Source organism: Amblyomma maculatum, chromosome 7, assembly GCF_055883805.1.
Source record: "Amblyomma maculatum isolate TAMU_Amacu chromosome 7, ASM5588380v1, whole genome shotgun sequence".
Classification (NCBI taxonomy): domain Eukaryota; kingdom Metazoa; phylum Arthropoda; class Arachnida; order Ixodida; family Ixodidae; genus Amblyomma; species Amblyomma maculatum.
The window spans coordinates 94,824,130-94,896,218 of record NC_139350.1 but is presented as its reverse complement, the minus strand read 5'-3'; the positions used below and the strand labels follow the sequence as shown (position 1 = coordinate 94,896,218).

General features: G+C 45.6%; 1 protein-coding gene across 1 annotated transcript; it reads left to right on the top strand.

Moving 5' to 3' along the window:
* Window positions 1-22,463: 22,463 nt before the first annotated feature.
* On the top strand, window positions 22,464-51,182 carry LOC146183985 (chromosome-associated kinesin KIF4-like). Its single transcript, XM_084608458.1, has 9 exons — window positions 22,464-22,689; window positions 26,041-26,231; window positions 29,862-30,029; window positions 31,079-31,340; window positions 31,930-32,040; window positions 34,940-35,115; window positions 47,551-47,569; window positions 49,552-49,657; window positions 51,041-51,182. The coding sequence occupies exons 1-9, from the start codon at window positions 22,464-22,466 to the stop codon at window positions 51,180-51,182; spliced, it is 1,401 nt and encodes a 466-aa protein (XP_084464584.1).
* The last annotated feature ends 20,907 nt before the right edge of the window (window positions 51,183-72,089 follow it).

The window sequence follows — 72,089 nt, the reverse complement described above, 5'->3', positions numbered from 1 at the left end:
TTCCCTTCCCCAGTGAGGGTAGCCAACCGGAATTTAATCTTTCTGTTTAACATCCCTGCCTTCCGCCCTCCTTTTCTCCTCCTCCTCCTCCTCCTACACTATTGCTGTATTCAAGTTTAAAAGGTTGCTATAGCAATAACTTCAAGCAGTTTGCAGACGGCTTCTTTGATTTTGCCGCCTTGGTGGGACCGCAGATCCCGGAGATTACGTTGAGCGCGTGAAGCTTGTTCCAATCGCCAGGTGACCCCACATAATCTTCAGCTACACAGGTCTTTTTTTTCAAATGTATGCCGACACAACTCGACTCATCTGCAGTACTGCGCTACACGGCTTTGCACGAAAGTCAATAAACTTTTACCGATGTTACGAACTGAGAGTCGGAGTGTTCTGACCGCTGTAACATATTTTTTTTAACATGATACTGATTACATTGAAACAATGTCCTATATACATGGACTATGTACAAATGGTTTAGAAAAGAGCATGAAATCAACACGATACGCAATATATGCACCAATTCAACAGAACTCTAAACAAGAGTCAATGTAAAGCCCATTCACAAATAGTGAGTGCCACTTTTAGTTCAAAGTCACCCTGTGGATACAATTCCGTTAAATGGACAATCATCCTACAGAAATGGTGTTTTGTCGAAACAACAGGCTGACACTTTCTGTCTATCATGCGCTTTTTTCAGAGGCTGTGTAACCCAGTAAGAAATAACGTATCTAGAGGCTAGGCAACAATTGGCAATACAGTGAGATATCGTAGAGAATGCGGTGTCAAATCAAGTCTTTTTTTTTAATGTCCAATGCAAAAATCCCAGAACAATATTGCAGCTTTACAATTGATAAAACAGTGCTCAGTGGTTTCCGGACAATCACAAAGGCGCCAATTTACTCCCTCCATATCTACAGCGCGATAAACGGGACAAGAGAACACAATAACGACAAACACAGCGCTGTGTTTGTCGTTATTGTGTTCTCTTGTCCTGTTTATCGCGCTGTAGATATGGAACATCGTCACCAACTCGCCCAACAACTGACCTTGCCAATTTACTGTAACGAAAATGCCCTTTTCCTTAACCACGTTTAACAGGCAGGGTCTCAGCGTGTAACTTATAAAAACAAAGCATTCGTATATGGCGAAAGCGGCATTTTCCATACTCTTTTGAGTACATCATGTCCCAGTGAAACAAAATACATATAACGTGTATGGGAGGAAGAAAGAGCATAGAAATTAAATCTTTCTACATACGCTTCCACGATACAGAAAACAGGAACTCAGGGGAGAAACGAACAAGTTGAAATCAAGGAGATAAATACGCCTTATGCATTACACCACATACGCACGGGCGTTCAGAAACGTTATAAGACACACAAACATTTGGTGAACACGACCGAGATTACCTTGCAAAAATGCACGTACTATCGGATGGGAAATGTCACGAAAAAAAAAAAAGTTTTATGTGGCTCAGCTTGGTTAAGCCCGGGGAATTGCGAAAGCAATTGGTCCTGCTTATACATAGACCAAACAGTTCAGCTAAACATTCAAGCTATGCCTAGTTGTGCCAAGCGTAGCCAGGCGGTATTGCTTTCGCAATTCCTCGGGCTTACTCAAGTTGAGCCACAGCAAACTTGGTCCAATGTACGCGCTCCTTTTCGAGACGTTTCTCTCGTTCTTGTGAAGTGTCTTGAGCGCGTCGCAACCGCTTAGTTTCATTCCAACGTTCAGCACTGGAAAGACTTGGGTCTTCACGAGCGTTAAGTGCACTCATTAAACTCGTTTCAGACTCCCTAGAGCTAGAACGCGTTCGACGAGCTGCATCTTGCGCCCGGCGTTCAAAAAGCCGTTGTTCCCGTTCTTCAGCAGTTTCCGCAGTCCTTCATCTCTTCCTGGCCTTGCATTGGCGAGCAGTCTTCTCCTTCTGCTTACTAGTCGATGGCATGACCAAGCGCGGCCTTGTCCCCTGCCGTGTTCTCCGACGAGCCGAGCTGAGGCTCTATGCCTTTTCTCTGTAACTGGTATGACGTCACGCCAACAGTAGCCCCACTGGCAAGCGGCGTTTTTCGACGAGCCGAGCTGGGGCAACACCCCCTAGACTAAGATAAGGCCGACGCAAGTCCCCCTTTCCACTAGTTCTACGTCATGACAGCGAGATCTGGGGATAGATCGGCGGCACCGAGCCCAAGCGTACGAAAGCAAGGCGATCTGGAACGACTCGGCCTGAGTGTGCGTGTTTTGACCCTATGTTTGCTGCGTTCCTAATCCGCGCTGCATAGCGCTTGCAAGCAAGGTATCTACAATGTCTGGGGGTTGTGCGCTAAACCGTCGCTCTAACTGTGCCAAAGGATCCAAAGCGCAAGTGTACAAGTTTCCGTCGGACTCGGCTCAAAATGCAGCGAGGACAAATGCTGTGTCGTGGAAAAACTTATTACCGATGAAGTGCACTGTGGTAAGAAAGCGTTCTTGTTTGCTTCCTATACTCGTGCTGCTATTCACCACAATTTGATTGAGCACAGTGTATTAAAGCGTAGGCGCGCCCGTATCGAGCACACAATTTGAACAGCACAGCTACTAATAATCGAGTAGCATTCGCCCTGTTTTGAGTGCGGAACAAAATAGTTTTGCAGTCGAAATTATTTTTTATGGAAACAATTTTATTTGGCTAGTGGCCACGTGATCATAGTTGCCGTAGTAAATGACTGGTTTAAAGCCAAGTTAGCTGCTCGCTTGGTTAATATATTCATGGCAATCGCTGCTCCCAGATTAAGCAGCTTTTTTATATTTAGGTTACAGCTTTGTGACAAGCACGTCCGTGAAATTGATCTCGTATTCACGACAAGCTGCATGGAGTGTCGTCAAGGTCACCGTTCTGAGTAATATATCTGCCTACCATTCTTAGCTTTATCTATCCATCTAACAATAAATGTGCTCTCAGATTAATTTCGTGCCTGTTTTAAATGTGAAAATTTTCTCGCAACTTCATTTCTGACATTGAAATAAATGCCAGGTGTATTGTGTAAAACTTCTCATATACTTCAAAAGGTAGGCAATACTAGATAACACAGATAGCACAAGTATAACGCTCTTCATAGCTAGCACTAAATATTTCAATAGGTAGCTCCAGAGCAACGTTGAATAAAAAAAAAACGAAACCGCGTAGGGTGAAGCCGACTTTCAGTATGATCTCTCTACGATGACGTTACATAAGCTTGCACAGCCTTGTAGTAGTCTAGGTGTTGTTGGCTGGGGCCCATTTTCTATGCACCTGGTATGACGTCACACCGACAGTAGCGCCACTGGTGTGCGGCGGGCTAAGCGCGGCGCGTGTCAACTGCCGTGTCACGGGAAGGGCTTGAAAATGCGCGTAGTATTGCTTTCGCAATAAAAACACGAAACGCGAAACTATTTGCCGGACATACAGGTGGACAAGGCCGCCGGCCCTTACAGGCCGGAAAAGGTTATCACGCCTCATTGGTTCAACAGATGAATCCCCCCAAAAAGTAGCGAACACTTTGCGGAAACGCTGGATATAAACTTGCAAAGAGAATTACTTTGCTGTACATAATAAATTTTATTGCCCAGAACCAGAGAAAGAGGCGGTAGCTCTGCCAAAATTACAGTCCACGAGGGATAAAAGTTAGAGCGTAGAGCTGAAGAGTCAGCACGCAGTCTTTCCAGTAAGGTGCACTATTCTTATAGGCACTCAAAGAAACTTCAAGGTACTTGAGTTGCCTAGATGTCCTTGCCACACCAGCATATTCAGCGGGCATCGATCCCCAGATTCCTAACCAGAGACCGCGACTCTTTGATTGGTTGATTCGAACACCTGACACTGAACCGAAGTCTCCCGTTAAGCAAATAACGTCATCAATACTTGATTTGTCAACGCAGAAAAATACGAGGTCATCTGCATAGGGTAAAAAATTTAGTTCGTGACCCATAATATCAAAACCACTAACTTTTCTACTGTTTATGACACTTATTCAAAGAAGCTGCAAGTATAGAGCGAACAAGGGCGATGACAATGGGCATCTTTGTTTAACAGAGGACTCGATGGACCAGGTTGTGATCGACAATAATTTGCAATCAATCGTGCGGAAGATTCTTTTTGTAACAGAGGCGTACCCTAGTAGAAGAAATTGAACCGAGGATGGCGCGATCTAAGAGAGAAAAGAAGGATGGGGGTGGGGGGGGGGGGGGGAGAGAATGAGCCACACGATCAAACGCCTTTGCCAGATCAATTTTCAGCAGTGCCAGCTGCTCGTGAGCGCCACTGCAATACTGCACCACCGTACGCGCCACATGTCGATTAGACTGTATTGACCGGCCTCTCAAGCCGCATGTTTGATGATGTCCAGTAAAAATATACATTAAAATCTGTAGCCGATTGGAGATTTCTTTAGCGAAATACTTATAATCAACATTTGAAAGCGTCATAGGTCTGTCGATAAACCGGAGTTCTTTATCATCAATTTTTGGTATTTGCACAATATAACTTTTGGTAAAAGACTGTGGCACTAACCCGACGTCAATACTACCCTGCTGAAAAAATTGTATGAGGCAATAAACTCACATTTTCCCACAGAATCTCACTCAAATCACATACGAAATCACATACATGTCGCATATAATTGCATAAAGTCTCATAATTTCTTGAACATTATCATACAATATGTACGATATGTTATATTGTTTGCTAATTTCAAAAAGAAAAACAACGCGAAACTAGCTGGTTACGAATACGTGAACGAGACCAAAACCGCCAAACTTTTTTGGAAGTAACAGGTTGTTACGACGCATGGGTTCTCGCTGAGAACACCATACGAAGGTTGTGAATATTCTGTGTATTGCCCGTACCTTCTGTCTCGCGAAGTGCAGAACTTGTAGGACGCAGGCGAGCTTTGCAAACAAGAATGTTGTACAAATTTGCCTGCGAGCAAACATCGAAAGTTCCCGATGTATTCACGCTATAGTTAGTCACATAATAGCTACGATTTCTGAATCTCAATATGCCCCACGCCCCTCCGGGGTGGCGCAGTGGTTACGGCGTTCGACTACTGTGCCGAAGGACGCGGGATCGAATCCCGGCCTCGGCGGCCGCTTTTCGATGGGGGCGAAAAGCAAGACGCCCGTGTACTGTGCTATGTCAGTGCACGTTAAAGAACCCGAGGAGGTCGAAATTTTCGGAGTCCTCCACTACGGCGTCTCTCAAAGCCTGAGTCGCTTTGGAACGTTAAACTCCCCAAACCAAACCAAATCAATATGCCCCACTGTTACGGACCTGATGCAGAGGAACCACTAGGTAGTGTAGGTGGCCAAAATTATGCCCCTAAAGACTCGATCTCGTGCCCCATTGATCAAACCAGAATCTTTTAGATTTGTCCAAAGTGCCACACCGATACCGCGCAAGAACTGTTCAGTTAAAAGCCGAGCCTCAAGCACACTCTTGTCGTCACAACAAAAAAACGACGTCACTAGCATAGGGAAAATCTTAATTTCACATTGAGCCAGGGACGAACCTCGAATAGCAGCCCTGCATTGAGCATTATTAGTCATAATGCTGAGACAAAGGGGTTCAAGATATAGGACGAACAGCAAAGGTGACAATGGACACCTTTGGCGAACACATGATTTCAGTGGAATTTGTTTGGTTAGCTTTCGGTTTACGATTAGCCTTGTGTTGGGCTTCTTATAGCAAAGTCTTATGCTCTGGAGTAAAAGATGACACACATTTGCATGCTGCAAGATCGCCAACAAGAAATCGTTACGGCCTTTATCAAACGCAGTAGCAAAGCCAATATGAATTACAGGTACCTGGCCAGTTTCATCTGATACTCTAATACCAAACGAGAAGTATGGATATGGGTTTGTATACAGCGGCCTCTACTGCAACAGACCTGGTGCATTCATATTGAGGCCACAAAGAGTCTTAACGGAAACATTGTAGTCTATATTACAGATGAAAATTGGACGATACCGTTCAACAGTTTTCAAGCTATTACTGTCTTCCTTTAGGCACAAATATAGTATATTCAGAATAGAAAGGGGGAGGCAGAAAACTACTATCATAAGATGCTTGGAAAACGTGCAGGAATACAGGTGCAAAGCAAGACGAAAATGTTTCATAAAACTCGCCAGTAATATCATCCTCTCCAAGGCATTTCTGACCCTTAAATAAAGAAATAGAAGATATAACCTCTTCTAAAGTGAGAGGTCCTTCTACTACAGCATGCTGCTCATCATAAGTTTAGGAAAAGCTTCGAACAGGCGATTGAAATATGATCTCTTCTTTTGGCCCTCACAGCTCCCAAAGAGCTTGCGATAATAGCCGAAAAAAGAAACCAGAATTACAGGTGAAACACTGTAGGTGAAACCGTCATAACGAATTTCCGATATCTTCTTGGAAAGAGCAGTCTATCTGTCATCACCTAGGGCCCGTCAAGAGGACTGTTCTTCTAGAAACCTATTGGAAATTTATTTAAGGCCCCCTTATATTTGTCAGTTTTTAATTGTTGAAGGTCTGCTTTATTATAATTGATTTCATCTGTAAAGGCCTGAAGGCGTACTCACTCAAGCTCATGTAACTCAATGTACGCCTTACCTGACAAGTGATACCTCTTCAGGAAAGCGATCCTTACTGAAGCTTCAATGGCCAAATGCTTTCTCTCTTATTTAAGTAAGTCTCATTTTTGAAAAACGAAGAGGCCAATGCGCTATTTCAAACAAGCAGACACAGCAGGCTGAAAGATATCATCTGACAGGAGACAGCTATTGGTATGAACCTCAGTTCTATAAGTCCTATTGGTTACACAATGTTCATTGTGGATATCAATATTGATTCTACATTTCCATCTAATATGAAGCACTTACTTTCAAATCTAATATCTCTTCTACCCGGTCACCTTGAAAAGGTCCCTGATCACACGGTAATCACCCCTGATGTGTTGATGACTGCGCAGAAAGCAGCGATTGGAATTTTTTCAGTTTCGTTCATGGAGTTTTTCGGTGCGCATACCCGATTACACACCGATGTTTTTAGCAGAGTTTATGGCAATTGGGATTGCACTTTTAGAAAGCCCCTGCGATCAGCCAAAAATAATGTTTCTATCCGACTCTCTTTCTGTTTTATTGTTACCGGAGTCAGCACAGGATGCTTTTTGGAGCCGCTGTGCTCAAAAGAGCACAGCGGCTGAAGCCGTACTACCAACGATAATGTATGGCCACCCCCTGTGACCGTACCTGTAACCTTCACCCATCCCGGTATGAAATACTGTAGTATTTCATACCGGGATGGGTGAAAGAAATACGCTTTATCTGGGTCCCCGGTCAGTGCGGTATTTTCCAGAATGAAGCGGCAGACTTTCTTTCTTTCATCTTTATTTGAGACAATTCAGTAAAAATTGGCTCAGGAGGCAATAGCAAAAGGCTCGGAAAGAGCTAAATCAGCTCTTGATGCATCTGCTCCATGTACCATCCCTAATATCATCATTCTTTGAATGTCCCGTTTTCAGCGTTATCAATACATAGTAGCCTCATGAAATGATCCCTTGCTATCTACAGCAGGATACCAACATCTAATGTACTGATGGAAAGTTCGTTGATATCAATCACGGCAGTGTGAGGTAACGCTGACTCTCATGCGATGCAGGATTCCCCGCCTAAATCTCTACTTTTGTAGATGCGGTTTCAGCCCTACAACCCTTTGAGAGACTTGCGGTGAGATTGAAAATATTGAACATTTCCATCTCGCTTGACGAAGGTGTCCACCTCACAGAAGGGTACTTTTATAAATTCCAATAGCACAATTAGGATTTATGTTGTCGGTCCCGTTTCTACTTTTATTCGGTGCGAGTGCAAAAAAGATTTGCGTTGCCTCAAATTTGTCACTATTTACATACCCATCACAGCTACGGACAAATTCCCTTGCTAATTGTATTCCAAATTTACAAACTTCCAAATTTTTGCTCCATATTTTTTTCCTTTCATTAAATTCTGTGATCTTAAATCTTAAGTTTTTGTTTAGTTGGTAATTATTTAATGAACTAATTCAGTATCTGTGGACATTTGGCAGTCCATACTGAACCCTGGTCAATCCCCCTTCGTGGGTATGCGCCATTTATCAAGGTAGAAGAAGAAACAGAATCGCGAGGGTGCGTGCTGCGTTCGTTCGCCCGTGGCTGCGCTAGGCCACATAGGTTGCTTCGAGTGCTCCCTTGTACTGATAACTGGACGGCCCCAAACAGGTAAGCCCGAATTTGACTTCGGTTGCAGTGGCGCCGAAGGTATTCTACTTAGGGCTCCCCTATAAGCTATGGATGCGCCTGGGCAACATTTTACCATTACCGGCCTGTATTGACTTTGTAGCAACGTCTTATGCCACGAACCTCTTCTCCGTCAGTGTCACTGCTTTACGCAGGCTTGAAACTGTCGCCGCGTTCAGCGAAAGAGAGGTTCACAGTCAAAATCACAATGGAGCCCGCTGCCTTCTTTCAACCCTGGCAGCGCTAGGCCACGTCGGTTGCGGCGGGGTTCCCCTCCACTGATCACTGGACAGAACCAAACGGGTAAGTCCGAATTTGACTACGGTTGCAGTAGCGCCGGATATATTCTGTTTACGGCCTTGCTAGCGTATCAAGCCTACCGGGCGACATTTTACGATTACAAACCTTTTTTGATTCTGCAGCAACGTCATCTGCCACGAACCACTTCTCTATCTGCGTCACTGTTGTTCCCCGGCTATAAACTGTTCCCGCGTTCAGCGAGCAAGTTTACATCCAACATCCCGATGAAGCCCGTGTCGTTCGTTCGGTCCTGGTGGCACTGGGCCACGTCGGCTGCGGCGGTTGATCCTCTCCACTGCTCACTGAAAGGTGCCAGACAGGTCAGTCTGAATTTGGTTTCCGTGGCAGGGGCGCTGAAGATATTCTGCTTGCGACTGCTCTAGCGTATGAAGCCGCCCGGTACACACTTATCATTACCGTAATTTGTTGATTTTGTAGCGACGTAATGTGCCACCAACCACTTCTTCGTCAGTGTCACTGATGTATCCGGCCTATAAAATGGTCGCCACGTTCAGCGAAGAAAAAGCTCGCGTTCAAAATCACAATATAGCTTTGCGGCGCTAGGCTACGTCGCCTGCGGCGGGTGTTCCCTGCACAATAAATGAAGCAAAACAGGTCAGTCCGATTTTAACTTTGTGGGTAATGGCGTCAAAAGTACCCTGCCTATAATGCTGTTAGCGTATGAAGGCGCCTCGGCAAGAGCTTTTGCTATTAGGCATGGAATACTTTTACCTCCCATGTCAGCGACGTTTAGGCGACGTAAAAGCGGAAAGCGAAGTAAAAGCGGAAGCTAAGATTTCGGAGACTACAGCGCAGTAGCGACACGAATAGAACAAGAACAAACATGGGCGCTAACAAAAATGTCTTCAACTGGCTTATATTGACGTCAGTTTTATGACAACACACTGTAGTGCTTAAAATGATTGACCAAGAAGTCAGCCACTTCGTAGTAAGATTTTGGCAAACATTTCCATTATTCCAAGCATGAAAACGAGATCCTCTCAGTTCCGAACGAGAGGTAAAGAGAAGAGTTAGCTCTCATCCCTCGTATGGCTCCGGCATACATGGAGGAAGGAAACAACTTAGGAGAGGCCCTTGCCATTCCATTGGAGAAAGTGTGGCGGAAGTGACGTCAAAATTTAGGGTTAGCCGAGTCGGGCCATTAGCAACGGCGACGCTGTTGCTATGAAAACTCGGGCCACTAGCAACAGCGTTGCTATGGGCCCTAGGTACGTGAGCGTCGCGGAGAAAAAAATGCGGAGGGTAATGGAGGAGGAGAGACGTTGCAGCGTCCGGCCGCGCCGGCTTCAAAAAAGTGACGTCAGGGCCTCTCCTAAGTTCTTTCCTTCGTCCATGCCGGCATACTAACGCTCAGTGCTGTCCATCAAGTGATTACCGATTGCGTACTGTTCGAGCCGCAATAATGAAATCCGCATAACTATCTATTTCTGGAAGGACACCTCAAATGCGTCTTGAAAGGAGGCTCATGAATTGTAATATATGTTCTGTGATAGTCAGCACTTCAGCCATCGACATGCACCAGTGCGTTGCGCCACGAAGACAAAGAAGAAGTACGCTGGGCTCGCCGTTGCAAGGTCCTCTCCTCACAGCTCTCCATCTGAGCGTCAATAAACGCCCTATTACAATTGGCGGAGGTGCCGGAAACGATCTCATCCAAACTGGAACTCCGAAGCCGTACACTGCCCTCAACGACCGCCATGCAAGACGAGTCCACTTCGACGCTGCCGGCCGTTCCACCCACGATCATATGTTCTGGCGTCGTGCGCCAGCGTGACCCTTGCCTCTTCAGTGGCACGGCCGATCAAGATGTCGACGACTGGCTGTCATCGTATGAAAGAGTAAGCAGCTACAACAAGTGGGATGACTCATACAAGCTCAGTAACGTCATATTCTATCTGACGGACGTGGCGAACCTCTGGTTTCGCAACCATGAGGCTGACCTGTCTTCTTTGTCGGAATTTAAAAAGAATTTCGCGGAAGTGTTTGGCCGCCCGGCAGTGCGTAAGCTTCGTGCCGAACAACGTTTACACTATCGTGTTCAGCGCGCTGATGAGACCTTTACCAGCTACATAGAAGACATCGTTTATCTCTGCAAACGAGTCGACCCGGCCATTCCGGAAGCGAACAAAATCCGCTACATCCTCGAGGGCATTACTGAGGGCGCCTTTCAGATGCTGGTAGCGAAAGTGAAAGTGAAACCAGCGTTAGTGAAATCGTGAAGCTTTGCCAGAGCTACGACGAGCTCCGCAAGCGGCGCGCTTCTAGGCGCCGCTCCAGTGTGTGCGACGAAGGCGTATCCGCATTAGCCCTGGGTGGTTCGCCAACTTCTGAAGGGAGCCCGCTGAATCAACAGATCAAAGATTTTATTCGTGAAGAAGTCGCACGTCAACTCTCACTCCTTCCCCATTTTCAAGACTCGGGCCGCGTAGTTCCTGAACTGGCTCCATCTTTGGCCCCTACTATACGCCGTGTCGTGCAAGAACACGTCGCTGATGTCTTGCCGTCCAACCCCGTGCTGCCGCCTGTGACGGCACCTCTCACGTATGCCCAAGTCCGAGTATGCCACCAACTTCGCCCACGTCTAGCTCCTATGTGCAGGTCCCTGCCTACCGTTCTCCGCCGCATGCTGAGCCTTCTTTCCAAGCCCCACTCTCAAGGTTCCGCCCATATCCTATGAAACCTTGGCGTACTACGGACAATCTTCCGATTTGCTATGCCTGCGGTCGGCCGGGCCATGTTGCACGCCTTTGTCGCCAGCGCCTCCAACCTTCACAGCCTGACATTCGACTTTACCCGTACAATAGCGACTCACGCTCGCAAATGATTCCGCCCGGTTCTCAATTTGTCTCACAAGATCGCCAAACCTATGCCACTCGTCGATCACATTCTCCTCGGCGCCGATCGCTTTCTCCAATGCTACGACGTCCTACCAGCACCGTTGAGGGAAACTAACAGTCGAAGTTCCGGGGCAAAAACTGCGCTTGTTTCGAATTCCTCAAGTCCTCCGTGTCGTCCCGCTAATGTTATCAAAGTTTCTGTAGAAGGCGCCACAGTTCTCGCTCTCGTCGATACCGGTGCAGCCGTCTCCGTCATCAGTGAAGCGCTCTGCCGTCGAATTCGCAAAGTGACCACTCCGATTTCCGACTTTTCGCTTCGCACCGCCTCATCACAGCACATTCACCCCTCCGCATCTTGCACAGCTCGTGTGCTCATTCAAGCCGTCTTGTACCCCATCGAGTTTATTATTCTGCCGAACTGCTCGCATATCATCCTCTGATACGATTTTCTATCGACTCATCAGGCCGTTATTGACTGTGCTCGTGCGCAAATTGCCTTCGCCCCCCTCTGTGATGCCCCCTTCTGTGATACCCCTCCCCGCACTTCAAAACTTCTCGTCGCCCATGACACCGACATTCCTCCGTTTTCTGCTGCCCTCGTACCACTGTCTTGTGAGTGCGTAACTCCTTTGACTGCGATTTTTACACCTTCCGAAGCCACCTCCCGTCATCCCTGCCTCCTTTTTCCGTTTGCAGTTCTCGAAATTCAAGACGGCGAGAGTGCACTTTACGTCTCGAACCCAGTTTCTTGCCCAGCAGTCCTGCTCCGTGGCGAATGCATTGGACGTCTTGAAGAGCTTGATCCCGGTCATATCACCACTCTTGCTGACTCAACCCCCTCCTTCGACGTTAGTCTGTGCTCTTGCGATGTTGCGACCGCTTCGACGCCCTCCGACGTTTTCCAACATGCTATTGATGCTGATCTTCCACTTGCGCAACGTGATCAACTTGTCGCCCTCTTGCAGAACTTCGCTTCTTCATTCGAGCTTCCTCAAACGGACTTCAGCCGCACGTCTGTCGTAGAGCACACCATCGACACCGGTAAAACCGCACCTTTGCGCCAGCGCCCCTATCGCGTGTCGGCTTCGGAGCGCCAAGCAATTGCTGATCATGTGGACGACATGCTCCGTCGTGGTGTCATTCGGCCATCCCACAGTCCCTGGGCGTCTCCAGTTGTGTTGGTACCTAAGAAAGATGGCTCCTTCCGGTTTTGTGTCGACTACCGCCGGCTCAACAAGATCACGTGCAAGGACGTCTATCCTCTGCCACGCATCGATGACGCACTGGACTGCTTGCAGGGCGCCGAGTTTTTCTCCTCGTTGGATTTACGATCTGGCTACTGGCAGGTGCCAATGGATGACGCTGACCGCTCTAAAACTGCCTTCATCACACCAGATGGATTATAAGAATTCAACGTCATGCCCTTTGGGCTTTGCAACGCCCCGGCCACATTTGAACGCCTCATGGACACTGTGCTTCATGGATTCAAGTGGCGAACCTGTTTTTGCTATCTCGATGATATCGTAGTCTTTTCTACCGATTTTAAATCCCACCTGCTCCGACTGAAGGACGTTCTCACTTGTCTCGCTACCGCCGGCCTCCAACTGAATCTGTAGAAGTGCCGCTTTGCTGCTCGCCGACTAACTATTCTCGGTCATGTCGTTTCTAAGGATGGCATTCTTCCCGATCCCACCAAACATCGTGCAGTTGCCGAATTCGCACGCCCTAAATCACTGAAGCAGCTACGAAGTTTCATCGGCCTGTGCTCCTACTTTCGCCGCTTCATCTTAAATTTCGCCTCTATCATTGCTCCTCTCATCCAGCTCCTCTCCGGCAGCTCCGACCTATCCGCATGGACACCTGCTTGTGATGACGAATTCAACACTTTACGCCGTCTTTTGGTTTCGCCTCCCATCCTCCGCCACTTCGACCCGAATGCGCCAACTGAGATTCACACTGACGCTAGCGGTATTGGTATAGGCGCCGTTCTCACCCAACGCAAACCTGATATCCGAGACTATGTGGTTGTGTACGCAAGCCGCACCTTGACCAAGGCAGAGTCCAATTATTCTGTTACGGAAAGAGAATGCTTGGCCATTATTTGGGCCATCGGCAAATTCGGTCCGTATGTCTATGGCCGACCATTTTATGTGGTCACTGATCATCACGTTCTGTGCTGGCTGGCGTCCCTCAAGGACCCGTCCGGCCGCCTTGCTCGCTGGGCGCTTCGCCTCCAAGAGTATGACATTCGTGTCATATATCGCTCAGGCCTCAAGCATACTGACGCGGACGCTCTTTCGCGCTCACCGCTGCCTCCCTCTTCGTTGTCTGATGAGATCTTCGCCTACGATTTGTCTTCGCTTGCCAATACGACATGGCCACGGAACAGCGGCGCGACCCGTGGATATCTACACTTCTGGACTTTCTTTCAAGTCACTCTCCAGGTAGTTTGTCTAGGGCGCTTGCCCGCCAAGCTCACCGTTTTTCAATTCGTGACGGGCTGCTCTATCGCCGCAATTATCTTCACGACGGAAGGAAGTGCCTTTAGTCATCCCCCGTCATCTCCGCGCCGAAATTTGTGCTGCTTTCCATACTGATCCCCAGTGCGCCCACGGCGGAGTGTTGAAAACCTACACGCGCTTGCGTCTACGCTTCTTCTAGCGTGGAATGTACCGCTTTGTCCGCCATTTTGTCCGCTCTTGCCAGTCTTGCCAACTTCGAAAAACTCCTCTCAAGTCTCCTGCTTCGTTGCAGCCGTTGCCCTGTCCTGCCCGTCCGTTTGATCGTGTCGGCATAGATCTATACGGTCCCCTTCCTACAACTTCAGCTGGCAACCGCTGCATTATCGTGGCAGTGGATCATCTGACCCGCTACACTGAGACATCATCATTGCCCTCTGCTTCCGCACGCGACGTGGCTGCCTTTATTCTGAAAAACCTGGTTCTTCGCCATGGTGCCCCTCGCGAACTGCTCAGTGACCGCGGACGCGTTTTCTTATCAGACGCTCTTGAGGCTCTCCTGAAAGAATGCCGCATCATACACCGAACCGCTACCTCGTACCACCCTCAGACGAAGGGACTGACAGAACGTTTCAACCGCACTCTCGGTGACATGCTGGCTATGTGCGTGAACACCGACCATTCCAATTGGGACCAAGTTCTACGGTTTGTTACTTACGCATATAACACCGCGACACAGACCACTACTAGATTCTCTTTATTCTTTCTCCTTTACGGGCGCGAGCCACCCTGTACTATGGACACACTTTTTCCCTACTGCCCTGACGTTTCCGAATCTTCCCCGCTATCCGATGCCGTCACGTACACAGAAGAATGCGGTCAGCTCGCCCGCTCTCTCACAACAGAAAATCAGTGGCAAAAAAATACCTCCGTGATACCGGCGAAGCTTCATCATATCTCCCGAACTCTCTGGTGTGGCTCAGGGTGCCCTCCACAACCCCTGGCCTTTCAAAGAATTTTCTTGCTCGCTACCACGGGCCATATAGGGTCCTCCAGCAAACATCTGCAGTCAACTACGTAGTTGAGCCCGTCACGCCCTCTGCGGACTTGCGTCGACGTGGTCGTGAAACAGTTCACGTGAACCGATTGAAGCCATTCTATGACCCCGCTGTGCTTTCCGCGCCATAAGTCGCCAGGATGGCTCCTTGTTTTTTTTTTACCCGGGGGGAAAATGTACTGTGATAGTCAGCACTTCAGCCACCGACATGCACCAGTGCGTTGTGCGACGAATCAAAGAAGTACGCTGGGCTCGCCGTTGCAAGGTCCTCTCCTCACAGCTCTCCATCTGAGCGTCAATAAACGCCCTATTACATAAACAATAATTAGTTTACTGGAATGAAAATCGGTAGGACGCTTCAGCTCCACCTTTAAGAGTGGCATGCGATAGCGTTAGCGAACACCACTCGCATTGCGTTTCATGCGTTTTGTTGCGAGCGTCTTAACCCCGCTTTTGGCACATGGCGTCCATGGTAGTGGTGAGAACGTATATTGATTCTTGAGCCTTATTATTGTCTTCACTGATAGGTCTGCTCAACATCGCGTAGGGTTGCCGGGAGCTTGTGGCTTTCAGCTACTCTTAGAGCACAGCCCACCAGCTTCTTTTGTGCAGCTGGGTCCGAGCTGGACACCGCGATCTCCCATCGCTCTATGTCTGTTAGTTGCCAATTGCTTTGTGGCTGGAGCTTAGAACAAATGTAGAGGATATGTGGTGGATGTCTGTTTTGGGTGATCCGCAGAGGGTGCATACAGGGGAGAAAAGGCCGGTGTGGATATGGGCAAGATGTGCTGGAGATAGAAACGTACACGACTGCAGCTGGCTCAAGGTCGCCTGCTCGAGTTTAGAAGGATTGAGTCGTCGCTCCCTGTAGTGGGGAATAATTTGTTATAGGTAACGAGGCATTCGCGTACACTGTCTGAGTCTGTAGATGGTCCTGGTCGGTTGACGTGCGCTGGAGCTGTGTTGTGGGGAGCTTCAATCCCAGGGTTGCCCGCATGAGCAGGTACCCATAGGAGTTCAACTGATCTGGTCAAAGGTTGAACAGAATTGAAAATGTTGAAAGCAGGCATGTGAATCCTGGCTTGTGCAAAATATTTGAGTCAACATTGATATCCAACAAGTTCCCGAGGGTTCAGAACAGAATAATTCAGAACAACGGCAAGAATACTGCCATTATTACTAGGCTCACAAACGCAGTCCACCAGACCATGAGACTGATTAGACGAATTGCGAACCATCATCAGGGAATGTGGGAGCATGACCTCCGCCACCTTATACAAGCGTTCGTGATGAGTCGAGTGGTGTACTTCCTTCTATACTTGTTTCTTTCCAAGGTGGAGGAAGAAAAAGTAAATTCACTACTCACGCAAGCCTATAAAACTGCCCTCAATCTCCCCAGACACACGTCAAATGCCCGTCTGCTCATTATAGTGACTCACAATACCCTAGATGAGCCCATCGAAGCTACTCGCACAGCACAAGTTGAACGCCTATCATGCACCGCAATACGGAGGCACATTCTCTCTTCCCTAGTCGTCAACCCTATTAGCTCCCTCAGACCCATGTACTCCAACGTTTAACAATTCATCCACTCCCAAGAAACGTCCACCTGGTCCATCACCTAGCTCGCCGAGGAGCCACCGCCGCGGCGCTGAGCAAACACTATCACGCAGATACCAGTGCAGTTCATGTGGACGCCGCAGAATATGCTACTCATTCAGGCTATGCCTTGAGCGTAGTTTCCAACACACTTCACTTTCTGGTTAGATTAAAGCTACATTCTCGTTAAAAGCAGATGAAGCCGCAATTTACTTAACAGTCTCCTCACCCACTCCGAGACTAATCTTTAGTGATTCAAAAACAGCATGACGTCCGCCTCCCTCGCTCGGTAGTCAACATCTTCGGCCTGATTGCGCCGCTTTGCTTCCGCCTCTCGGACACGCTTCTGTCTCTCTGCCTCCGCGTCTCGTGCGTGCATCTCGGCATTTTCGCGCCGCCTAACCCTCATCGCCTCTGCTCGCGTAGCGTTCGTCTCCACCTCCTCGGCTTCAGACTTTGCCGACTACGCCGCCGATGACCACACGTACCGGTGCGGACAAAAGTAAATGGAGCACGCTATTTGTAAAACTTCGCGTGGTGCATAATTGAAATTCAGTCATAGTATGTACATACTTGTAGTAGACACCAGTGCGCATTTACTTGGACAAATAATGTTTTATTATCTCAAGTACAGAAAGCGTGATTGCAACTTGGACGGCAAAGCGTGCTTCGTTTATTTATGTCCGCACCAGTACATGCACCGTCCGCACTCGTAGAAGGCTCCGAGCAGGAGCAGGCATATATACCCAGTCGGCACTTGTAGATGGGGACGACGAATCATACGAACGTCCCGCCCTGTTAGTCGGCAGCGTATATCCATCACACACGTAGTCACAGGGAAGGGATGCTCCGCGTCCACTAAAATTTGCACAGCCAGCATACAGCGCCTGCGCTTGGCCGGCCGGCTGGTGATAGTTGTGATAGTGAGCTGGTGGCACCACAGTACGGAAAGAGTGCGAAGCGCATCTCGGATTGAATATAGAAGCGTTCCCTTTGAAACAGGGTGGTAGCAGTAGCTATCATGCTCACTTTTCTCCCTAAATATTAATTATTGATTTTGAATGGTTAACTAAACCATCATTCTATTTATTAAATTTTTGTTCCTACATTACTAACATTATGTCACTTGTCTGCTTTTAAGCCACCATTCTTCCAGTCGTTTTTTGCTAGTTTCCACCGCCGGTTTATCCACCCGGCCACTGTTCTCTCTAAACCCCAGAGCTTCAGGAACAGTGATTGCGCCTGCATCAACTTCCGGATGGATACCATTACATTCGAGTATAATATAGTGAATTGTTTCACTGGAGTTTCCACATACAGCACATGCGTCATCTCCATTGTTAAATTTCTGTTTGTAGCTGCGTGTTCTAAGGCACCCTGATCTGGCTTCAAAAAGTAGGGAACCGCCTCTTGAGTTATCAAAGAAATCTTCCTTCCTGATCTGCATTTTCCACTTTTGGTATAATTCCATACTCTGTTTCTTTTCCATAGAATTTATCCAATTTTTACCTTCTGTGTTTTTCACCTGTTGCTTAATGCTCTCTATTTCTCCGTCCTTGTGTCTAGCATACTTACTAGTTAGTTTCTCAGTTCTGTTCCTCCATTGTGAGTCAATGCTTTTTTAAGTACAGGTATTTAAATACTTTAGCTGTCCATCTGTTACTGTTCAATTTCCTCAGGCGTTAATCATATAATATTTTACTCTGAAATTCCCGTACTTCGAAAGATGCCCAGCCCATATCTCCCTGTACCGCCTCATTTGTAGTTTTGCCATGGGCACCTAGTGCTAATCGTCCAACGGATCTCTGATTTATTTCTAATGTCGACTGTACCTCTGATTTTAGGCACAAAACCGCATTTCCGAAAGTAAGTCCGGGCACCATAATTCCTTTCCAAATACCCCTCAAAACCTCATACCTATTGTATCCTCACAATGCCTTATGCTTCATTATCCCGGCATTCCTTCGCCCTTTGGCCTTAAGTGATTGCTCATGCTTTTCAATGTATGCCAATCCTTCGTTTACCCATACCCCCAGATATTTATATTCTGCTGCTCTAGGTATTTCATGGCCTTGTATTTTAAGACCCTGATGAGTGGAGCCGTTGAAAATCATCAGACCCGACTAAACTGCGCTGAAACTGAAGCCTAGAGCGTCCCCTTCGTCTCCGCAATACTTAACTAGAGTTTGCAATTCTTCCAGACTATCAGCTTGCAGCACAATATCGTCTGCCGGGGAGGCGCTGCTCTACCGCCTTTCCACCTAATCAATATGACAGGTTAAAACCTAGGTTACTGTCTTGTATCCTCCGTTCCAGGTTTATCATATAAAGCATGAACAGCACCGGTGATAGAGTGCAGCCTTGTCTTAATGCTTTGCATACATTGACATCGTCCGTACTTCTTATCCCTTCCCACGTAATTTCTACTTTATTATCCCGGTATATTTTCTGTAGGAACTCTATTATCTCATAACCGATACCTTGTTCTTTTAATATGTTCCACAGGAGTTCCCGGCTTACGTTGTCGCACGCCCCGTTTATGTCCAGGTAGGCCAAATACAAAGGTCTCTTTTAAACTCTAGATATTTCGATGCATTGGGTAAGGACGAACAGGCTATTATTTAAGCGCCTACCATTTCTAAAGCCGTTCTGAAGTTATCCGAGTATCTTGTTACTTTCTACCCATGCTTGCACCTTTAATTTCACCGCCTGCATGGCTAACCTGTACATAACAGATGTTATGATAATCGGCCTGTAGGATTTTATGTGCATCCTGTCTTCTTTCCCTTTATACATCAAATTCATTTTACTCTGCCGCCAGCTGTCTGGAATTTGCGTATTCGTTATGACTGTTTCCAGAGCTTTTAACAACGTTTCCTTACTTTTTGGACCGAGTTCATTAATCAGCTTGATCGGAATTCAATCTATTCCTGTAGATGTGTTTTTAGGAATATTTTTTTCTGCCTTTTTTCAGTTTAGATTGGTCAGTTCTAAGCTGCTTTGTATTCTGCTACCTTGTGTTGCTTCCTGATTTGCGGAGATTACCCTATCGTCGCTCTTAAATGACTCGGCTATAACTGATGTAATGTAGTTCACTGCGATGTCTCCCTTTAAACAATTTCCCTCGTTATCTTGAATCCGATCCTGCTTTCTTTGATTCTTCTTCCCAAGCCAGCTTATATGGTTCCAGAATTTTCTTGCTTCGCCTCTAGAGGCATCGTGTATGTCAGCCATCCAGCGATCGGTGCCCTGCCTTATTTTACTTTGGACGAGGGGCTGCACCTGAAGTTTCTTTCGTCGATATGATTCCCATTTTTGGTCGATTTCCTCATGAGATACCTGAGCTTTCTTTGCCATTCGATGTTCTCTTGAAGCAGCCCGTCGTTGTTCAATAGCTTCCCTGATTTCCTTATTCCACCAGCTCCGTGGCTTCCTCTTTCCATTCCAGCGGTTTGCTACTTTAACCTCCTGAATTTTCCTCCTTATGAGTAGTTCTACCGGTTCATAATCCCAGTCTTCCATGGGGCTTTTCTCTATTGCTTCCTCTATGTCTGCTGCTATCTGCGCTATTTGATCGTCGTTTAATTTTGCGTTTACGTTTTGTCTAAGTTCCATTTCTCTTTTCATCAAGGGTCCCATCTGCGGACTAATACGTTTATGATCGCTTCCCAGACTATACTCCCCTTCTTCGTCTATTTCCAATTTTGTGACCTTGCTAGAAATTTCCTGCGACATTATACAATAGTCAATGGTCGTTTGCCTGTTGCAGAATTCCCACGTGATTTGGCCTTCACATTTTGTTTCTCTATTTACTATAACTAGATCGTGTCGCTCAAAGAAATCTAGCATTAGCTACGTGGTGGCGCCATCTGCACTAAAGAAGTCGTACTAGATAGAGTTCTGGTTTTCGCCGGCATGATATCGCCATCAAATTGTATGTTAGCAATGCGCAAAATTTTCGAAAATGTACTGTTACTTGTTTAGTTTCCTTTTAGTTCCGTTACAGATGATTTCTAATGACATAGTGTGTGACAAAGCTTACGCAAAACACCCCTTTACTCAAACGAAATAGTGACGATCTTTGATGTATCGGTTGCATGCTCGTCTCACAGTAAGAAGCACAGGAGAAAGAATCCCGGTATGTTCGGAGTACTTTCATTTACTTTTATTTCTTTCATTCATTTTGGATTTTTGCGTTACAACATAGAAGAAAAACAACGCCGGTACCGGATTTTCTGCGACACGGGGCCCTTACGCTTTAGCATAAAAGGCACTGTATCGGTGACTTTTCTCCTTGGACAGCTGACCGCATCGTAAGAGAAAGTAGAAATGGGAGAACGAAAACACCAATGGGAGCAGTACTAGAGGGCTACAGAGTAATTTTGACCACCTGCGGATCTTTGACGTGCACTGAGATCGCACAGAATACAGATTATAAGACGTAAAGGCGGGGTATTTGTCACACTTCTCGGTGCACTCCGGAACCTCGCCTTAAGGGAAGAGAGGTAGGAAGTACTGAAAGTTGTGCCATAGTGGAATACTACCGAATCATTTCGAACACCTGGGGATCTAGCGGTCACTGACGTCTTGACAGCATGCGAATATCTTTTTTTAAGGCGAAAACCTTTCTAGGCTCATGAAGTGAAAAGCTGCGCAAAAACAGCTCTTGTGTGTGTTTCTGTGTTCTCGCTCGGTCCTTGTTTTATTCCAGCAGTTTTAAAAATGAATAAGCTATGCGCGTAGCCTGTGTATCTCAACTGTGCACTGATGTGTCACTCGCAAATAGCGGGCGCACGATCAGGGAGGTTATGTATTAAAGCGACTACTGGTGGTAGGTAAATAAGAAATATTATAGGCACCGATAGAGTATGGCTATTCCTCTCGACTAATAATGATAATTAATGATGAATAAAAATGACTTTTAATGGTGAATACGCAAAAGTATACGATCGTAATGACCGTAACTGATTGGAAATGAGTAAAAATGCTTAGCTATTGATGGTAAGCACTAAAATGACTAGACATGACTCGTCATGACTACGAAACGACTAATACGTCAAACGACGACTTGAGTGTCCGCAACTAACTAAAAAGAAGTAACAATGCTTAGCGATGGGAATCAAATGATAGGAGATGAGGGGTAGGCTTTCGTCGTTCTTCTCTTATGATTGACATTTAAGAGACGCGAGAGCTTCAAAGCGCTAGGAAAGCCAAGGTTGCTGTGGCTGGGAGTTTGGGCTGCAAGGGTCCTTGACCTAATTAAGATTGGGTGTCCATGATTCCGAGATGCCTAGCCTAGATTCTTCGCCTTCCTTCTCCAAAGCATAACTTAAACAGATTAGATTTGCCCTTCCACATGCGCTCCACGTTCACCCCCATGGTTCGTCTGCCTACCAAGCGCGCAGGCTTCTGCGCAAGGCTTTAATTGCGCAGCGATGGCGCATGCGCAATTAAAGGCTTGGCCGACCACGGCGAAACTCGCGGAACTAAGCCAGTAAAGCTTTCACTTTAAAAGCATGAAAGGGACGCCATAGTTGTGCACGGGCAGATTCCTCAGCTGGTTGCTGCTTTCAACCCCTCTCTGTTCCTGTTTATTTAAATCGAGCATAGATGTATTCTTTAAGCAATTATCTGTTGTTTTTTCCGCATTCATCTGCTTTTAAGCGCTGGAGAAGCTTGATGAATTTAAACGTACCGGATTTGTGAGGCTCTTTAATCAATGCGTCGGCTCATTTTTGAATTTGCAGTGAATTGCGGCAACTCATTGCAATGCCAGATGCGCAGCACACCTCTTTGTAGTAATGTTTCAAGCTACTGCTGTACCTCCAAAGTTTCTCTTTCATTTCCTCGTTAGCTGCTTTCGGAGAAAGTTTTACCCTTTGATTATGATTTTTCTCTGCAGACCTCTTGCTCAATCAAAACCGGAATGGAGAAAACTATCCCCGTGAAAGTGGCGCTGCGCTGCCGCCCACTAGTGTCCAATGAAGTACTGGAAGGGTGCCAAGTTTGCACACGGACAGTGCCGAATGAACAGACTATGGTTTCACGTGGTGAAAAAATGTTCAAATTTGACTACGTTTTCGGTGAAGAATCGAGCCAGGCTGAGGTCTACGAGGCATGCGTCTCCAGCCTGCTGCCCAGGATATTTGAAGGTGAGCGTATAGAGCCTGCCCACAAAAATAACGATTAAAAGTTTTCATTTCTATCCCACGGGTAAACTTGGTTCTGGAGACACGAAAATGTAGCAGCATTGTTATTTACCTTTCTTGCATGGCCGTTAAAGAGAACAACGGTGTTGGCGCATTGTTATAGTGCCAAAATTGTTACTACGTTTGTCATAATGTCGGGTTCTGACGAACTCGCTACCTTTCTGAAATGAGAGATTAGCGCCATTTTTCAAGCGCCTACAAATCTTGTTAAACCAGTATTCCTGGTTTCCCTTGCCTTGGTGGCTAGGTATGGTAGTGACGTATAGGTGGTTGATTTTCTAGAAGACGTTATTAAGGTAGTAACGTAGTATAGCTAAATTAGGCTGAATTATTTTGTTGCCTAGCACGATGAATTGAAAATGAACTTTTGCACGCTAAACGATATTTAAGGGTAATGAACAAAACGCTGGTCATTGCAGTCTTGCTCCGAAAAGCAATGATAGACCGCAGTGTTCCTGCACCACTTATCTGTTCTTCTGGTGCTGTGTAGAGCATGATGAAGCAGCGCAACAACACAAGGCGTAAGATGGCCAATGTGTGCCAGCGCGCTCCTAATCCACGAGTAAAGAAACGGCTGACAAAGGCGCTTAACAACAGTAATGCGTGAAGAAGTTGCTTTATTAAAATCGGTGGTAATTTTTCAATAATGTCTTCTTGTGAGTAGCTCCGAAACACGCACAGCAAACAGAAATGATTCCATGCGTGCACATTACTCTGGTTTACATTATCTCCAGATGCAGAATAAAACATTTTCTACCTTATTTAAACATTGTAATGTATTTGCAGCCGTAGCAAACACTTTCTCAGTAACCAAAATTTTGTGGCTTGAAATGACTGCACAATCGCTGAATTTCAATGGATACGAAATTTAACAGCACCTGTACATGTATTATAGTTTTGAGAGGTTAAGAGAGTCAAGACGATCGTCAGACAGTGAGGCTCCTTATCCAGTAAATTCAATGGACATGCAGATACAACAAAAACACAGTTACAAAAAAATTACAGGATTGCATTTAATTTCACTTAAGAGCTTAATGGCGAGAGCGTTTGCACCTTCTTTTCTTCTACCTCTTCTCTTCTACCTGTATATTGTCTTTGTGTACTCGTTATAATTTCGTTTCTCTCTTTCCTTTGGTGTCGTGGTCGGTGACATCGGCATCTTAGGACTCCTCTGCTTGACACGCGAGACTGAAAGGATTTACATGGACCATACTGGGCTTTTATAGGAACTAGTCTTAAGTAGCCGAATAGGGAAATTATGTCGACGTCAAAACGTATTTCGGCGTCCTGGCCGGAGAAATTATGTCGAGGTTAGAGCCAATTGCGACGTCTGCCGGACACATCTGGCGAACCAATCTCGCGTGCGCGAGATTTTCGACGTGATCCTTGAAATGTTTTTGTCTTAAAAGAACGGTACAGACCCAGAACATATTTTGATGTATGCGCGTGAAAGAACTGTTCTCTCCGTTTCTTCGAAGCGTTTGGATAAGAGGCCTCTGTCGGAGGAGCTGCTGCTGTGCGCTTGGAAGGACAAGGGGAAGGGTGTCCAGGCAGTGCGGGCTGTCTGCCGTTTTTCGTGCGCCACCAGACTCGATTCGAGCTTGTAAAGCGAACTATGGTGCCTGTATAATTTTTTCATAGGCCTTCTCCCACATCGTCACCCATCGTGATCCTCTCTCTTCTCCCCTTCCTCAGGGCAGAGTAGCAGGCCGGATTTTATTCATTCCGGCCAGCCTCTCTGCCTTCCATGTCAATAAACCCATCTATGGATGGGAGAGATGAAATGGGCTCTTGGATAGCTGAAACATCCCAAACGAGTCAAATTCTGTACCTCAGCAGGACTTGGCAGGCGAACGGAAGAGTAAATGTCCTGCATGCCAGGATTATAACTAACTATAAATAACTCTGGTGCATTTTACGGTGTAGAACTTGCCATGGCACTATATCGCTACCGCATATTATCTGCTGAACAGCGTCATTTATCTGCTTCTCTAGTGTCATCGAATGTCAAGCTAAGCCTATAAATTATGTAGTTACATTTTCTCTCAATCCATGCCGAAAGGAGGGCCCCTGGTGTGATCTTGGAGCCAGATTCGTTCATTCAGGGGACGTTCTGCGCCGCAGCTAAAGCATTTAGTGGTGATTTAGCTTGGCTCAGAGCATAAATGGATATAAATATATGATCTAGCGTTCATTGAATTAAATTTTAATTCCCGTATTTTGTACGTATGGTTAGGTTTAGCGAAGTATGTAACGGGTGATTTAGGCTTTGCTTAGAATGGAGGCCTAATTAACGTATTTAGTCCAAGCTTGTCAAAACGTATGAAGGCGGCGACATCCGAAGCGTAGCTCGAAAGTCTGGCAACTTAGCATGAGAAGAAACCGGCTACCGAGAAGGCGTGCAAAGCTTGTCCTGGGGCTGGTTTGAAAGCCACACGTAGCGAGGTATTGAGCCAGCCCAGCAAATTTGAAGAGTGCGTGTGGTTAAGCGTTTCCATCAAAAATGTTCGATTTCTCTCATGCCATAAATGAAATTACAGCAGGCACAAAAAAGTCATAAAGGATTGAATACCTTTTTTCCTCTGCCCACATAACTGTTTCATTTGCCTATAGTTGGTGAACTACCGTAAGTGCATCATGCAGCAAGAGTTCAAACTAGAGACAGCAAAAACACTGGCACTGTAATGCACTTCTCAAGTAGCAACAATATGCATCATATTGTGCACCAAAACTGAACAGTTTAGTACGTGTTGCACATTTCTCTTAGGCGTCTGTAAGCTGAAATCGCAGTGATCGAGGTGTGTGCACGAGAGAAGACGTATGGCATTGAAAACCAAGAGGGCCTAGGCAAAAGTGATTTTCTATTCTTTTTGGGGCTTTCTTTGAAGAGTGCGCATTCTGTAATCATTTTTGCATCAGGAGTGCTGTCAAAGAAAAGAGAAAGCCTTACTGCTGCCATTGGTTCCAAGCCCTCTACATCGCATCCAGACCGTGCACATCCATCACACGTCGCATGCACGCCTAAGCTAAGGCAGTGGCTGTCTCGGCCTTTGATTTTGAGCAGATTCACGTTATAGATTTTTTAACTTCGTGTCCTTATTGTCGTCATACCCAAATTTGTCAGGAAATGAGGCGCCCCCTTTGCATCTCCTAGTTGAAGGTGTAGTTTGTGCGTTTTGCTAATTTTCTATGAGGCCCCCGTCCGCTTATACTTGCTAGATCCAATGTTACATTTTCAATGAGTTCACGTCAGCGATTATGTTTGAAACCAAGAATGTATCTTTTATGTTCAAGGCTACAACGGCACCGTTCTCGCCTATGGCCAAACGGGCTCTGGAAGAACGTTCACTATGGGAACGCGCTCGTCGTCCAATGACACCGGCTGTGACGATGCGGGCATTATCGCCAGGATTGTTGACAATATTTTCAAGCATATCACGACAAGCACAGAGGAAATATTCCTTGTGCGAGCTACTTTCCTCGAGGTGAGTGCATTGTATGCAAGACAGCAAATACGAGACGTGTAATTCGCGAAAATGTGCTAAATATGGCCAATAAAGTTTAAAGAGCCAAGCTGTGTGAGCTATTCTGCTGTATGTATATATGACTGTCGATAATCAGGTCATGAGTGAAACGCCACCGATATATTTGTTGCGATGAAGACTTCATTTCCAAGTGGTGCTTCTTGGACGAGCTCCCCTATAAATAGAGAAGCTTTGTTCCCTAATGTGTTGCACAATTCGACCATTTCCTAAGCATCGCACAACGAGATTGCGCCATTGCGCTTGTCGTCAAAAGACATGAATGCTGCTTCTGAAGGAATTATTGATTTTAACCTTTTACACAACCACCACATAGGCGGAATAAGCGGCGTTTACTTTATTTTAGCAATCTGAGTGGCAAAAAGATCCAGCTCTGTTTCGATTCGAGTGCGATCGTAGTATACTTTGTGGGCAAACCAAGAACGGTCATCAACTTCTGGCTGATGAATCATTTGCTTGAAGTCTTGAACCTTCAAGCTTTTACTTGTCTATGCTCTGCTTTGAGTGTATATGCCTATTTCTCTTGAAGTAACCCTGTATGTAATACCTACATCAAGGGTTTTTTCTTTATTTTACTGCAAATTCCTTGAATAAGCAGGCGAATATTCGAGTGCAACTAAATTTTCTTTCACGCCTTTGAGATACAAACTGAACCTAAATGTAGGAGGCATCAGGTTTGTAGTTGTACAACTGGCTTGTCATGGATTTAATGTCATTTCTAATTTCTCGCAGATATGCAAGGAAAATATTTTTTATTTATTCTCCAAAAGTTCATTCCGAGAACCATTGACGATACGGGAGGATCACGCTGGCACGATAAGGGTAAGACTTCACTAGTGCATTAAATTGTTTTGGGCTAACAGCATGATTAGGAGCGTGCAGCTCGAAGTACGTCGGCTATGATTACATAGTTACGTGATTATAATAGGCTGCTCCTATTTTGGGGTACCCGCATTAGCAATGATGTAGTGCTTTTGCATTGTGCTGCGCTCTTAAACCTTAATACAGAACTGTAAGCTTAAAATTCGAATTTCCCAGCTAACCAAACAGGCACAAACATAAGCGTGATCTCAAGCAAAAACCATCTGGATATCCAGATGCGATTCCATCTGAGGCACCCTCAGCAGGAAAAGTACATGGAGCCTTCTCAGCCCTACTGAAAAACCAAAAGTTCTAAGAGGCAATAATTTCACACAATCTCGCCTAATCGCATAGACTCTCATACGGTGGACATCATTATCATGAAATATTTCGCATAATTTATAATAATATACAAGAGACTATGAGATGTTAAGCAATTATATGCGACTTGTATGTGATTGCTTATGCGAATTAAGTAAGATCGTGTGAGAAAATGTTAGGATATTGCCTCACATGTTTTCAGTACCTTACTGAAAAACCAAAAATTCTACGTGGCAATAACCTCATAAAATCTCATGTAATCGCATCGACTCTCATACGGTTCACATAATTATCATAAAATATCCTACATAATTTATGATAATGTAGAAGAAGCTATGAGACCTGATGCAATTATATGCGACTTATATGTGATTTCTTATGTGAACTGAATGAGATTGTGTAAGGAAATGTGAGGTTATTGCCCCATACAGTTATTTCAGTAGGGTAGGGAGGTGCTTCATTGAACCTAATAAATCCAAAGGCAAACAAGGCAGTAACTTGAGGAGGGTACTCAATGACTTCAAAGGCACGGATGACAGCTCGCCGGCAAACTAAAATAAACATATTCATGTACGACCGTAGAAGAAGATGAGGAATTTAGAACATACACTAGAGAAAAAACACCATAATTAGGATGTAGAATTCCCCGTTGTAGAAATAAAAACCGCAATAATGACTATGAGGCGAGGAACGACACCGGAAGACGACCTGATAACGGTCTGCCTTCTGGCCAAACCCAACGACCTAACCCTGGAAGATTTTACGGCCAGTAATGATTGCTGGGACCAGGGAATGTTACCAAATGACTGGAAAACATCTATAGTAATGTTCATCTCAAAGCCGGGCATAAAGATAAAAAAGAAAATTTAAGACCAATCACTCTCACGTCCTGCACCGGTAAGCTCATGGAGGTGGCAGTAAGGCAAAGGCTGTCCGACTATTTGGAACAGCATGGGCTGCTGCCGCCCTCCATGTTCGGCTTCCGGATACATTTATCAGCGCAGGATGTACTGCACCAAATCAATAGGAAAGTTATTGATCCCCTTTTAGGGAGTTCAGAGACAGGGCGATTTTGACCCTGGACCTGATGATGGTCTTTGAAAACGTTAATTATTGTAAAAGTGAAAATTTCAAACGGCAACAATTGCGGCGAGAAATATTTTAGCTACATAAAAACTGAGAAAATCAGAAATCTTATATCAGATTGGGCAATAAAAACATTTCTGATGTTTAGCTTTAGTTCAATCCCGTAGGTTGCGTAAGCAAAGCCTACGTAGCTTCTCTTTCTGTTCTTATTCTTCTTCCTTCTTCTTTCTTCTTCTTCTGCTTCCGCGGCGCGGCGGGGCTACCGACTGGGTTTACCCGACGGCTTGAAGAGGGGCCCCATCTACGGTCGCTGTAAAGGTCAAACGTGGCTACCGGCCAGGTTTACGCTACGGGCTGAAACCTGGCGTAGTATTGCTGAGGCAATAAAAATTCGGGCCAATCGATATGGGAACACGGGGAACGCCTCAAGGAGCTTTTCTTTTCCGCTGCTCTTTAACGTTGCCCTCATAGCGCTCCCAGAGAGGCTCAACGCCAGTGAATGGCGTACGCCACGCCATCTACGCGTACGACATTACCATCTGGTCGTTCCATGGGTAACTTAGGGCAGATGGTGGGAGCCTTCCGAGAGGAGTGCGCTCCGAATAAATCAGAACTCTTGCACATTGCAAAACCTAAAGATCTAGGACAAAACATAGACATTTACGTTAACGGCAATCCGATACCAGAAATGGACATACTTCGGGTATTGGGATTGCAAATTGATAACCTGGGTAACACTTACAAGACCCTGAAAAATTAAAGTCCACCTTCGGAGAAATTAGTAGGATGATTGGCAGGATCTCCGGCAAGAACGGTGTGCGTCTTGAACAAGAAACCGTTTGCCTGGTTTCGGCGTACGGCGTCACTCGTGGGGAGTACGTGGCGCCCTATCTCAAGCTGAGGAAGAGCGACCGTGGAACCCTTGACGCGGTGATTCGGGCGGCGGTTAAAAAGGCGCTAGGACTCACGGCCAGAGCCTATGCGGAGTGCCTGCTCCAAATCGGGATCCATAATAGTATTCGGAGTAGATTGAGGCCCGCAGAACAAAGCACATTTCTAAGCTGTCCGTGAGCAGCATCGGCGGGCAAAACCTCTGAGACCTAATTCTCGGGCTTCTCCCCATCATCTCCCCATCATCGAAAACAGAGTGGACATCTGGGATATGTGGAAAATATTTGGACGGTTAAGCCGCTCTCTAAAAACATGAATCGGGAGCATAATAAGGGGAAGCTTCAAGCCTGCAGAGCAACATTTATGCTAAATAACTATGGCAGTAAGAGAGGCACATATATTACGCGGATGCAGCGGGTCCCCCGCGAGGACGGCATCTGCACCATCACTGTTGTGCACGAAGAAAGACAGGTGAACGTGTTCTCGGTAAAAACTAGTGACGCGCTGATGTTGGAGGAAGTGGCGATTGCACTGGCCTCCACCCACTCCGACGCAGCATATATAATGTCGGACTCGCAACAGGTTTGCCGAAATTACGTGCGGGGTATGATAGCGCCACTCACCTGCAGAATATTATTGGCACATACGAGCAATTCAGATTCAGCTACTTGTAAAAAACAAAACAAACAGATAATGTGGGTGTACGGTCGCCAGATGGTGGAGGGGAACGAGACCGCTCACTCGATTCCCGAGCTTTCCTACCCGTGGTTCCGCTAAAATAATCCGGTTCCACCGCAGCAACTATAACAATCCCGCTCATAAGTTATGCGAAGACGGAAACTCATTTCCGCCTCTGCAGGGGGGAGCTCCCGTGAACCGCCAAGGGTCTCGACAGATATAAGGAATACCACCTTAGACGACTTCAAACCGGGTGTTTTATAACTGTCGCCATACTAAAGTACGTACGTGGATCCGGCATTCACGGGTAGGTGCAAATTCTGCGGGCAGTATGCTGACCTATCCCACATGGTCTAGGCTTGCCACCAAAACACAAATATAGCAGTTATAACATTCAAATAGGGAGGGTTGGAAGGCGGTCCTGTCCAGCTCGGACCTGGAGGAGCGGGCCTCGATCCAGAGAGCTCGAGCAGTGGCAGCGGCCAATGGCGTCTTGGAATGGGGTCTGACACCCAGCGCCATAGCCATCCCCACTTTCCTTTCACAAATTATTTCAGCCTCACAATAAATGTATTCTCTTCCTTCTTCTAAACTTATAAAAGGGCTGTGAACAAATATCTACCTTGAAATAACGTTTTGTCGGGCTAGTTGGTGAGAGTTCATGTTCAAGGCGCAAAAACGCACATGGACACAAGAAATGCAACGGGAAGAAGCGCTCCTTCCCGTTGCCTTTCTTGTGCCCGTGTTTGGTTTCGCGCCTTGAACTTATGGAGAAATCTCTATCCTTGGTATTTTTGAACAGTGCAATGTTCCTTGCATGCTCATTCTCAGATGAAAAAAAGGTGGTACTAGAAATGTTCGCTCTTTCTTTTGATCACATTTTCAGCTTTCACGTTGAGCGCGAACGCTTGCTGATACACCGTCTGTGCTTTTGTTTCAACTTGTATGAACAGGGGACCAACCTGACGGAAGTAAGTGTGACCACTCCCGAAGAGACAATCCAGCTCCTCGAGAATGCCTCTGCATCTAGAAGCACAGGTTCGACCAACATAAACTTGCGGTCATCTCGGTCTCCCGAAATCTTCACCATGATTGTAGAGCAGTGGGACAAAGGAGATGGTGGCTCCGCAAGGCTAGCCAAGTTCCATATAGTGTATCTCGCTGGATCTGAACAAGCTGGAAAAACTAAGGCAGTTGGCGAAAGGCTCAAGGAAGGTTTGTTGCCAATTTTTCATTGTTTAAGCTGCTAGTTGTTGATGGATGGCTCTAATGCTAGGAAAGGGCGAGCAGCTGGAAGGTAAAAAGGCACAGTTGTCAAACTGCTGCAGAATAGTTCAAATGAGGGTGCGCTACTGTTACGCTCCGTAACATATCCAGTGATTTCGAATTTTTTGGACGAGAATGTACAGCTTTTGTGCAGCTTGTAGTCCGCCATGTTCTCCATGCAGCTTTTATAGTCGACGTTTCGATAATTTGGTTTGAAAGCCAGATTTCATACACTACATGTAGGGTTGAATATTTCTCTACGAGGTTCAATACTTTGCTTCATTGCTCACGCAAGTGACTCAGGACGTCTTAACCAGTGTCCTACATGGCTTTTGTGATAAGCGAATTACGCGTAATAGCAAATTATCCATTGCGATCACAGCACACGGTTGTAATTTAGTATTTCATTTTCAAAGATACAGCGCTTGATATCAAATCATATCGTGTTCTAGGGTTTAGCTGTTTGGTTGTCCCTTAGCTGACATTTCATTATCAGTGTCAAAAGATGGATGAGTGTGTACTCCTAATTTGTTCACAGGAATCAAAATCAACAGAGGCCTCTCGTCACATGGCAATGTCATCAGCGCTCTATGCGATGGCGACCCCCACGTACCATGCCGAGACTCTAAACTGACGAGGCTGCTTCAGGGTACGTACAAGCATTTTTTGGCTGGGATCATGCCTGGGTTGCACGGTTGCGCATTGGAATGTGGCACATACTGTGTACTTTACTGTGCACAGCGCACAATAATTGCTTTCTTCACCACCATCTCATGTTTTAGAGAGCGCAGCTTTGACCAATACTTCGAGTTATTAATGCGGATTGCATTTAACGACTACATTTTCGACTTCCTTTGTCTGTCATGGCTCTATCTACAAAACTCTGCAGGACAAACGTGGGTGCCTTAACGAGGTTCACAAAAAATTTTATTTTTCACGTTTTTCTCAGTCCACTTAAACATCGTTAAGTAAAGTGCACTGACTGCGAACAGATGCTTTTATCCCAGTTCAGGTCTTTCATTTCACATAATCTTGACTTATACTAGCGACTACAGATGTTATTTCCTTTCGCTGTGTCCTTGCTTCTTGTTATAGCTGTAGTTTGGCCCAGGTATTGAGAAGCTCTCGATTCTGCAGCAAACAGCTGCGCTGCAACCTTATTGAACTGCCCAGAATTTAATATTTTCGGTGTCAGGTTTTCTCATAGAGCTTTGTTTTTGTAATTTAGAATGACTTTTGATCTAAAAATTTCAAAAGTATTTCGAGAATTACGTGTTGTGAGATTGAGGTATTGTTAGTCAGTGTTTAGTAAGGGTGTCCTAATAGTAATGCCCAACCTTTTTATTTTCCTCGAACGGCGTTAATTCACACACATATGATATTAAGAAACATTCACTCTGCACCTCTGCTGCTTACGACTATATTGTACCGCACCATAATCTTAGCGTATTTGATTTGTTAGTGATTTTTATGTGTGCATATTGCTAAATCAGAGTAAGAATGACGAGAGCAACATATTCACCGTACAGACAGGGCTACACATAAATGGGAAATATGGAAGACAGAAGTTTATCCTACGACATTGACGTGATATTGGTGAATAAAATTTTGTTATTTGGGGCTCCCCTGGAGGCCTGGTGTCCTATCTCCCGAGGTATTTATGTTTTGGTGCCCTTTTACTATAATCATGTCTAAATACAAACGGCTTTAGTATAAGTGAAAAGATGTAGAGTCGCTTATGCAATAAAAAATAAGAGCCCAGTTTCACTTTTCTTTACTCCAGTTTACTATAGCGGGATTGTGGATGATGCAACTCGGATGATTAGTTACGGGACACTAACCTATTTTCTCTTAGCTCCGCAATCAATAATTTACTATACTACTGGTCTATAATTGTTCACACTTCGCCGTGAGTGAAGTGGCAGTACCTATACTAAATTAGTGCGCGTTGCAGTTGCAAGGCATAGCAGTTGACTTGTGCGAGACGTCAGCTTGGTAGTGTTGTCCATGAGAGACTCGCCAATCCAAACTGCACTGTTCTGCTCCAGATTAGGCGGGATTTACCATGCGCCCACCATGTGCTCTTTTTACAACTGACAGCTGCCTGTCTGTGTGTGTGTCTAAAAGCTGCGCCGTGGTGAAAGCTCACCGATCTACTCTTGGCGTTTGTGGAATTGCATTTTTAGAAGGTGCATATTACGAAAGTACCAGGGTAACAGGGAACGGTTTTGCCAGTGACTGAGTATACGGAGAAAGATGATACACTATATTCTGAAAGGGTTGAAGCCGGTGTTAGAAGTTTTCAGACGTCGAACAGCAATGGTAAAATCATGCGAGTCTGAGCATGCGACCAATGTGGGAGCGGTTACACATCAGCTGTAGAAGAACGGAGGTTTGGGCTAGTTGGTGATCATCCATGTTTAAGTAACAGTGCAAAAGGAAAGAGACGAGTGGAAGGATGTACACAACTGCTTCGTGCACCTCAGCCGTCGTTGTGTACCTCCTTCCACTCGTCTCTGTCTTTTTGCGCTGTTGCTTAAACATGGTATACACATCAACTATGCTCTAATGTGTGTGACACTACACTCAGGAGGAAAACTGTGCAGCATCACCCGTGCCATGGTGAGAACACAGTGATAAGACATTTTGCTAGTGCCGTCTGAGTCTCTGAGTACAAAGTAAATTAACAACAACAGTAAACAACAGTAAATTTCGGCTGATACGGGACAAATAACATTTTTATGGGATCACCACGTATGTTTCCCTCGATGTATTAGGGACTGTTCGAAATATGCAGAAAGTTTTTTGACCCTCTGACAAGGTGCTGTCAGTTTAAGACTATGGCTGATAAAACATATTTTATTGTTTATGCCCCTTCATTTTGCATATTTTAAGTTTGGAGGTATAAGTAAATCCTAGCTGGCTCAAAAATGGGAACCATTTCTGATAAGAAGCATTTAATTGCCACGAGGGTTTAACTAAATTAAGGCGACTACAAAGTGGGGAGGCTCTACAGTGATTAAAAGGACGCTGAGTAAGTATTGGTCTGCGTCGAAAGAATTCCAAATTCTAGTCACATTAAGGCGAGCTTTGCCAAATTCGCAGATTTCTAAAGCTAGAAGACAAGAAAGGTAATATCGGTGAAACTATACTGCCAGCCAATTTTGCGAGCAAATTGCATGCGTCAATAAACAATTCAGAAACGAATAAGCGAGGTCATGGTGCGCTGAAATTCAGTTCTAGACGGCGGCGGTCTGTCCTTTGTTTTCCAAGGACGCTTTTTATGGGATATGTCTAGGTTTAGCTTTCAGAGCGACAGCTATATTTTTGCCACTGAACTATTGCCAATATAGCCAGAAAGACTTGGGGGGCCAATATTTACTAAAACGTAATTTAAAAACGTTGTTCTGGATGTCCCTTGTATGTTCGTGGCCTAGGCAACCTATCGTTTAGAGGTAGCATTATACGTGGTTTATTGTAACTACGTTACAGATCCGTCACTTCCTAGCACTGAGTTTCCTCTTCCGCGTTCATTTTTATTTCTCTAGATTCCTTGGGGGGCAACAGCCACACTGTGATGATTGCCTGCATCAGCCCGGCAGACAGCAACCTGGAGGAGACCCTCAGCACATTACGCTACGCGGGCAGGGCTAGAAGGATCAAAAACAAGCCTGTTGTCAACTTTGATCCTACACAAGCACGAATCACCCGACTTCGCCAGCAGGTGTGATCCCGTTTATGTGTACTGTGGCCTATCCTTGTATTAAAAATAGCATCTTTAAAGTTTGGGTGATTACTGCCCTACTGAAAAAATTGTATGAGACAATAACCACATTTCCCCACACTATCTCACTCAATTCTCATAGGAAATCACATACAAGTCGCAAATAATTGCATAAGGTCTCATAGCTTCTTGTACATTATCATAAATTATGTACGATATTTTATGATAACGATGTGGACCGTATGAGAGTCTATGATTCGATGAGATTTATGAGGTTATTGCCACGTAGAACTTTTAGTTTTTCAGTAGGGTAGTCTCGAAAATTTGGAGTAGGGCAGGGCCGAGAGCAGATTTTGTTTTCTAAAATTCACCGGATAGACAATCAGGACCCTGAGCTTTGGAAAGCAGCAAACGGTAAACTGCGTCTTCCATTTTAGTTAAGGTTAATGGAGGACTTACCGCCTTCATTCATCCTCATGAAGCGGCTTAATCATAAAAACAAGACACTCTTCTTGAACATCAACATCATTACCGATAGTGGCAGAAGAAAGACAGGTGTAGCGACTTGCAAACTCGGTTACTACTGCATCAAAATTAGTGAGCAAGGCACCACTACAACAACCCCCGCCGGGTGGCGCAGTGGCCACGGCACTCGACTACTGTTCCCAAGGACGCGGGATGGCATTCCGGCCTCGACGGCCACTTTGCGATGAGGGCGAAAAGCAAGGCGCCCGTGTGCTGCACGATGTCAGTGCACGTTAAAGAACCCCAGGTGGTCGAAATTTCCGGATTCCTTCATTACAGCATCTCTGATAGCATGAGTTGCTTTGGGACGTTAAACTCCACAAACTACCACCACCATTACAATAGAATTCAGATACTCGTTTGGCAACTGCATGGCGACGCTCATTAACAATGCTTGTCCAGTTGGCTCCTCAGACAACAAAGCATGATTGCTACGAGACCGCACACCACCCGCTCGAAAGCGCTCTGCATCGATCTCTTTAAGGTGGTAATTTACAAAAGGAATTTCCTCAGTGTATAAGCCAGGAGCCTCACATTCATTACGAAGGCTCAGCAGCAGCCGTTTTCCTTTACGAATTTGAAGACCTGAATCAACCAATCTCTATAGCTATGTTCCAAACTTGTTGCTTAAAGAACTCCCAAGCTGCAAATGACTGCAGACTCAAGGCGAACCAAGAATCCAAAGCTGTCCTCACGCGCTGTGCAATGTCTTCATCGTCTACCAGCGAAGCATGAAGCTTCCATAGAGCCAACTGCGGCTTTTTTTTATTTTTTCGTCATTTTTTTTTGTAAATGTGCATAATTTTAAAATATATACCACATATATTTATTACATTCTGAGCAGCAGGAAACACCGGCAGGATCTCTTTTCTATTGCCAGCCCGGCTGAAGCAGCAGCTACAAACCAGCAGCGTTTCATTCACACTTCGTCTTCTCTCCGACGAGATGACCAACGATGATGATGAATATGTACAGATGAAGATGACGTGCACGCAAAGTGCTTACAATCTTCCCCCTCCCGGACGAAAGCGATCATTGTGGTCGCAGGTTACAGATGGTGAGCGGTTAGAGACGACGGTCGCGAACAGGCTATGCAGGGCCGTTTAGATAGTTCACACGTGATGCTTGCTTTAGAACCGTGTGAGGACCAAAGCAATTCTAGAGGGCACTTTGGACCAGTAAAGTGCGATAAGGCGAAATCCATTAGAGCGCGGTGGATCGTAGCCCTCCACTAAGACACCTCTATCTCCCTCTCTTCTTTCACTCCCACCTTCCCCCGTTCCTTTATGGCGTCGTTCACGTGCCAGCGGAGAGTTGTGACAGATACTGCGCCTTTTAAATCCTGTAAATCAATTTCAAATGTCGCTCATACCTGCTGTACAAAGCAATCCTAGACATCTTGGTCTGCTCCTATTAGCTTTGTGGTGCTGCGTCCGAAAAAGCGACAAATAAAAGGCGCCATACGGACGCCTGGATTGGACGCCCGGCAGGATCAGCTTTGCATATGCATGAATCACCCGGTGACGTCATGACCTGTCGTGACAGTACGTCGATCGCTCTCTTGTCGAACACAACCAGCATTTAATGAAAAGCATCAAAGTTCACCGGCGTTCTATAATTCGTTTACAGGAAAGGAAAGTCGCAGTAGCATCTGTCACTCGCTGAATCCCGCGTTCATCCTCACGGTAGACAAGGAGAATTATGAAGAGCGCTGTACGATCCGAGCGTGGCGCATTTTTTTTCAGCATGGCATTTATTACATGCTTTTAAATTCAGCGTAGAGTTATATACATTATTTACAGAGTAATCAGCCTGTAGGCGAAAACTCCATTTGGAACATACAACACAACATAACTAGAATAACTAACTTCACTAAAACGGTGGCAAGGAAAAAAAAACCATCGGTGGCGCAATGGATTGACACTACTTACCTCAGCACTGAGCGAATAAAAAATGTGTTCGAATGTTGGAAAAAAATCCTAGCGTGGCGCTATTAGTAAAGCGCCCGGCTGGGGATCTAAGGAATGGAGGTTCGATTCCGGTGGCGACAAGGTTTATTAATTTATTTTTAACTCTCGCTCTCAAAAGCGTGACACCTCTGCTGACAACCTTCTGTCGACAAAGTTGAGGCATTAAAGGCATTTCGATGCATTTCGTCGTAATAAATCGGCTAATCAATTTTCCACACAAAAGCCACGGAAGCGAGGTCACTCAGAGGGGGGTCGAATATTAAGGGCCTTTTCTGGTAGCTTGAGTGGCTTAAGTTTGGAGGCGGGCAAGCTCACGGCAGTGAGTGATGCGAGAAACGAATTATTCGGGGTAAGGTGCGTCAGAAGGTGTTGTAGCTGAGAAGAAAGATGCTTCGAGCGAGAAAGTAGGGGCGGCCATAAACAAAAAAAAAAACGGAGAATAGTTGGTGGTTCGTTGAACGGCAGTGTTGTAGGCAAAGGTGACAGAGGAGTAGGGTCCAGTTGTTGTGACGGGGGTGAATGTATGTGGATAGCTTGTCGGAAAGGGTGGATGAAAGCGTTCTGTGAGGCCATTGGTCTGTGGCTAGTAAGTGGATGTACTTTTGTGCACCGTGCCATAGCATGAAGCACTGCTTCGAGCACTGACGAGAGGAACGACTTTCCACTATCACTGAGGAGGAGACGCGGGGCGCCATGGCGAAGGAGTCTGGTGGGGAGAAAAAAGTTGGCGATTTGAGAAGCAGAGCTGGAAGAAAGAGCTGTGGTTTAAACGTATCAGGTAAGGTGGTCGACCGCAGTAACGACACAGCGGTTGACCGCTAGTGTCAAAGGCAGGGGTCAATACAAGTCGATTCCAACCGTTTCGAAAGGCGTGAAAGGACACGTGGGAGGCAGCAAGAGACCGGCCGGAAGTGACGTGGACCATTTGGATCGTTAGCAAGGGATGCAAGACGCGACGTATTTCAATACAGAGGTTGAGAGGCCAGGCCATACGAAAAGGATCTGGATGCGGTTGTAGGTTTTCATGTAGCCAAGATGGCCAGCGTTGGGATCGTCGTGAAAGGCTTGCAGAATTTGAAAAGGTGGAGAGCGGGGAATTACGGGAACCCAGGCGTGGCCTAGCGGGCTGTAGTTGTGCCAAAATAGTTTGCCATTCCTTAGCTTTAAATTTTTGAGCTGAAGGCGGAGACAGGTATTTGGAGTTCTGGTAATGCCACTCAGACGATCAATCAGCTTGCGACAGTATGGATCAGCACGTAGGTGGTGGGAGAGATGACAGACTATTGCTGGCGCAGGAGTAACGGAGGCGGAGATAAAAAGCTGCATGACTGTAGGCTCTGAACGGCGCGGCTCAAAGGCGCAGGTGAGGAAGGCGAAGACATACATTTTGATGGCGAAGCAGTGGGCAACATGAGGGAGCGTTGGCGTCTTTGTGCTGCTTGCCCGATTTGTAAGTAATTGTGAAGAATTGTGCTCTTGAAGATGGAGAATCCAACGCCCGAGACGTCCAGACAAGTTTTCCATTGAGGATAACCAACATAGGGAGTGGTGGTCAGTGACGACCGTACAGGTATGGACAAAACGTCTTAACGGCCAGACATTCCTGCTACATAATAGTATAATTTTAGTCCGCGGGACTCGGAGCGCTGGCTGGCATAGGCAACAACGTTTTCTGTAGAGCTGTCTTGGCGTTGCAGAAGAACAGTGCCAATGCCGTGACTATCGATGTGCAAAATGGTTGGAGCTTTATTGTCAAAATGGCAGAGGACGAGACTCGACGTCAGAGCATGAGACCAGACGAAGGGTGTATCCATGTGGAGAAACGCATGCAATGGGGAGACAATAGATGCGAAATCGCTGATGAAGCGCCGGAAGTAGGATGCCAATCCCAGGAAACTGCGTAGATCTTTGACCCGAGTCGGACGTGGGAAGTGCAGTGCAGCAGCGAGTTTTTTAGGGTCAATATTAATTCCGGCGCTGCTTACAAGGTGACCAAGAACTTTAATACATTTTGACGCAAAACAGCATTTCATTGTGTTTAGCTTAAGGCCACCGTTAGAAAGTGCTGTCAAAATTTAGCCAAGTCAAGTAAGATGATCTGAAAATGTCTAAAAAAAATGACGATGCCGTCCATGTAACTCGGACACGCTTTTTATTTCAGCCCTCGTACAACTGTGTCAATCGTGCGCTCGAAAGTTGCAGGAGCCTTGCAGAGCCCAAAGGGCATTGCATTGTGTTCATATAAATCATCCGGAGTGACAAGGACAGCCCCCTCTTTGTCATCTTCATGCATGGGGATTTACCGGTACCCTGATCGTACGTCAAGGCTGGAGAAAAATTGGGCACCTTGTAGACAGTCGAGGGCGTCGTCAATTCTAGGGAGGGGGTACAAATCCTTACGAGTCATTCTATGAGAGCACGGTAATCTACACAGAATCAAACCAAGCCGTCATCCTTCACTAAAACAACGGGTGATGACCAAGAACTAGACGAATGGCATATAATGTTGCGGGCGAGCATGTCAGCAATATTTTCATTGATAACCTTGCGCTCGGTTGAAAACACACGATATGGCCGGCTTCAAACGATGCCCGATCGGTAGGTGTGGATGCGATTCGTTGCTGCAGCGGTTTGACCCGATGCTCGAGACCTCACGTCGAATGAGGCTACGTGCATGGTCAATACACCGAGCAATGCTTCTGTTTGCTGTGAGGTCGGTGCTCATCATGTTGCAAAGTTCTCCACTGAGCAAAATAGGAGATGTATCGGAGCGAGCTGAGGTGCAAATAGAAGAAGGATGACAGGCTCTGCGGAAGAGACTGGAGGAACAGTAGAGTGACGGCGCAGAAAAATGGGCTCCGATGTGGTGTTGAAGAGAAGAGAAGAGAAGAACTACTGGAGGATCGAAGTAGTGACACGATACTTATGATACCCTTTGACAGGAGACGGGAGATGGTTGTAATCAAGACTTCCCCATCAGTCACGGCATCAAAAGTCACAGAAAGAATAACTTCACAGCCGGCATAGAGGGTGTGATCGGCGACAATAACCAAGAGGGAATAAGCGGGCTCTGAATATGCAGCAGTGGTGCATTCAATGACTTGTAGAGTAAGAGGGGAAGAAATCCCTGCCGAGGATGAGTGGATGGGCACAGGATAATAGCACAGCGAACTCATTGTAGTGCAACATGCCGTCAATGGTGATTCAGGCTAAGCACTGTGCAGAAGAGTTGTAATGCTCCCCATTGGCAACACGTAATGTAAAGCCAGTGCAAGGAGTTCGCACTTTGTGTAGTTGTAAGTACAAGTGAAGCTGCATGACAGAAACAGCAGTGCCTGTATCAATTAATGCTTCTAGTACAATGCCTTCACCGGTTACAGTTCACATGTTTCATGGGGACAGGGGAGGAATTGTAGCGATGGCAGGTGACGCAGCTTTACCTTCGGAAGCTGCACAACTCAGGTTACCATGCGGCGGTCAGAGGTCGACGAAAGCGGGTGCTCTCGTGTATATAAAGTGTATACGCTCCTCCGTATACACTTTGTGGCGTCACACGAGCATTTCAAAATTGCCGTCGCTCTTGGTGGGAAGAGCTTCCGAATTCTGATTTCTATTGCATTTTCTTTTTTTTTTGTAATATGGGCTTCGCGCTAGGCACTAATCCTTTGCGAGTAGAATCACAGGCCTATATATTATTCAAAAAAGTATAAAACAGCAATACATCGAACGACCCCGTTAACTATCTATATGGTTGTTATCCTAATAATGTTTGCTGCTGCAAGTCTTCAACTAATTTTATTTTCCATCATGGTTGTGCATTTATCAAAAATCAGACAGTTTGGAATTTAGACGCTGTTTTAATGGCCGCGATTGCTGCCACTATTCGTAAACACCTCAATTTTGACCAATCAAAACCGCCGTTTTTGTTTATGCATGGGCCTCGTGGGAAGTTTTGCAACTGGTAGTATTCAGGAGCTCTGATGGCAACCACGGAAAAGCGGAATCGGAAATAGGATCACTCGTAGTGCATGCTGTTAGAGAGTATCATGCAATGGAAGCTCTTCTCCTCTAGTTAGGCTCTCCGTCTCCGCAAGGGGCGCGACCTGCTCATTGTTTGTTCCGCATCTGCTTCCGCGGCTGCGGGTGGCTTTTACCTTGTTTCGCGCTGTCGCCCGCGTGTTTCGTTTTGAGTGCAGTCCCGAAATGTACACAGAAGGTAGATGTTGTAGCGGCATGTCAGCGTACTACAGACATCAGCTGAGACTATATAAAAAACACTGTCACTCAGCAAACGTTCGACAAGCATATGACACACACTAGGCATGGTAGCTACTTTTATTCATTTTAATCCGAATTTTTCCCAAGCCTGCACAAGAATAGGAATACAAAATTGTATGAGAAGCGATCACATCGGAACTCTTTCTAAGCTATCATAACAGCAACTCGTCTGCAACGGCACAGCTGTCTTTCAGCACTAGATGCGAAACCACATAGGTAGCACTGATGGTGAAAATAGCTTTACACAAATGTATTGCAAGTTGCATAATGCTTGGATAATAAAATATTACTATAACATTCTGTGTAAACGCTGTAAGGTGGAGTTTTCACTGTTATTTTAATTTATAATGAGCAATTGTCTTGTATTATTAACATTATTTTAATTTCAAACAAACTTTGTTTTAATGAAATCTTTTCATGATATTATGTTTTTTCCCCTTCATGGATCACTGCCTTGTCGTGGCGGAGGGGCTTGCGAAACTCGATGAAGTCGTGAGCTTTGCTGTGTAGGGCCACCCAAGATAGACAGGTCACGGCAGAGAGTTCTGACAAAATGTGATTCACTGGAGAAGGTAATGGCAACCCACTCCAGTATTTCCTGCCAAGATAACCCTACGGCCAGTTACAATACCATTAATGATATGGCGCCGGAAGATGAGCCCCCCAGGTTGGAAGGCGTCCCACATGTTACTGGGGATGAACAAAGGGCGATTCCTAGTAGCTCCAGGACGAATGAAGCGGCTGGGCTAAAGCCAAAAGGACGCTCAGTTGTGGATGTGTCGGGAAGCGACCGGAAAGTCCGATGTTGCAAGGAGATATATCACATAGCAACATGGAATGTAAGATCTATGACGCAAGGTAAACTGGATGTCGTCAAGCGAGAAATGGATAGATTGAACATTGATAACTTGGGTATCAGCGAGCTCAAGTGGACCGGTATGGGAGAATTTAACTCCGGCGACCATTATGTCTTTTTCTGTGGGCACGAATCCATGAGAAGGAATGGGGTCGCTCTCATAGTAAACAGAAGAATGGGCAAAGCAGTGCTAGGGTACAACCCCAAAAACGACCGAATGATTTCACTTCGGATCCAAGGTCAGCCTTTCAACATAATAGTTATCCAAGTCTATGCACCGACCACTGCTGCTGAAGAAGCTGACGTTGAGAGATTTTATGCAGACCTACAATGCCTTTTAGACCGCACCCCATCATCAGACGTCGTTTTTCTCATAGGAGACTGGAATGCTAAGGTCGGGAGTGAAGAAATATCCGGAATTATAGGCAAGTTCGGTCTTGGCGAGCCAAATGAAGCTGGGCAGAGGCTAGTAGAGTTTTATCAAGAAAACAACCTGATCATAGCGAATACTCATTTTCAACAGCCCAAGAGGCGCCTGTACACATGGACTTCACCGGATGGTCTGTACAAAAATCAGATCGATTATATTCTTTGCCGGCAGAGATGAAGAAGCGCTATACAAGCAGTAAAAACAAGGCCTGGGGCCGATTGTGGCACCGATCATCAGCTTCTTGTTGCCAAAATTAAGCTTCGATTGAGGAAAACGCAGAAAACTAGAAGGACTTTCAGGTATGATCTGGATCAAATTCCATTAGAATATGCTGTGGAAGTGAGGAATCGATTTCAAGAATTAGATCTGGAAGACAGAGAGCCCGAAGAGATGTGGACTGATGTTCGTGATATAATACAAGAAGTTGCTACTAAGGTAGTTCGAAAGCAAACTGGTTATCTGAAGAGGCTTTGCAAATAGCTGAGTAAAGGAGGATGGCAAAAGTTATGGGGGAAAGAGAAAGATACAAGGTTCTCAATGCGGATTTTCAGAAAATAGCAAGGAGAGATAAACATGCCTTCCTGAACATACAGTGCCAAGCAGTTGAGGACAACAGCCAATTAAGGAACACTGGAGCTCTGTATAAGACAATCAAAGATATCAAAGGAAGCTTCTGTGCTAAGCTGGGCGTGATAAAGGACAAACAAGGCAAGGACCTCACTGAAGCCTCAGAGATAAAGAGGTGGCAGGAATACACAGAAGAACTGTACAAGAAGGACCCGAATGTGCAAACCCAACATAAGACGGTTGTGATTACTGATCTCGAGCCGGGCATCCTGAAGAGTTAAGTTGAATGGGCCTTAGCCAGCCTTGCTAAGAACAAAGCTAGCGGAATTGATGGCATTCCAGCTGAGTTGCTTCAAAACCTCAACCATGACGCTGTTAACATTCTGCATTCTGTCAGAAGATTTGGACAACCCTGCAGTGGCCACAGGATTGGAGGAGGTCAGTTTATATCCCCATTCCAAAGAAAGGCAGTGCCAAAGATTGTTCCAACTACCGCACGATCGCGCTTATTTCGCATGCTAGCAAGGTGATGTTGAAAATCCTCCAAGGTAGGCTGCAGCAGTATGTGGATCGGGAGCTTCCGGACGTGCAAGCTGGGTTTCGCAAGGGCAGAGGAACTAGAAACCAAATTGCAAACCTTCGCTGGATCATGGAAAAAGCAAGAGAGTTCCAGAAACCCATCTACTTCTGCTTTATTGATTATGCGAAAGCGTTTGACTGCGTAGATCACAGCAGATTGTGGCAAGCTCTCCAAGAGATGGGAGTTCCAATTCACCTCATCTGTCTCCTCAGGAACCTGTATGAAGGGCAAGAGGCCACAGTCAGAACTGGGCATGGTCTTACTGATTGGTTTCCGATCGAGGAAGGAGTGAGGCAAGGCTGCATACTGTCGCCCTGCCTATTTAACCTATATGCAGAGTGCATCATGAGGAAGGCCGGTCTGGACGAGTCTTCAGCTGGAGTGAAGATTGCTGGAAAACGTATCAACAACCTTAGATATGCGGATGATACCACTTTAATGGCAGAAAGTGAAGTGGAACTCAAGAGACTTCTGATGCGCGTACAAGAAGAGAGTGAGAAGTTTGGGCTTAAACTGAACATTAAAAAGACAAAGATCATGGCGTCTTGCTCTATCAAGTCCTGGAGCATCAATGGACAAGAAGTGGAAGCTGTGACAGATTTTCTCTTCTTGGGCTCCAAGATTACCTCGGAAGGAGACTGCAGCCATGAAATTAGGAGGCGCCTGCTTCTGGGAAAGAGAGCAATGGTTAGCCTTGACCGCCTAGTAAAGAGCAGAGACATTAGTCTGCCAACCAAGATCCGTATAACTCGTGCTTTGGTCTTTCCAGTTGTGATGTATGGATGCGAGAATTGGACTGTGAAAAAGGCTGACCGCCGAAGAATTGACGCGTTTGAATTGTGGTGCTGGCGAAGACTCTTGAGAGTTCCTTGGACTGCCAGAAGATCAAATCAGTCGATATTGTCGACCATAAACCCTGACTGCTCATTGGAGGGTCAAATTTTAAAGTTACAGCTACTTTGGTCATCTGATGAAAAGAGAGGAGTCGCTGGAGAAAGATTTGATGTTGGGAAAGGTTGAGGGTCGCCGGAGAAGGGGTAGGCAGCGAACGCGTTGGTTAGATGGCATCCTCGAGGCACTGCAGATGAAGTTATGTGATGTTAGGAAGATAGTGAGAGACCGGAAAGCGTCGCGTGACATGGTCCATAGCGTCACGAAGAGTCGGACACGACTGAATGACTAAACTGAAACTCAACTCACAATGATGTTTTTTTAGGAAAACAATCAAAGAATGGTTTGATATTCATGACGCTACTTGTGCTGGAAGCGGTAAAAGGAGGCCAATAAATAACACTGGTGATACTCGATTGCAGTGGCTAACAAACACCTGCTATATCGCAAGCATCCAAGTAACTTCTAAAGCGTTAAACAACGACACTTTCACTGAAGAAACATTTCAGGCACTGCAGTTCATCACGAAGTCTACTGTACAAGTGATAGAATACCTCCTGCGGAGATATGTCGGCTCCGTTCTCACTAAAAAACTCAATAGCGACCCCATAAAGGCTCTCTTCGGGTAAGTAAGGCTAATGTGCGGAAGAGAACGACACGCTAGATACGAGGGCCATAACAGCGACACTTGACCACATTGTCAAGACGGACGTTTCATCTTGGAGTAAAATCAAGGCACTTCGCGTCGACGCCGAAAAAAGTCATTTCTGCTCTGCTGCAATGACTAACCGAGGAGCTGAAGGAAGTGATTGCATCTCGTGTCATCCCATTACCCATTGTCACATATTCCGGTGTAGCTTATGTCGCTGGCTACGTTGGTAAGTTAAGCAGTGTCTTCGGGTGTAACGCTTGCACTATCCTTCTTCTCCCTAGCGAAAGAAGCAGCCCGCTTTGCACTCTTCTGCGTGGGCAAGGTCCTAGTGGACTGCATTATCCGAAAGCAGAGTTTGTTGTGCTATTGGAGAGGATTCTTTTAAAAAAAAGCTTTCGTTCACCTACCACACGTACATAAATGTTCTCGAAGTAATTCAAAACCTGATTCAACCTGCACTCGAGAATTCACCATTGCTGAGAGTCTGTCTGGCAGTTTTCCCAGCATTAACTGTTTATTTACTAGTCCATAGCGCTGAAATGATAATACTTTGGCCGTCATTACAAAAGTAGCTCAAAACAAATACGCTGTAAGCTGAAGGCAAACATGATGTGAAAGATTGCTTCTAAGAACCGTGTTTAGGTGTTATAGCCGGATTTGCGCACCGGTTTGAGCGACAGGCCAAAGTACAGTTGATTATTACATATAGCTAACTCTCAGAGTATCCCATTAAAACTTCATGCAAAAGCATAGGAATGTTGCTTGGAGTTTATCGAACTCCTGTTCAGTGAAAAATTATTGTATATATCGAAGTTCGTGCCGTAGCTTTGCAACATCCTTTCTCGTAATTGAGCTGAGCGATTTTTGTTGTGTGATCAGAGTCGGCTGCGCAGCCTTCGGCACCTGATGGCAACGCTAACGCTGTAAAACCGCCTGGTAAGGTGGACGTCGAGTCTGCTTGAAAGTTGCCTTCGGTCTTTTGCGCTTGTTTTTAGCGCGACACTGCTATCTTACGGGGAAGCTGGCATTCAGGGCACAAGGTACTATGCGGTGAAGCCAGCCAAGCCGGCCGAAGGCTTGAGACGGCTCTCGCTTGTTCTGCTTTGCTGCCGAAGAACACTGGGAGATCAACTACACTTTATTTTGATTGAGGTATTTGACACCTTTAGCAGTTCGTATTGCGTGTTTTCAGTGTTACTAGAGTTCCGAAATTCGTCCCACCGGCCGTGATCCCGCATTGATTGGTCCTGACGTGATGGGCATGCGCTAATTTGACGAGCTACTAGCGCCATCTGCCACGCGTCACGCTGCCACGCGTCACGCTGCCACGCGTCACGGCCATTGAAGCGCGTTCGCACTGCTGGTGGGAGGGATCGCGAACTCCGCTAACGCAGATGGCAAAACGTAACACGGTCTGCTAAAGGTGTCCATAATTGCCCTTTGATGTCCCAGTAACAGAAGTAGGCATTTCTTGGAAAGGCACCGTCCGCAGCCGATTTTCTGCAAAATCCAACGGCACATGGTACCACACAGCGCGAGATGCTACTGCAAGGTATGAGCAGCGCGAACTACGACACATCGACATATACCCATCAAATATTTGGGGGACAGGCTCGCGTCCACGGAGCGGCACTGCGCCCAGTGCGTCCCTCTTTTCGGCGCCTGACATACATGTGCGCTTCGCAGATGAGCTGCCAGTATGCAGGTGGGTAGTCCATCGCTGCAGGAAGCATGCTGCTTAATTTCCCAGGTACATCACATAGGCGCTTATGGGTTACACAGAAGTTTATATGTTGGCATATTTTATATCCCGGAATATCGACATATCATAATGGTTCGAGTTCAATTCGTATGCGATGTATACCCGAGATCGAGTTATACCGCTACTTGTGTACGTACCAGTCGTCGCAGTAGCAAGATCGTGAAACTTTTTTGTGACGCTTATACACAACTTCGTGTCGGCAACCAATATAGGCAGTTCATAAGCCTCTACTGAGCAGGCTAAATGGGCTATGCTTTGATAATTAAAAAAAAAAGTGTTTAGCCAAGAGAACGAGAGGGGGTGATCCCTGTCTACAAGAGTCAAAAGGCCTGCCTGAAATCATACATTTGCACGGCTTATGCAACAATACCACCACCACATCTCTCCACTGGCTGCTGTATTTTCTTCCTTCCTTTTTTCACCGAGTGGAACCACGCGGTGCTCAGCACCCAGCTAGTTATGCTCTGCATAGCAACAATACTCGGCATTTACCGAATTTCTAACACTGATTTAGCAAAACTATTGGTCTTCATTGAGCCGCCACCTCCAACCCCCAAAATTTGTCGGCTGTCATGCACGTAGCCACGACTTTGTGTTTTTGTTGCTTTGGGTGAAGGGGGGGGATATTAATGAGGCGGCATATGTTATAGTTCGAAGCGCCGTGGATTTGTATAGCTTAGCGCACAGCCACACGAATGAACGATGGAGAGTTTGATATTAGGCGGCCCGCGTCCACCCCTCCCCCCCTACGCTTATGGACGTGCCCGACTAGTCTTAATGCATATGCAGGCAGATTCGATGTGCATTTCTGCAGAAACCAGATACACGCTATTGATGACGCAGCAACCACGATCGAAGTAGGCGAGTTCATGCAGCTTCCTTATAGCTTCTTTACCGGCGCTACTAATTCGTTGAGGAAACATATTTTTTGTCTCCCATATCGATATTTTCATATTTACTACAGTGAAAATTCGCTGTCATCTGCTTTCGTACACGCTTCTGGTACTGCTGCCTATTGCAATGCTTTTATTTGATATAGAAAACAGCAAATGAAGTACATGTGCCTGCCATAGTATTTACGGTTCTACAAAGTAGGTTTTACAAAGTGTTGTAAACGTGGCCGTAATTGTTGCGTTTCTTTTGCACGTGCCCAGTGTCACCCATGCAGAGAGGCAAGACTCTTTGTGATAAGAAAGAAGTACAAGCGGAATTAAGATAGCATCCGCCGCCGTATAGAGCGCCCTAAACAGCCACAGCAAAAGAAACACTTGCATCAGCAACAGCGAAGGCTCAGGGGGTGAATTTGGGGAAGAAAGTCAGAACAATGGCGGAAAAAACCCGCAACCTAAGCCAAAAGATATTTCAAAACAGGATGGTGGGTCTTCCCGCGAAGCCGCGCTGCAATTCTACAGAGCAGCAAAAAGGAAAAGCACTCGTGAGATGGAGTTCAGTAAGAATTCGCTACTCGAGTGCGTTGTTATGAAAATCAAGCCCTAAATTATATAACAATATGAGAAGAAATCAACTTTTGGTTTTGAAATGTGAAAACACATTACGGAAGTATTAGTGTGCTAGAAACATAGTTTAGGATTTATCGAATAATGTTTTTAGCGCCTTGAAGGAAAAAACAAGAACGATGCAGGTTTTTCGAAGACATTGAGGCCTTTTCATTGCGGACGTTGAGGACGAACTCAAACTTTGAGAGCAGTTGTCGGCCACGTCATTAGGCCGCGTCGAAGGCATGGTTTATTTAGGTCCCTTTAAGCCACCTAGTGAACGAGAGCAGCTGCGTGACCACGGCATGGTTATTATGTTTTTACCGCTCGCGGGAAAGTGAACGCAAGTGATTGTTTTGTTCGGCACACATGGAAATGTGAAAGGGGAAGTTCTGGTAAAGATTCTTGTCGAAGCCGTGATACTTGCAGATGAGGCAGGCCTCCACGTTGACTTCGTCACGTGTGACGGGGCATCGTGGAATCGAAAGATCGTGAACATTTCTGTGAATCTGCATGACGGCTACCTCAATTACAGGTAGGATCAGGCATCCAACAGACAGCGGTCGCTTCCTGCACTTCGTGTCTGATTTCCCCCACTTGGTGAAGTGCACGCGCAGCAACGCCCTCTCACATAATTGCAATACACCCGATGGCTTGGTTGGGTTTTGATATCTGTATTTCTTTCCTAACTATAGATTTGTTTCTCATCGGAGGAAAAAGTACGGAGCCTCGTTACAAAACAAAAAGGTGCCGGGCATGCACGATTGCTATGCAATTGCTGTGGGGAAAGCATACAGTTACGTTTGTCTGAAATAAGAGAAGTTAGAATATATTAGGCGCCGTAGCGGTCAGAGCAGGATAAAATTCTGCACTTTCGAGTTCTGCTAAGATCACTGAAGTTGACCTCCGTCAGTCATATGTTTTTACCGCAACGCGCCCAGTTGTGCGATGTTATTGCATGTTTAAGAACCCCATGTCGCCGAAACTTCCGGAGCCCTCTACTACGACGTCTCCCATGTAGCCTGAGTCACTTGGGGACGTTAACCTCATAAATTAACACCATGTTTTTTTTTTGTGTGCGTATTCTGTACGGCCGACCTTAATTAGAACATTCCGCAGCTGACAAGCATTTTGTGCTCTTTATTCTTTCGATAAGAACGCCTAGGAAAATGCATTACAGTCAAAATGATTTGAACGCGTGTACGCAAAGATAAACGCAGGAGGGTGCACGAGATAGACGGTAGCGCGGTGACCCTGAGAGTCATGAACGGCATAACCGAAACCCATCTAAACCCGAACAACTTCGAGAATATGCGCATGGCCTACCAGCTGTTCGGCCCAAAAGTCATACATGGGCTTTGTTTCTTCAGAGAAAGAAAGACAGTATTCGCCACATCCTGCAGTTTTCGAGTAAATATATAAAATAAACGCAGTGACCGTAGTTTTAAGCAAATCGGGAATACGTTTTTGAATGCATGCGACGAAACATCTCGGTCTTCGCCTGAGGTTTGCGCATTCGTGGGATACAGAATGAGCTTAGTGAAGCTTGGTAAGATTTTTTTCTCAAATCAAGCCAGGAAGTTTACGCGTGATAGCAGACCGTGTCACAACACGTGAAATGACGGATACGACACGGCACTGGTCAGGATAAAACTGAGAGCACTTCGACGTTCTCATATACATATATATATATATATATATATATATATATATATATATATATATATATATATATATGCCTAAGTCCGTATACAGGCAAAGGAAGACTTTCGGCCTCATTTGCGCCAAACGCTCTAGAGGGACATTTGTGTAGGTAATAGGCACAGCTCAGTTTTCGATATTGCAAAAGGCATATTCTTGGAAGGACACTTTTCGAGAAGACATAATGACGCACTTGCTGTTTTCTTTCTCCATGCAGGATGGTCAACACCGTCGTCGCAGTCATGTCTGCACGTCACTCAAGGGACGCGCAGCGGAGCAACTCACTGGCTGCTGACTGTCTTTCGGCATTCCTCGCTTACCTCGCCGAATGGAAGGCGCACACAAACTGTCTGATATAGGGTTTCTAGGGCAGTCTACTGCCAATAGGCTAAAGGTTACTATCAAAAGCACTATCCTTTTGTTGGACTACATCACGATAACCTTAGGCTACAGGTACCTAATGACAGCACGGTTAAGTCAAGAGTTCTTGAAGAACATATTTGGGATAGTTAGTGCGGCGCTTGCAATGACCACCCAACTCTCAAGCAGTTCCTTGCGACCATGAGTTGGATAACTTTTTTTTCAGTTCGCTCAGCAGATAAGAGGAACGCGGTTGAAGCAACCTTGAATACTCTCTTGAATCCAGGGGCATCCGCTGCAGCGGTATCTCAGAGGCAAATGCTAAGTGCACAGCAAGCTTTTCGGTGGAAGTGATCTTGACTATGCCTCAACGAGGAGCGACTGCAGACTACTTCGTTATAAAAGTGGCTACGTTGCCAAAACGTGAGTCATGCCGTTGAAGTGCACTGAGTACGAAGCATTGATTCTTACATCGCAGCACGAAGCAGGAAGTGACTGCATTGAATTCACTATGCAGAACAATTTTGGCTGACTTATACCCATCTCTGCAGCTTTTAACTTGGTTTCCTTTCTTGAGTATGCGAATGCTTCAGTGGCAGACGTCATCATCACGACAGCATGATAGATCTCATAGGCCTCTTGAAAACGAAGAAAGGAAGCTCAGTTGGATGTGAGGAGCACCACTATGAGCTCACTACGCACGTCATGTGTTTTTATATCATTCCAAGGCTGTACTTTTTCGTGAAGTCAATCAATCGCCAAACAGTGTCTAGGCGCGAGTCATCGCAGAACAAAAAAATCAGCAGATGCTCATAGGGTTTATTGTCTGCACAGCCTGATTCAGCATGAAGCTCTACCATGCGACCTCTCCGGACGCCCTGACGCAAGAACGTGTGTTTCGTTTGGGATCGGCTGTTGTGAAAAAGGCGTTCTACACCTGAGAATTTACTGAATTCACTACATGTCTGCGTCGCAACCATGTTCAATTCGGAAATTCAGAGATGGGACGTGTCTGGGCACGTTGATCTCATCGTTAAAGCCTAAGGTGTCGCTTGCTTGCAATTAGGCCTCAAATAACACACCCTATTGTTCACAGTTGCTCAACTATGCCTGGTGCGATACCTAGTAGTGAAGGCTTGACTTTATTCCTCACGAACTTGCTGTGCTCTTCCAGCTTTCATATGCATCCTCTAACGGCTTTGTCGTACTACTACAGTTTTTTTATTTCACTCAACCGCTTTTTCAAGCAGATTGGTTTGTTGGGCGAATTGGTTGAAAGTTATGTTAAAACAGCGCCAGAACACGGATAGATGTGTGTTTGTCTCTTTATATCTGCCCCTGTTCTAGCGCTGGTTTAACATAACGCTTTGTCAAACTAGTTCACTGAGTTCATTTGCAGGCATCGCTTGTCAACAAGCCCAATACTCTTTTGTCACTGAGCGTGCAAACTCGTAGCTCTTTCTGGCATATGCATGTTATAATTGGTGATATTGGATTGTACGAGACATAATGAAGGGACGAGAAAGTCTTAACCACGAGGCACGTGGATTTCTCGTCTAGCGCAATGTCCTACGTGTCACTCACTCATTGAGAATGATAAGCAGACACGCTCGTGATACGTGCTCCTTGTCCTATGCAACGCTGAATTCGCTCACGGATTCACGAAGGCAATGGAGCACTCATTCCGTCCACAAAGTTACGTGCTCAGCGATTTTTATTATTCGCGCAGAGCGCCGATGCAGGGCTGCTTCTAAAATCAAGCCCCGTCGGTCACATTGGACGGCCGGGAACAACCTGGATGGATATGCCATGCATATATTGTTTATATTTAGGGCTTCCTGATGCTCACTGAGAGCCTAGTTACATTGATCAGCGTTTCTGAAGGCAAGTCTATTCGACAAGGCAGCGCTGCTATCCAGGGACATCCACTGGAGCGGTATCTCAGAGGCAAATGCTTAGTGAATTAAAGAGAGAAGCAGCAGCTGAGGGCACAGAGCACACCCCGCTTTACGCTGGAAGTGATCTCGACTATAACTCAAAGAGGAGCGACTGCAGACTACTTCGTTGTAAAAGTGGCTACGTTGCCAAAATGTGAGTCATGCCGTTGAAGTGCACTGAGTACGAATCATTGATTCTTACATTGCAGCACGAAGCAGAAAGTGACTGCATTGAATTCACTATGCAGAACAATTTCTCAGCGGTCACACGAACGAAACCAATGCGCTCAGCACCCAACGTCGGCGGGGCAACAAAAATAATGGGGTCTCGGGCCTTATATACCCTGCGACGCAGAAGGCAGCAGAGCACTGCCTATTGCAGCACACAGTTCAGTCAGCGTCTTCTAAGACTGTCAGTGCCATGGTGAGGTTCGTATTCCATGAACTGAATGTGGAGTGCCCTTTATTGCCGTCACTCATGCTGGGGCGCCTCCTATGCAGTCATTCCCGAATTACTCATCATCGTCCGGGAAAACCTCACTGCGGCAATCCCCTTGTCATACGCACCAATCTCAGCGAGCGCGGAGGGCAGGCACCGGCCAAGACTACGCCGAAACTAATTTAAATTATCTGCTTTTGTGGATTGATTTGGGAAACGTAGCTAGCGTAACATTTCCGTAAATATTCCGGCATCATTTCTGTTTAGTTTGAAGCCGGAGACCACTATTCGAATTATATGTCATGAAAGGTGCTGGACGTGCACTGATGGCACTGGACCGACTGCCAAACCTCTACCTCGTGTTTACTTCCAACAGCCGCGAAGGGGAGAGGTTATATGAAGAGAATATTTTTACTGGCACTAACTAGGATTACACAGGGGATATAGTTACGTGATTGGGGGTTTAGGTGGTTCAGGGCACAAGACACAACACACTAGCCCGGCACATCGCGATATCCATCCTGATGCTTTAGCGTAGTTTCTGCGAACACTCAGGAAGCGTGGCCAGAAAATGTTGCGGCGCAACTCTACACCTTAGGTACCTTGTTGTCTATGTACCGAAGAAGTCAGCGAGTATATAGACTAGCCTGAATCGATGGCAGTGTACTGGGCGTAGCCACACTAGAACTGCAAGCAGTCGCCCATGTGGCCCGCATAAAACCCAACCACTCTCGTGGAGATGACGTTTCTCCTGGGGAGCTCCGGATGTCATCCAGAACATTTTAAAGACATGAGGAAGACGTTTAGAGCGAAGATGCGAAAAGGAAAGGGGATCGACGTTCGGCCTGCTGCCTTATTGGCCACACCTACAGCATTCCATTGACATATATCGACACCAAGCTACCTTCCCTGCACTATTATAAAAAAACAAACAAGCGCTTATTTAATTAAAATACCTCTTTTGTTCAGTTTGGTTTCAGCGGTGCAACAGTGTACGTGTGACGGAACAAGTTTGATGACGACGCCACGTATACACAATTTGCAATATTATTGCTCTAATTAGCGTTTTTATTTTGCGCTATCCTATCCCACGGGCCGATATTCCATTGAATAAACGGAAAGTTATGCACTTTTGTATGCCCCCTTGACCTCACATTTAAACTATTTGCCTGGCAGACCGAGGCGAAATTTCAGACGATGTTCTATATTTAGCGAACTCTTGCGTATCGTCCGAAATAGATCAGTATTCCCCTCTTTTGAAAGCAGAGTTTCTAATGTTTGGGGAATTGGCACAAGACGGCGACTGCCTTTTCTGAGCAAAAATGTTGTAGGTAATGACTACACTGACTCCTTTTTTTATTAAAAAAGCTCAAAATAATTCCTGATGATTGAGATGCCAATTTCTCTCAACAGGTGTTTTTTTATTAGTGTTGACAAGTCACATAATGTTCGTTTCTAATGTGCTTCGTTGTTGTCATAGCAAAGCAAAAAGTCAACGATAGCTTGGGGCTGCGTTTTGTCGACCCACTGCATGATGGTGTCTCAAATGAATCGGGAAGCATGCACATGGAATGCAAAAAAAAATGTAACCAATAAACATTTCCTAATTTCTTCAGGAACGTTAGATCGTTGTCAGAAAAACAAATAAAACAAAGGAAAGAAGTTGCGTTATCCTTCATTTTTTGAAGTGCGGCATTGCATTGGCGTCACACACCAAAACAGATGTGCGCCAGTGTGGCTATCATCAGAGTTCAGCGCAGCATGGACGATATGGTAATGCGTTCCTGCAGCTATGCAGTTGCCCCATTTGCCGAATGGCTGTACGGTTACTGCATTTAGCGTATCTACCATACGACATATTTACTATATCTACCATACAAGTTCTCCTTTGGAGCCAACGCACCAGCTAAGCGACTAAGATAGCAACCGATACCCTTGCAATAACACGCACAATGTTGACGCGAAAAAGGGATCAGAATGCAATCTTGGCTTCTAACATTTACACATAAAATTACGGGATGACATTACAATCAAATGATTTTCTTTTTAGTTACGCATGAAATTTGGCTTTTATTTAAAGCTAATTTATTTAACGGCTAATTTTTCCTTCCTGCTATTGACGGTTCTGAGAAAAACAAATAACATTTATGTACGTCACCCTTAGTGTAGAATTTCGAGCTGTGAACGATATCTATTTGCAGCACATATTCTCCCATTCCTACTGGGCATAGGCGTGTGTACGCTCCGTGTTTCAGAAAACCACCTATATCCTTACTACCGATATACATTGGATATGCATTGGCGCTAGGAGAACTACGCAAGTGCTTACCCTTCTATCATAGCCTACACTGCTTCTGAGTAAGTTGAAAAGAATGGAGCAGTTGCAAGGTGTTTATTAGAACGTCAGCACGGTATACGATGACTGTGTACCGAGTGACTGAGTATCACTCAAACCAGCTCTCAAGTGTCAACCGGGCTTCGTCTCCACTTAGTCGACCTCTTCGGTGGGTCGGGTTAGCTGGTGTCGATTGTAGTTATTATACTGTGATACTGCGAAATTTCCCTGACGTCCAAAAAAACGAGTTGGAAATCGATTCATGCTTCGCAGTCATGCAGCCAGTGCATCACTCGGCCGCCCTATTTAACATGTGGCCCCGGAAAATATGGCTTCGCAACCATTGCCAAAATGCGAATAGAACGAGCCGTCAAAAAGACACCATGCGCTAGCATTCACTCCCTCCTCAAAGCTGAACAGACGAGAAGTAGTGCCATGGACATGCAATCGTAATAATATAGTTCATTGGTCCACTATTGCTTTCTCACCTCCTCTCCTCTTCTACCCTCCCCCTTCAGTCCCCCATTTCCCTTCCCCAGTGCAGGGTAGCCAACCGGAATTCAATATTTCTGATTAACATCCCTGCCTTCCGCCCTCCTTTTCTCCTCCTCCTCCTCCCTCCTCCACTATTGCTGTATTCAAGCTTAAAAGGTTGCTAGAGCAATAACTTCAAGCAGTTTGCAGACAGCTTCTTTGACTCTGGCGCCTTGGTGGGGCCGCAGATCCCGGAGATTACTTTGAGCGCGTGAAGCTTGTTCCAATCGCCAGGTGACCCCACATAATCTTCAGCTATGCAGGTCTTTTTTTTTTTTTTCAAATGTATGCCGACACAACTCGACTCATCTGCAGTACTGCGCTACACGGCTTTGCACGAAAGTTAATAAAATTTTACCGATGTCACGAACTGAGAGTCGAAGTGTTCTGACCGCTGTAACATATTTTTTTAACAAGATACTGATTACATTGAAACGATGTCCTATATACATGGACTATGTACAAATGATTTAGAAAAGAGCATCAAATCAACACTATACGCAATCGATGCACCAATTCAACAGAACTATAAACAAGAGTCAATGTAAAGCACATTCACAAATAGTGAGTGATACTTCAGTTCAAAGTCGCCCTGTGCATACAATTCCGTTAAAAGGACAATCATCCTACAGAAATGGTGTTTTGTAGAAACAGGCTGACGCTTTCTGTCTATCATGCGCTTTTTTCAGAGGCTGTGTAACCCAGTAAGAAATAACGTGTCTAGAGGCTTATCAATAAATGGCAATACAGTCAGATATCGTAGAGAATGCGGTGTCAAATCAAGACTTTTTTTAAATGTCCAATGCAAAAATCCCAGAACAATATTGCACCTTTACAATTGATAAAACAGTGCTCAGTGGTTTCCGGACAATCACAAAGGCGCCAATTTACTGTAACGAAAATGCGCTTTTCCTTAACAACGTTTTAGCAGGCAGGGTCTCAGCGTGTAACTTATAAAAACAAAGCATTCGTATATGGCGAAAGCGGCATTTTCCGTACTCTTTTGAGTACATCATGTCCCAGTGAGCCAAAATACATATAACGTGTATGGGAGGAAGAAAGAGCACAGAAATTATTTATTTCGACATACGCTTCCACGATACAGAAAAACAGGAACTCAGGGGAGAAACGAACAAGTTTAAATCGAGGAGATAAATACGCCTTATGCATTACACCACATAAGCACGGGCGTTCAGAAACGTTATAAGACACACAAACATTTGGTAAAACACGAACGAGATTACCTTGCAAAAATGCACGTACTATCGGATGGGAAATGTCACGAAAAAAAAAAGTGTTATGTGGCTCAGCTTGGTTAAGCCCGGGGAATTGCGAAAGCAATTGGTCCTGCTTATACATAGACCAAACAGTTCAGCTAAACATTCAAGCTATGGCTAGTTGTGCCAAGCGTAGCCAGGCGGTATTCCTTTCGCAATTCCTCGGGCTTACTCAAGTTCAGCCACAGCAAACTTGGTCCAATGTACGCGCTCCTTTTCGAGACGTTTCTCTCGTTCTTGTGAAGTGTCTTGAGCGCGTCGCAACCGCTTAGTTTCATTCCAACGTTCAGCACTGGAAAGACTTGGGTCCTCACGAGCGTTAAGTGCACTCATTAAACTGGTTTCAGACTTTCTAGAGCTAGAACGCGTTCGACGAGCTGCATCTTGCGCCCGGCGTTCAGAAAGCCGTTGTTCCCGTTCTTCAGCAGTTTCCGCAGTCCTTCGTCTCTTCCTGGCCTTGCATTGGCGAGCAGTCTTCTCCTTCTGCTTACTAATCGATGGCATGACCAAACGCGGCCTGTGTCCCCTGGCGTGTTCTCCGACGAGCCGAGCTGAGGCACTATGCCTTTTCTCTGTAACTGGTATGACGTCACACCAAGAGTAGCCCCACTGGCGAGCGGCGTTCTCCGACGAGCCGAGCTGGGGCAACACCCCCTAGACTAAGATAAGGCCGGCGCAAGTCCCCCTTTCCACTAGTCCTACGTCACAACAGTGAGATCTGGGGATAGATCGGCGGCACCAAGCCCAAGTGTACGAAAGCAAGGCGATCTGGAACGACTCGGACTGAGCGTGCGTGTTTTGACCCTATGTTTGCTGCGTTCCTAATACGCGCTGCATAGCGCTTGCAAGCAAGGTATCTACAATGTCTGGGTGTTGTGCGCTAAACCGTCGCTCTAACTATGCCAAAGGATCCAAAGCGCAAGTGTACAAGTTTCCGTCGGACTCGGCTCAAAATGCTGCAAGGACAAATGCTGTGTCCTGGAAAAACTTATTACCGATGAAGTGCACTGTGGTAAGAAAGCGTTCTTGTTTGCTTCCTATACTCGTGCTGCTATTCACCACAATTTGATTGAGCACAGTGTATTAAAGCGTAGGCGCGCCCATATCGAGCACACAATTTGGACAGCTCAGCTACTAATAATCGAGTAGCATTCGCCCTGTTTTGATTGCAGAACAAAAGAGTTTTGCAATCTAAATTATTTTTTTATGGAAACAATTTTATTTGGCTAGTGGCCACGTGATCATAGTTGCCGTAGTAAATGACTGGTTTATAGCCAAGTTAGCTGCTCGCTGCGTTAATATAGTCATGGCAATCGCTGCTCCCAGATTAAGCAGCTTTTTTATATTTAAGTTACAGCTTGGTGACCAGCACGTCCGTGAAATTGACCTCGTATTCACGACAAGCTACACGGAGTGTCGTCAAGGTCACCGTTCTGAGTAATATCTCTGCCTACCATTCTTAGCTTTATCTATCCATCTAACAATAAATGTGCTCTCAGATTAAATTCCTGCCTGTCTTAAAGTTTATTCCAGTAACTGTGAATGAAGGTGCAAATTTTCTCGCAAATTCATTTCTGCCATTGAAATAAATGCAGGTGTATTGTGTCAAACTGCTCATATACTTCAAAAGATAGGCAATATTAGATAACACAGATAGCACAAGTATAACGCTCTTCATCGCTAGCACTAAAAATTTCAATAGGTAGCTGCAGAGCAACGTTGAATAAAAAAAAGCAACTGCTTAGGGTGAAGCCGACTTTCAGTATGATCTCTCTACGATGAGGTTACATAAGCTTGCACAGCCTTGTAGTAGTCTAGGTGTTGTTGGCTGGGGCCCCTTTTCTCTGCACCTGGTATGACGTCACACCGACAGTAGCGCCACTGGTGTGCGGCGGGCTAAGCGCGGCGCGTGTCAACTGCCGTGTCACGCGAAGGGCTTGAAAATTCGCGTAGTATTGCTTTCGCAATAAAAACACGAAACGCGAAACTATCTGCCGGACATACAGGTGGACAAAGGCCGCCGGCGCTTACAGGCCGGAAAAGGCTATCACGCCTCATTGCTTCAACAGATGAGTCCCGCACAAAAGTAGCGAACACTTTGTGGAAACGCTGGATATAGACTTGCAAAGAGAATTACTTTGCTGTACATAATAAATTTGATTGCCCAGAACCAGAGAAAGAGGCGGTAGCTCTGCCAAATTTAGAGTCCATGAGGGATAAAAGTTAGAGCGTAGAGCTGAAGAGTCAGCACGCAGACTTTCCAGTAAGGTGCACTATTCTTATAGGCACTCAAAGAAACTCCAAGGTACTTGAGTTGCCTAGATGTCCTTGCCACAACAGCATATTCAGCGGGAATCGATCCCTAGATTCCTAACCAGAGACCGCGACTCTTTGATCGGTTGATTCGAACACCTGACACTGAACCGAAGTCTCCCGTTAAGCAAATAACGTCATCAATACTTGATTTGTCAACGCAGAAAAATACGAGGTCATCTGCATCAGGTAAAAAATTTAGTTCTTGACCCATAATATAAAAACAACTAACTTTTCTGCTGTTTATGACACTTATTCAATGAAGCTGCAAGTATAGAGCGAACAAGGGCGATGACAATGGGCATCTTTGTTTAACAGAAGAATCGATGGGCCAGGTTGTGATCGACCATAATTTGCAATAAATCGTGCGGAAGATTCTTATTGTAACAGAGGCGTACCCTAGTAGAAGAAATTGAACCAAGGCTGGCGCGATCTGAGAGAGAAAAAAGGTATGGGGCTGGAGAGGGGGGGGAGAATGAGCCACACGATCAAACGCCTTTGCCAGATCGATTTTCAGCAGTGCCAGCTGCTCGTGAGCACCACCGCAATATTGCAACATCGCACGCGCCACATGTACATTAGACTGTATTGACCGGCCTCTCAAGCCGCATGTTTGATGATGTCCAGTAAAAATATACATTATTATCTATAGCCGATTCGAGATTATTTTAGCGAAATACTTATAATCAACATTTGAAAGCGTGATCGGTCTGTCGATAAACCGGAGTTCTTTATCATCAATTTTTGGTATTTGCACAATATAACTTTTCGTAAAAGACTGTGGCACTAACCCGACGTCAATAGTACCCTACTAAAAAATTGTATGAGGCAAAAACCTCACATTTTCTCACATAATCTCTCAATTCACATACGAAATCACATACAAGTCGCATATAATTGCATAAGGTCTCATAATTTCTTGAACATTATCATACATTATGTACGATATTTTATATGGTTTGCTAATTTCAAAAAGAAAAACAACGCGAAACTAGCTGGCTACGAATACGTGAACGAGACCAAAACGGCCAAACTTTTTTGGAAGTAACAGGTTATTACGACGCATGGGTTCTCAGTGCGAACACCATACTAAAGTTGTGAATATACTGTGTATTGCCTGCACCTTCTTTCTCGCAAAGTGCAGAACTTGTAGGACGCAGGCGAGCTTTGCAAACAAGAATGTTGTACAAATTTGCGTGAGAGCCAACATCGGAAGTTCCCGATGTATTCACGCCAGAGTTAGTCACGTAATAGCTACGATTTCTGAATCTCTATATGCCCCACGCCCCGCCGGGGTGGCGCAGTGGTTGCGGCGTTCGGCTACTGTGCCGAAGGACGCGGGATCGAATCCCGGCCTCGGCGGCCGCTTTTCGATGGGGGCGAAAAGCAAGACGCCCGTGTGCTGTGCGATGTCAGTGCACGTTAAAGGACCCCAGGGGGTCGAAATTTCCGGAGTCCTCTACTACGGCGTCTCTCAAAGCCTGAGCCGCTTTGGGACGTTAAACTCCAAAAAACAAACCAAACCGATATGCCCCACTGTTACGGACCTGATGCAGAGGAACCCCTAGGTAGTGTAGGTTGTCAAAATTATGCCCCTAAAGACTCGATCTCGTGCCCCATTGATCAAACCAGAATCTTTTAGATTTGTCCAAAGTGCCACACCGATACCGCGCAAGAACTGTTCAGTTAAAAGCCGAGCCTCAAGCACACTCTTATCGTCACAACAAAAAAACGACGTCACTAGCATAGGGAAAATCTTAATTTCTCATTGAGCCAGGGACGAACATCGCATAGCCGCCCTGCATTGAGCAGTGTTAGTGATAATTCTGAGACAAAGGGGTTCAAGATATAGGACGAACAGCAAAGGTGACTATGGACACCCTTGGCGAACACATGATTTCAGTGGAATTTGTTTGGTTAGCTTTCGGTTTACAATTAGCCTTGTGTTGGGCTTCTTATAGCACAGTCTTATGCTCTGGAGTAAAAGATGACACACGTTTGCATGCTGCAAGATCGCGAACAAGAAATCGTTACGTCCTTTATCAAACACAGTAGCAAAGCCAATATGAATTACAGGTAACTGGCCAGTTTCATTTGATACTCTAATACCAAACAAGAAGTATGGATATGGGTTTGTATACAGCGGCCTCTACTGCAACAGACCTGGTGCATTCATATTAAGGCCACAAAGAGTTAACGAAAACATTGTAGTCTACATTGCAGATGAAAATTGGACGATACCTTTCAATAGTTTTCTGGCTATTTCTGTCTGCTTTTAGACACAAATGTAGTATATTCAGAATAGAAAGTGGGAGGAAGAAAACTACCATCATAAGATGCTTGGAAAACGTGCAGCAAAACAGGTGCAAGGCAAGACGAAAATGTTTTATAAAACTCGCCAGTAATATCATCCTCTCCAGGGCATTTCTGACACTTAAATTCAGAAATAGAAGATATAACCTCTTCTAAAGTGAGAGGTCCCTGTACTACAGCATGCTGCTCATCATAAGTTTAGGAAAAGCTTAGAACAGCGATTGAAATATCATCTCTTCTTTTGGCCCTCACAGCTCCCAAAGAGCTTGCGATAATAGCCGAAAAAAGAATCCAGAATTACAGGTGCAACACTGTAGGTGAAACCGTCATACCGAATTTCCGATATCTTCTTGGAAAGAGCAGTCTATCTGTCATGACCTAGGGCCCGTCAAGGGGACTGTTCTTTTAGAAACCTATTGGAAATTTATTTAGGCCCCCTTATATTTGTCAGTTTTTAATTGTTGAAGGTCTGCTTTAACATAAATGATTTCTTCTGTAAAGGCCTGAAGGCGTACTCATTCAAGCTGATGTAACTCAATGTACGCCTTAGCTGACAAGTGATACCTCTTCAGGAATGCGATCATTACTGAAGCTTCAATGGCCAAAGTCTCACTTTTGAAAAAGTCTTACTTTTGAAAAACGAAGAGGCCAATGCGCGATTTCAAACAAGCAAATACAGCAGGCTAAAAGATTTCATCTGACAGGAGACAGCTGTTGGTATGAACCTCGGTTCTATAAGTCCTATTGGTTACACAATGTTCATTGTGGATATCAATTTTGATTATATATATCCATCTAATATGAAGCACTTACCTTCAAGTCTAATATCTCTTCTACCGGGTCACCTTGAAAAGGTCCCTGATCACCCTGTAATCACCCCTGATGTGTTGGTGACTGCGCAGAAAGCAGCGATTAGAATTTTTTCAGTTTCTTTCATGGAGTTTTTCGGTGCGCATACAGGATTGCACACCAATGTTTTTAGCAGAGTTTATGGCAATTAGGCTTGCACTTTTAAAAGCCCCTGCGATCAGCCAAAAATAATTTTTCTATCCGACTCTCTTTCTGTTTTATTGTTACTGGAGTCAGCACAGGATGACTTTTTGAGCCGCTGTGCTCAAAAGAGCACAGCGGCTGAAGCCATACTTCCAACGATAATGGACGGCCAAGCCCTGTGACCGTACCTGTAACCTTCACCCATCCCGGTATGAAGTACTGTAGTATTTCATACCGGGATGGGTGAAAGATATACGCTTCATCTGGGTCCCCGGTCAGTGCGGTATTTTCCAGAATGAAGCGGCAGACTTTCTTTCTTTCATCTTTATTTGAGACAATTCAGTAAAAATTGGCTCAGGAGGCAATAGCAAAAGGCTCGGAAAGAGCTAAATCAGCTCTTGATGCATCTGCTCCATGTACCATCCCTAATATCATCATTCTTGGAATGTCCCGTTTTCAGCGTTATCAATACATAGCAGCCTCATGGAATGATCCCTTGCTATCTACAGCAGGATACCAAAATCTAATGTACTGATTATTATCTAAAAATAATAAATCAGACTACTTTGAGATCAAAACTAATGAGACATCAAGGCATCGTCATAGTAGGTCCATTCCATTGCCGGCTATAAAAAATAATTGCTTCAAGTTTACTTATTTCCCGCGAACTTGTAAGGACTGGAGCTCTCTTCCAGATTCTGCTGTTCGATCATCATCATTATCTGAATTTGTACGCCATTTAGAAATTTTCATCTATGGCACTACCACAGGGTGATGAGGTTCTATACTGTTGTGTAGGATGGCTCTTGTTCCGATTTCTGTGTAATTCATTTTTGTTTTTTTCGTGTGTGTGTGTGCATTTAGAGACAATTTTTGATTGACTATTCATTTTCGTCGTGTTCTATATTGCTCATTTTTCGTTTTGTATTTTCCACTCCTGTTACAGCCCCTTATGGTGGCTGACAGTATTAATAAATGAAATGATAGAAAGTTCGTTGAGATCAATCACGGCATTGTGAGGTAACGCTGACTCTGATGCGATGCAGGATTCCCCGCCTAAATCTCTACTTTTGTAGATGCGGTTTCAGCCCCACAACCCTTTGAGAGACTTGCGGTGAGATTGAAAATATTGAACATTTCCTTCTCGCTTGCCGAAGGTTTCCACGTCACAGAAGGGTACTTTTATAAGTTCCAATAGCACAATTAGGATTTACGTTGTCGGTCCTGTTTCTACTCTTATTCGGTGCGAGTGCAAAAAAGATTTGCGTTGCCTCAAATTTGTCACTATTTACATTCCTAACATCACAGCTACGGACGAATTCCCTTGCTAATTGTATTCCAAATTTACAAACTTCCAAATTTTTGCTCCATATTTTTTTCCTTTCATTCAATTCTGTGATCTTAAATCTTAAGTTTTTTGTTTAGTTTGTAATTATTTAATAAACTAATTCATTATCTGAGGACATTTGGCAGTCCATACTGAACGCTGGTCAAACCCCTTCGTGGGTATGCGCCATTTATCAAGGTAGAAGAAGAAACAGACTCACGAGGGTGCGTGCTGAGTTCGTTCGCCCGTGGCTGCGCTAGGCCACATAGGTTGCTTCGGGTGCTCCCTTGTACTGATAACTGGACGGCCCCAAACAGGTTAGCCCGAATTTGACTTCGGTTGCAGTGGAGCCGAAGGTATTCTACTTACGGCTCCCCTAAGCCTATGGATGCACCTGGGCAACATTTTACCGTTACCGGCCTGTATTGACATTGTAGCAACGTCTTATGCCACGAACCACTTCTCCGTCAGTGTCACTGCTTTACGCAGGCTTGAAACTGTCGCCACGTTCAGCAAAAGAGAGGTTCACAGTCAAAATCACAATGGAGCCCGCTGCCTTCTTTCAACCCTGGCAGCGCTAGGCCACGTCGGTTGCGGCGGGGTTCCCCTCCACTGATCACTGGACAGAACCAAAAGGGTAAGTCCGAATTTGACTACGGTTGCAGTAGCGCTGGATATATTCTGTTTACGGCCTTGCTAGCGTATCAAGCCTTCCGGGCGACATTTTACGATTACAAACCGTTTTTGATTCTGCAGCAACTTCATCTGCCACGAACCACTTCTCTATCTGCGTCACTGTTATTCACCGGCTATAAACTGTTCCCGCGCTCAGCGAGCAAGTTTACATCCAACATCACGATGAAACCCGTTGCGTTCGTTCGATCCTGGCGGCGCTGGACCACGTCGGCTGCGGCGGTTGATCCTCTCCACTGCTCACTGAAAGGTGCCAGACAGGTCAGTCTGAATTTGGCTTCCGTGGCAGTGGCGCTGAAGATATTCTGCTTGCGACTGCTCTAGCGTATGAAGCCGCCAGGTACACACTAACCATTACCGTAATTTGTTGATTTTGTAGCGACGTAATGTGCCACGAACCACTTCTTCGTCAGTGTCAATGATGTATACGGCCTATAAAATGGTCGCCACGTTCAGCGAAGAAGAGGTTCGCATTCGAAATCACGATGTAGCCTGGCGGCGCTAGGCTACGTCGGCTGCAGCGGGTGTTCCCTGCTTTATAAATGAAGCAAAACAGGTCAGTCCGGTTTTTGACTTTGGGGGCAATGGCGTCAAACGTACCCTGCCTGTAATGCTGTTAGCGTATGAAGGCGCCTCGGTAAGAGCTTTTGCTATTAGGCATGGAATACTTTTACCTCCTATGTCAGCGATGTTTAGGCGACGTAAAAGCGGAAAGGGAAGTAAAAGCGGAAGCTAAGATTACGGAGACTACAGCGCAGTAGCGACACGGACAGAACAAGAGACGGATGCAAACATGGGCGCTAACAAAAATGTCTTCAACTGGCTTATATTGACGTCAGTTTTATGACAACACACTGTAGTGCTTAAAATGATTGACCAAAAAGGCAGCCACTTCGTAGTAAGATTTTGGCAAACATTTTCATTAATCCAGGCATGAAAACGAGATCCTCTCTGTTCCGAACGAGATGTAAAGAAAAGAGTTCGCTCTCATCCCTCGTATGGCTCCGGCATAGATGGAGGAAGGAAACAACTTAGGATAGGCCCTTGCCATTATATTGGAGAAAGTTTGGCGGAAGTGACGTCAAAATTTAGGGTTAGCCATGTCGGGCCATTAGCAACGGCGACGCTGTTGCTATGAAAACTCGGGCCACTAGCAAAAGCGTTGCTATGGGCCCTAGGTACGTGAGCGTCGCGGAGAAAAAAAAGCAGAGGGTAATGGAGGAGGAGAGACGCTGCAGCATCCGGCCGCGCCGGCTTCAAAAAAGTGACGTCAAGGCCTCTCCTAAGTTCTTTACTTCGTCCATGCCGGCATACTAACGCTCAGTGCTGTCCAAGCGAGTGATTACCGATTGCGTACTGTTCAAGCCGCAATAATGAAATCCGAATTATTATTCATTTCTAGAAGGACACCTCAAATTCGTCTTGAAAGGAGGCTCATGAATTGTGATATACAATAATTAGTTTATTGGAATGAAAATCGGTAGGACGCTTCAGCTCCACCTTTAAGAGTGGCATGCGATAGCGTTAGTGAACACCGCTCCCATTGCGTTTCATGGGTTTTGTTGCAAGCGCCTTAAGTCCGCTTTTGGCACATGGCGTCCCTGGTGGTGGTGGTGGTCGTGGTGGTGGTGGTGAGAACGTCTATTGATTCTTGAGCCTTATTATTGTCTTCACTGATGGGTCTGCTCAATATCGTGTAGGGTGGCCGGGAGCTTGTAGCTTTCAGCGACTGTTAGAGCACAGCCCGCCAGCTCCTTTTGTGCAGCTGGGTCTCAGCTGCACACCGCGATCTCCCATCGCTCTATGTCTGTTAGTTGCCAATTGCTGGGTGGCTGAAGCTTAGAACAAATGTAGAGGATATGTGGTGGATGTCTGCTTTGGGTGCTCCGCACAGGGTGCATAAAGGGGAGAAAAGCCGGGGTGGATATGGGAAAGGTGTTCTGGAGGTAGAAACGTACAAGACTGCAGCTGGCTCAAGGTCACCTGCTCGAGTTTAGAAGGATTGAGTCGTCGCTCCCTGTAGTGGGGGACAATTTCGTTATAGGTAACCAGGCATTCGCGTACACTGCCTGAGTCTGTAGATGGTTCTGGTCGGTTGACGTGCGCTCGAGCTGTGTTGTGGGGAGCTTCGATCCCAGGGTTGCCCGCATGAGCAGGTACCCATAGGAGTCCAACTGATCTGGTCAAAGGTTGAACAGAATTGAAAATGTTGAAAGCAGGCATGTGAATCTTGCCTTGTGCAAAATATTTGAGTCAACATTGCTATCCAACAAGTTCCCGAGGGTTCAGAACAGAATTATTCAGAACAACGGCAAGAATACTGCCATCATTACTAGGCTCACAAACGCAGTCCACCAGACCATGACACTGATTAGACGAATTGCGAACCATCATCAGGGAATATGGGAGCATGACCTTCGCCACCTTATACAATCGTTCGTGGTTAGTCGAGTGGTGTACTTCCTTCTATATTTGTTTCTTTCCAAGGTGGAGGAAAAAAAAAGTAAATTCACTACTCACGCAAGCCTATAAAACGGCCCTCAATCTCCCCAGACACACGTCAAATACCCGTCTGCTCATTATAGGGATTCACAATACCCCAGATGAGCCTATCGAAGCTACTCGCACGGCACAAGTTGAAAGCCTATCATGCACCGCAACACGGAGACATATTCTCTCTTCCCTAGGCGTCAACCCTATTAGCTCCCTCAGACCCATGTACTCCAACTTTTAACAATCCATCCACTCCCAAGAAACGTCCACCTGGTCCATCACCTAGCTCGACGAAGAGCCACCGCCGCGGCGCTGAGCAAACACTATCACGCAGATACCAGTGCAGTTCATGTGGACGCCGCAGAATATGCTACTCATTCAGGCTATGCCTTGAGCGTAGTTTCCAACACACTTCACTTTCTGGTTAGATTAAAGCTACATTCTCGTTAAAAGCAGATGAAGCCGCAATTTACTTAACAGTCTCCTCACCCACTCCGAGACTAATCTTTAGTGATTCAAAAACAGCATGACGTCCGCCTCCCTCGCTCGGTAGTCAACATCTTCGGCTCGATTGCGCCGCTTTGCTTCCGCCTCTCGGGTACGCTTCTGTCTCTCTGCCTCCGCGTCTCGTGCGCGCATCTCGGCATTTTCGCGCCGCCTAACCTTCATCGCCTCTGCTCGCTTAGCGTTCGTCTCCACCTCCTCGGCTTCAGACTTTGCCGACTACGCCGCCGATGACCGGACGTACCGGTGCGGACAAAGGTAAATGGAGCACGCTATTTGTAAAACTTCGCGTGGTGCATAATTGAAATTGAGAGTCATAGTATGTGCATACTTGTAGTAGACACCAGTGCGCATTTACTTAGACAAATAATGTTTTATTATCTCAAGTACAGAAAGCGTGATTGGAACTTGAACGGCAAAGCGTGCTTCGTTTGTTTATGTCCGCACCAGTACATGCACCGTCCGCAGTCGTAGAAGGCTCCGAGCAGGAGCAGGCATATATACCCAGTCGGCACTTGTAGATGGGGACGACGAATCATACGAACGTCCCGCCCTCTTAGTCGGCAGCGTATATCCATCACACACGTACTCACAGAGAAGGGATGCTCCGCGTCCACTAAAATTTGCACAGCCAGCATACAGCGCCTGCGCTTGGCCGGCCGGCTGGTGATAGTTGTGATAGTGAGCTGGTGGCACCACAGTACGGAAAGAGTGCGAAGCGCTTCTCGGATGGGTATGGATAGATGGATGGAATATGAAAGCGTCCCCTTTGAAACGGGGTGGCAGCAGTAGCTATCATGCTCACTTTTCTCCCTATATCTTAATTATTGATTTAGAATGGTTAACTAAACCATCATTCTATTTATTAAATTTTTGTTCCTACATTACTAACATTATGTTACTTCTTTGCATTTAAGCCACCAATCTTCCAGTCGTTTTTTGCTAGTTTCCACGGCCGGTTTATTCACCCCGCCACTGTTATCTCTAAACCCCAGAGCTTCAGGAACAGTGATTGCGCCTGCATCAACTTCCGGATGGATACCATTATATTCGAGTATAATATGGCCAATTGTTTCACTGGAGTTTTCACATACAGCACATGCGTCATCTCCATTGTTAAATTTCTTTTTCTAGCTGCTTGTTCTAAGGCACCCTGATCTAGCTTCAAAAAGTAGGGCACTGCCTCTTGAGTTATCAAAGAAATCTTCCTTGCTGATCTGCATTTTCCACTTTCGGTATAATTCCATACTCTGTTTCTTTTCCATCGAATTTATCCAATTTTTACCTTCTGTACTTTTCACCTGTTGCTTTATGCTCTCTATTTCTCCGTCCTCGTGTCTAGCATACTTACTAGTTAGTTTCCTAGTTCTGTTCCTCCATTGTCAGTCAACGCTTTTTAAGTACAGGTATTTAAATACTTTAGCTGTCTATCTGTTACTGTCCAATTTCTTCAGGCGTTAATCATATAACATTTTACTCTGAAATTCCCGCACTTCGAAAGATGGCCAGCCCATATCTCCCTGTACCGCCTCATTTGTAGTTTTGCCGTGGGCACCTAGGGCTAATCGTCCAAGGGATCTCTGATTTATTTCTAATGTCGACTGTACCTCTGATTTTAGGCACAAAACCGCATTTCCGAAAGTAAGTCCGGGCACCATAATTCCTTTCCAAATAGCCTTCAAAACCGCATACCTATTGTATCCCCACAATGCCTTATGCTTCATTATCCAGGCATTCCTTCGCCCTTTGGCCTTAAGTGATTGCTCATGCTTTTCAATGTATGCCAATCCTTCGTTTACCCATACCCCCAGATATTTATATTCTGCTAATCTAGGTATTTCATGGCCTTGTATTTTAAGACCCTGATCAGTTGAGCCGTTGAAAATCATCAGACCCGACTAAATTGCGCTGAAACTGAAGCCAAGAGCGTCCCCTTCGTCTCCGCAATACTTAACTAGAGTTTGCAATTATTCCAGACTATCAGCTAGCAGCACAATATCGTCTGCATATATCAAACCGGGGAGGCGCTGCTCTACCGCCTTTCCACCTAATCTATATGACAGGTTAAAACCTAGGCTACTGTCTGTATCCTCCGTTCCAGGTTTATCATATAAAGCATGAACGGCACCTGTGATAGAGAACGGCCTTGTCTTAATCCTTTGCATACTTTTACATCGTCCGTACTTCTTATCCCTTCCCACGTAATTTCTACCTTAATATCCCGGTATATTTTCTGTAGGAACTCTATTATCTCATAGCCGATACCTTCTTCTTTTAATATGTTCCACAGGAGTTCGCTGCTTACGTTGTCGTATGCCCCGTTTATGTCTATTTACAAAGGTCTGTTTTCCACTCTAGATATTTCGATGCATTGGGTAAGGACGAACAGGGTCTCATCTAAGCGCCTACTATTTCTAAAGCCGTTCGGAAGTTCTCCGAGTATCTTGTTACTTTCTACCCATGCTTGCACCTTTAACTTCACCGCCTGCATTGCTAACCTGTACATAACAGATGTTATGATAATCGGCCTGTAGGATTTTATGTGCATCCTGTCTCCTTTCCCTTTATAAATCAAATTCATTTTACTCTGCCGCCAGCTGTCCGGAATTTGCGTATTCGTTATGACTGTTTCCAGAGCTTTTAACAACGTTTCCTTACTTTTTGGACCGAGTTCATTAATCAGCTTGATCGGAATTCCATCTATTCCTGTAGATGAGTTTTTAGGAATATTTTTTTTCTGCCTTTTTTTCAGTTTAGATCGGTCAGTTCTAAGCTGCTTTGTATTCTGCTACCTTGTGTTGCTTCCTGATTTGCGGAGTTTTCCCTATCGTCGCTCTTAAATGACTCGGCTATAACTGATGTAATGTAGTTCACTGCGATGTCTCCCTTTAAACAATTTCCCTCGTTATCTTGAATCCGATCCTGCTTTCTTTGATTCGTCTTCCCAAGCCAGCTTATATGGTCCCAGAATTTTCTTGCTTCGCCTCTAAGGCATCGTGTATGTCAGACATCCAGCGATCGGTGCACTGCCTTATTTTACTTTGGACGTGGGCCTGCACCTGAAGTTTCTTTTATCGATGATTCCCATTTTTGGTCCATTTCCTCCTGAGATACCTGTGCTTTCTTTGCCATTCGATGTTCTCTTGAAGCAGCCCGTCGTTGTTCAATACCTTCCCTGATTTCCTTATTCCACCAGCTCCGTGGCTTCCTCTTTCCATTCCAGCGGTTTGCTACTTTAACCTCCTGAATTTTTCTCCTTATGAGTAGTTCTACCGGTTCATAATCCCAGTCTTCCATGGGGTTTTTCTCTATTGCTTCCTCTATGTCTGCTGCTATCTGCGCTATTTGATCGTCGTTTAATTTTGCGTTTACGTTTTTTCTATGTTCCATTTCTCTTTTCATCAAGGGCCCCATCAGCAGACTAATACGTTTATGATCACTTCCCAGACTATACTCCCCTTCTTCGTCTACTTCCAATATTGTGACCTTGCTATAAATTTCCTTCAACATTAGACAATAGTCAATGGTCGTTTGCCTGTTGCAGAATTCCCACGCGATTTGGCCTTCACATTTTGTTTCTCTATTTGCTATGACTAGATCGTGGCGCTCAAAGAAATGTAGCATTAGCTACGTGGTGGCGCCATCTGCACTAAAGAAGTCGTACTAGATAGAGTTCTGGTTTTCGCCGGCATGATATTGCCATCAAATCTTATGTTAGCAATGCGCGAAATTTTAGGAAATGTACTGT

What these genes read in the sequence shown, in the direction of transcription:
- LOC146183985 (XM_084608458.1), top strand. Translation starts at nt 22,464, where the DNA reads ATGGAGAAAACTATCCCCGTGAAAGTGGCGCTGCGCTGCCGCCCACTA. An exon ending in TGGCGAAAGGCTCAAGGAAG is followed by an intron (nt 31,341 to 31,929) that starts GTTTGTTGCCAA and finishes ATTTGTTCACAG; the next exon opens with GAATCAAAATCAACAGAGGC. An exon ending in ACTGACGAGGCTGCTTCAGG is followed by an intron (nt 32,041 to 34,939) that starts GTACGTACAAGC and finishes TTATTTCTCTAG; the next exon opens with ATTCCTTGGGGGGCAACAGC.